Here is a 72,089-nt window from a genome sequence, read left to right as displayed (position 1 = left end):
AGCTGACAAAAATGTAGCACTTGATGTTAAAAGATTAAGTATTTTCGAAAGGCTTCTGACAGGTGTTTGAGAGATATGCAAATGATGATGCAACGTGCCCTGAAAGACAATATATCGTATCACCAATGCACATAGATTTCTGTGACGCAGCTACCTGTAGTTATGTATCATGGAACTTTCCTTATCTTCAACACAGTGCAATTCTAATACATTGAAACCCATCTCATCACATGCTTATTCCCTTCAACATTCACTCAATGCAAAATCATACATTGAAAAATTATCTTGCAATTTTTAAATGAATATTCACATCTATTAACAAAATAAGTTTAAAAACAAAACAACATTTGTGTTTGTGTCATCAGAAATCACCAACATTCACATACAATCTTCATGTTTTTCATGTCCCCATGAAAATCCATGAGTCAAACTTAGCCTGTTTATACAGTTTATACAGCATTCATTTGAGACATGTATTCAGTGTTTATACAGGATTTAGTTTAGACATGTATTCAGTTCATGCAGGATTCAGTTTAGACATGTATTCAGTTCATACAGGATTCAGTTGAGACATGTATTCAGTTCATACAGGATTCAGTTGAGACATGTATTCAGTTCCTACAGGATTCAGTTTAGACATGTATTCTGTTCATACAGGATTCAGTTTCGACAGGTATTTAGTTTATACAGGATTTAGTTTAAATAAGTATTCAGTTTATACAGGATTTGGTTTAGACAGGTATTCAGTTCATACAGGATTCAGTTGAGAAAGGTATTCAGTTTATACAGGATTCAGTTTAGATATATATTCAGTTTAGACAGGTATTCAGTTTATACAGGATTCAGTACAGACAGGTATTCAGTGTTTATACAGGGATTCAGTTTATACATAATTCAGTTCATACAGGTATTCAGTTTATACAGGATTCAGTTGAGATAGGTATTCAGTTTATACAGGATTCAGTTTAGATATATATTCAGTTTATACAGGATTCAGTTCAGACAGGTATTCAGTTTATACAGGATTCAGTTTATACAGGATTCAGTTCAGACAGGTATTCAGTTTATACAGGATTCAGTTTAGATATAATTCAGTTTATACAGGATTCAGTTTAGACATGTATTCAGTTTATACAGGATTCAGTTTAGACATGTATTCACTTTATACAGAATTCAGTTTATACAGGATTCAGTTTATACAGAATTCAGTTTATATAGGATTTAGTTTAGATATGTATTCAGTTTATACAGGATGTAGTTTAGACAGGTATTCAGTTTATACAGGATTTAATACATAATAATGCATGTGAATCTAGTAACAATGTCAAAATCATGAAAACTAGTATGCAAATGGATTACTGTGGAATACTTTATTTTCGCTGGAATTAATTTTCGCTGAAAAGGCTTTTTGGGCATTTTGTATGGAATTTATTTTCACTGATCTTTGATGAGTTTAATGTGAAATATAGGGAAAAAAGTATATTCGCTGGATTTTATTTTCACGAAATCATCCCTTCAGCGAAAATAGCGAAAATAAATTCCAAGCGAAAATAAAGTACTCTACAGTATATGATTTTGTTTGTAATTATCGTATTAGATCAAAGAATCTGAAAATATTTGATAATTATGATCAATACTGAACACATCGCAAAGTTTCATCACGTTTCATTTCAGTAGAAGTACAATATATCACACTGTCAGTGCATGCTTAACAGAGGTTTTTTTAAAAAGGACTTTGGCAGACCCTCACATATGCCTCAGCTGGTGATCCATTTACTAACTGGTTCAATAATTATGATTGTTGTAATGTACATGTTGTTTTTTTGCAGAAACAGGTCCAGTTATGCATCCTCGTTTCTGACGGAATAACGGGAAACTACATGATGTACATGCTACATATACGTGATGAATCACAGCAAGATCGATGCAAGTTTTTTCTTCCGCTGCTTGAAAAATATTGACAAAACATTGAATGGATTTTTGCTGAAGTGGAATATACACAGTAAAAGACAGTTTGAAAATCAGATCAATGATCGTGGAGGATAAATTTAAGATATTGAAATTAAGAAACTCAATACACTACACACTTCAATACATAATATGGTATCAAGAAGTTAAACGTAATATCAGACGACTAATGAAAATGCAAATTAAAAAAAAAAAAATTGGTATTCCTAAATGTGTCTGTTTCCATAGAAACAAAAACTCTGATTTGTCAATGATATTACAGTTAGCTAATAAGTGTAGCATACATGTTTATTTTGAAGTATTACAAATTGCAACCTTTGGAGTTAGGGTCAGTGAGGTGGTAAACTAGATAGAACTACTTTGAATATTATTTTTTTCTTTCATTTAGTTCTGAGCTAAATTTTTTTTTTTCATGATGTGTCGCTATTTATTTTTTATTGCTTTGTGTGCGTAAGAAATAAATAGATGTTTTTTCTGTAATATTTCATTAGAGAGTGAATACTTGAATCAAAAACTATCAAACATTGATGCAGTGAAATCACCCCCTTTACGCAGATGAAATTTGAACATAACAACTGCAGTATATCTATATATTATTATTAAAGTTCAAAATTATAACCAAAATGTTTATAAAAAATACAGAAAAAAAATGAAAAATCAGTAAAATCAATTGAGATGAAATAAGTAAATGGTTTTGGTAAATTTGAGTAAACTGCCCCAAACTCAAGATTGTGGTCAAAGGTTATGAGCATATCCCAGAATTCACTTCACTTTTATTAAACATCTATTTATAAACGAGAAAGATTGATTTGATAGCTTGGTAAGTGTTACACGTGCTACACTTTTTATTAAATTTTCACACAATGCTAGGGGTCATTCAAACACTAATGAAAACAATTTTGTATACCATGGTTACAGTTAGTTTAATTCAGCAGTAATCATGGAACTTTTAAACTGCTGATATATTTGGTATTCTACTGATAAATCACACAGTCCACAATGTTTGGTGTAGCAACGCAGACAAAGTCATCATACAAGTATTGACTTACATGTGCATTGTATGTGTGCTATATTCTGTGTGGCACATATATAATTTTCACTCAAGGAATATTCTCAGGGTACAAATTAATGCAGGTATTCAATGTCTGCGGTCAGAGTAGACAAGTTTTGAGTTTCGTCGTTACCATAGAAACTTGTGCACTCTGGTGATGTGTAAAAATGTTTTGATTTCATCTGCGTAGGAGGGGGAGGGGGATTTCAATGCTTGTACATGTACAGCTCACCAGGGAAACCAGCGAAGAAATTATGCAAGCTGAAAACTAACGACCGTTCTCACACAGAAACCGACTGATGGCGCAATAACTCGAAACTCATCTTTGGTAAATTCTTTAATTTGTATTTGCTAGGAGATATTAATCTTTATGGACTGGATGGCTTTTTCGAACTTAGGTCATGCGGCGGAAGCTTGTGAGGATGCGTAAACTGTACGGCCGAATACAACAAAAGCCATAGTCAGTTTATAAAGGTTTTATCACATACTTTATAGGTGTAATTACAAGTACCAAGGCATGACCTTAAACACCATTGTTTTGATTAATGAAACATGATACAGGAAATTATTGCCCTGATGTGATGGGGAACTTTCCATACAATTACAAACCTGGGCAGTACGAGGTATATGATCATTAACAATAAGTTCTAATTTAATTACTAATAATATTTTTGTAGTTATTATAACAATGCAAACAATACTTTACACAACAACCAATTACTCATACTTAATTTGGTCCATAATTATAATAAAATTAATATTATATTAATATATATAATAAAAATACTCTTCCATTATTTTCTGTAATTTGTCAGGTAATTTAATAATAATAAAAAAATGCAAATTTTTAAAATACTCAAAGAATAGTGAAACGATACCAATGATGGTAATTGGACAAAAAATTGAAAAACCAATCATCTGACACAAAATAAATGGAAACTTACAAACAAAAGGGGGGGGAGCTTTTCATGGTTAAACTATATAAAAAAATAAAATACTATTATACTGTTGGATAATGCACAATTGTATATTTTGAAAACAACTATCAAATTTACCTTATCAACTGTTAATTGTAGATTTTGGGTCTCACCGAATTGTAACACTGCTCTTCATCCCCCGATGGGCACAGCAATTCAAATATGTACAATTGAACACCAAGTCCACGGTATTAATCAAATTGTGTGTTATTTCCTCTCAGTGCGAGCATCACACGAGTCACAAATAAATGCTGCACTATATTCACGTCCGCGTAATTAAGATTCAGATCTGTGCTAAATCACATCCCTCTTCAATCGAGTCGCTACGGATCAAGCAATTGTAAATTATAGCGATAAATCAAGTATTTCGTCTCAAGCGGTATATTTCATCTAAGCACTGATAACAGCTAGGAATCCTCATACGCAACCTGTTTGTGTATGCCTCTTATGCCACTCATAAAATTGGTAGACTAAATGAACTGAAACCCATGCATAGGTGATTCTATACGTCTATTCATACACATTCATAATAATAACTCTGTTTACATTTAACAGCACAACGCATGACTAATAACTAGAAGGCGGCCATTACCTGAGGACATGCAAAATATTTCATTAGTTTAATGTGTGGTTTGAATATTTATAAAAGTTGTGGCAGGCAAAAATATGTGGACTGTTCTGATTTATTTATTAAAGTTGCATTCTGCAGATGACATTTTATATTTCAGTGTTCCATAATTCAATGCTATATTTGCACATGTATTCATGTTTCTGATCAGCATGCACACCACTAAACAATGTGCGGGCCAATCTTTTTTTTTTATTGCAGAGCATCGTGTTTTGACAGACTGATGATATCTACAAAATTTGTGCACTATCAAATATTTTAGCCTATCTCCCTCATTAAAACAACAACAAATTTCATTAGAAACATTTTTTTTTTAGGGCTTATGTGTTTTTGTTTTGAACTACTGCACCCTGCAATAATTTGAAACAATTAAAGGTAAATCTTTGTGAATTCACTGTCCATCAATTATCAGAAACATTACAGACCTCACGTTTCTAGTTGAGTGATCAAATTTAACAGATACACTTACCTGTCTCTAAGGTTTCTACAGATAGACAGCTTGGAGCCAAAAAGAGTAGATACTTTAAAACAATCTTCTCAATAAATTCACTTGATAGTCCGACAATATAACCACACATTTAACAATAAAAAACTACTGAAAAAGCTAGAAAACATGGGAGGTTTACAGCTGATGTTAAAACAGGGCAGTATGGAAAAAATATGAGATGCCCCCCCCCAAAAAAAGCGCCCTCTATGGTTTCAACCCATAATCCTTTGCAAAAATCCATTATGGTGGAAATACTTTTCTGTCCTATTGGATGATGTCACAGGCCATACAAGGCAAGCTGTATTGGACATTAAGGTGCCATTACATATAAGATATAGCATTCTGTCACTAGCCGAAAAATCCATTAAAAAACAGAAAACAAAATGAACAAACCAGAAAGAGCTTTTGTTAACACCAGACTTCTCGTACATTTTGTGGTGATAACATGTAATATTATGCAAATTACATCCTGCTACAAGACATGAATACCATCCAACTGCTTTCACTATTACTCACTGCTCTGTTGAAAAGCACATGCGGTAAAGAATTTGCTTTCAACAGGCCAAAGCAGGTAATTGGGTGGTACTGCTAACATTGCGGCTAAACCCATAATAATTGGGTAGGTTTGGAATTATTTTTTCTTTACATTTACGTCTTTCTTGTCAATTCTTGAAATATACATTATAACAATGCAGTCTGGTGGATAAGATTGGTGGTGATGAATAGGTCATCGCAACACATTTTTTTAAAATTTCATCAGCGTAAACAGTGCTTTTACCGTGTACACATTTTTTGTTTGAATATTAGCTTGGTTATTGGTCCATACAACTAACACTGTACTCAGTAGTGCCATAGGCCTCATTAGCAGGCATTAGCGGACAATCTGAGTCATGTTAAAGAGATCCAGACTACAGGATATCCTTTTAACAAGGAATAGAATTGAATAAAATAAGACTGCTTGGTAATAATGAGCATGCATTGTAGTTGCATAGTTACCTTGGCAAAATACTAATGATGTATGGTACAATGGTCGAAACACAAGTACAGGTATATCCCGTACAAGAAAGTAATAAAATTGTAAACATCAAATTTAAATACAGGAATTTTGTAATGCGGATAAAATGGGCTTTTTTTTTTTTGTCAAACAGTCTTTTGTTAATAATTTTTTTTTTTAATAATTTAAAAATAAAATTGAAAACATCCACAAGATACATACTATGTATATTTGCTAACAGGTGTATTTACGATACAAAACACTCAAGTAGTTTTTTAAGGTGAAAATTGAATAAGGAATATGTAAAGTAATGACAAAAAATTATTGTTTGAGTTTATTCCAGATTACAAATTAGGAAGCCACGCAAGACCACAATTAAGTGTGTCAATGTTTACATGAGAAAAATCATTTTGAAGAATGTAAGATTTCTGATCTGCAGCTTACAGTGCAGGTTGCAGGATTGCTCTGTGGGTGTATGGAACATACTGTATGTGTGCATTAGGTTTGAAGCAGGAGACTTTCTGTAGCTTATATCTCCAGGCTGAAAGCAACTCTTAAGAGATGCAGTTTATACAGGTGTACTGTTCTGAGTTTTATAAGATAACCACTTTGAAGTATTTACAGTGTATTTCAAAATGACCCCAAGTCATTCAAAGACTTTAAGAGAAAAAATATCTTATGTAGTATTCCATCCAATGAAACATTATTCAAAGAATTAATAGAAATAAAAAAGAAATGATGTATTCACCAATGTTTAGTAGAAATTTTAATTACTCTCGGTGCAAAAATGGCATTTCCTTTATCTTTATAGATTGAACCAAACCAGCCAATCAACACATTGTACAACAAAGTCTTTAAAAATGATTCAATGTCATTGAATCGGCCAATATAGAAACATCTTGTTTCAGTTTGAAGTGTGATAAATATTTATAAAGAGAGAAGAATGCCTTTGTTGCACCCAAAGTATTACATTGAGTGATTCTATGATGATTATGTTATATTTATACATGTAGTTATCACATCTATTTAAAAACACATACAGTAAATTACATGAATAATATAAAAACTATCTTAATCCTTAAAACAGCTAGCAGCAAGACATATCACAAAAAATTGTAGGACAATGTTTATACAATGTATCAATTTTATCAAGGCATCACAAAGGATCTGCTTAGAATTGTAGATATCATTTTCTTCACAGATTTCTATAATTAGCTAATTATAATGGCAATGAAGAAGAAACTCGGTCACCAGACAATATTTTGTTAAGGATGATGTTATTACACAGGTATATTGGAGATTGATACAAATAATCAAAAAATTTAAAATTAATTTTAAGTTTTATTAAAGTGTGATGTTTTTTCTAGTTAGTGGGAATTCATCTCCCACAATGCATTGCGTATTTTCTCAATCATGCTAAATTTGGATTTTGCTCAAACTCCATTAAAGATAAAAGCAGTTCAAATTGCAAACAGAATGTTCCCATTACAGTAACAGATCACAATTAAACCTGTGTGTACAGTCTGTAGTTTACGAGATGTCATCAGTATACCTGCTATTACCTTTGGTAATTGTAGTCTTGTTTTACAGATTTGATCTCACAGGAAGTCATGTGTTCATATGCAAATTAGCTACACACAAGAGAAAAGTTTTAGCTTTCAATTGGCCAGAATTTTTTTCATCTTTTTTAATCCTGATTTGTTTTCAATGCATGCACAGCTTTTTATTTTAATTTTAACATTGTTGTATATTTTTGCTTTTATTTTGCTGAAAATTCATTCTTTTCTTTTTTCTAAATTTGGCATTTATACAAAGAACAACAAAACAATTTATATATTTATGTACGCACATATTGGTACATTGTAAGTTATCTCTGAGGGGAAAACAGGTAAATTTGTGGATTCAACTTGTAAAACAGATCGAATCACAAATGAATTGCTGTCATTGAAATGCTCAATGTAGCCATCATAGGCTCAAAGATAGTCAACTGAGATCTTGACGGAGAGAAAGGGAGGTACGAAGAAGACATGCATACATTTATGTACCAAACAATTTTGCAATAATTGATTCAATCTGTTGTAGATCTTTAAAAATGAAATTTATTCAAAATTTCCTTCTCAGTATAACGGTACATTACATGTTTATGAAACTTAGTAAATACTCAAATAAAATAAGATATTTTCAGGTCAAGAAATGGAAAATTGCTTTAATTTGTTCCTAATCAGGGCAAAAATGTTGTGTTGCCATAGTAATTGGTAATTCACAAGAAATTCACACAAACCTCATTTGTTTGATTTATAATAGGCAGAATAAAAAATAGATATTGTGTATTAAATATTAAAATAAATTTTCCATAAATTTTCTTTTAGGTTTGTCTTCAGCTCTTCTATTTTATTTCATTTTTCTACATATATTATTGATCCATTAATCGTCAAAATTTCATTACTTTTTCGGGCCATGAAAACAAAGTTGCCCCATTTAGGGCATTGCCCCAGTTTTGTTGATTGATGGCAGATGACTAGATAGAAATGGCAATTAATTTGTGTGCCCTTTCCAACAGTATTCAATGAGTTTAAATTCTTACATTGTACATTAGGCCAGACTTTTCTTATTCCTTGTTTCTATATGGCAATTTTTTTGAGGAGGGCGGAAAAAAAATATAATTAATTCTTTTTTTCCATTAGATTTGTGTGATTCTCAAAGAATTGTAAGTGAGATCATTGATCGGAGAGAAGAAATGATATAAAATTTGATTCCATGTATAACCTTGTTTCTCATCTGCGCGGGACTTCGGTACTTTGATCATGATACTCCCACGAAAATGCAACTTGGGTTTGTTATGCGGCGGGCAGAAAAAAAATGAAGATAAAAATATTTTTTTTTAGCAATTTTTTGCACTTACAAGTCGGCGGGCGCGAGAAATTACGCTGAAATAAAATTTTATTTTTATTTCATTTTCGGCTCCTGTTCATTCGGCGGGTTCGCGAAACAAGGGATAATAAAAGTCTGGCCTTACTAGGTGTGGTTATTCACTCAATATACATATAGTTCATAACTGGTGACTCATGGACACATTAACATATTCTCATAAAAACTATTACCCCGGTAAGTATATTATTGATGGATTACTTAACTTTACAGGCGAAGCTAACAGTAAGATATTTTTTCATTTTTAAATATAAATAACCATTTACATTTAGTTAATCCACCAGGAGTTGAAGGAGAAAAAAAAAACATGTCCTTAATACGCTGGATAAACAGTGACAATACCGATCAAATATTCAATGCATACAGTTTTACGCTTGACTGTACATTTTTCATATACACCAACAGATTGTAAGAGAGTTCAGTGTAAATCCAACGTGACAGGAGTTGAAACCTTTAAAGTCTGTTCTAGTGAATTACTATCTAATACCCTCAATTCTAATTGAATCCAAAATAGATAATTTGTATCAATAAATAGAATAAACTTCTTTTTTATATATCTTATATAGTGTTACGGCTTCGATGCATGTTGCATCTAAAGCATGGTGGCAGGCTCCTATCAGTCAAACCAGCAAGTTGACTCAGATTTAAGTATTGGGAATGGGAACTGCGAGATGATCCTGACAAGGAATTTCTTTTAGATGGCATCAAACATGGTTTTCATATTGTGGATAATTTTGATGGGCTCTTCAAATCTGCTGAAACTCATAATTATGCATCAGCCACTGATCAGTTACTTCGTCCTTTGGTGGAGACCCAAATTAAACATGAAATTTACCATGGTCATTATATCACCACTTCCAAGAAACCGACCATTGTCAGTGCTTTGGGAGCCATTCCCAAGAGCAAAAGTGAAATCCGGTTAATCCATGACTGTAGCCGCCCCCCCTGGTAGAGCTTTAAACGACTATGCTACACATGATCCTTTCAAATATCAGACATTGAAGGATGCGTTGCATGTTATTGGGCATAATTATTATATGGCGAAGGTAGATTTGAAAAGCGCTTACCGCTCTGTGCGTATTCATCCTGATGATTATCAGGCAACTGGGCTTAAATGGCAATTTTTTAACCATAATAACTATACCTAAATGAATGATACCAGGGTACCTTTTGGAGCTAAATGCTCCCCTTAAATTTTTAATGCAATCACACAAGCTGCGAAACGAATGATGATCCGTAGAGGTTTTAATTTTATTGTAGTGTATCTTGATGATTTTCTTGTTATTTCTATACTTTTTATACTTGTCAATTAGCCCTTAATACTTCATTATCGTTACTCAGACAACTTGGATTCAGCATTAGTTGGAAAAAAGTTGAGGGGCCGGTACAAAAAGATAACCTTTTTGGGCATTGAAATAGATAGCAGGATGGGCACCGTAGCCCTACCTAGGCATAAACAAATGGAATTTCTCCAAAATTTGCAGGAGTTTTCCTTAAAACGGCGAGCAACTAAACGACAACTTCAGCAGCTAGCAGGCAAGCTAAACTGGGCAGCACAGGTAGTCCATGGAGGTAGAACTTTCCTCCATAGGGTCCTGGATGCGATTAGTAAACTTAAAGCAAGTAACCACAAATGCAGACTCAATCGCGAGTTTCAGGGAGATATTCAGTGGTGGCTCCACTTTCTCTCGAATTTTAATCATCGTTCTTTCTGGTATCATCCCATTCCAGAGACATCCATGGCCATGGATGCCTCAAATATGGGAGCAGGTGTTTTCTACAGGGGAGACTGGCAGTATGTTAACTGGGACATTGACTGGCCCGAAGCCGCACCCCTACACATTAATTTCAAGGAAGTTCTGTCTTTCTTAGTAGCCGCCAAGCGCTGGTCTCATTGTTGGGCAAATAAATTACTACTTGTTTACACAGATAGCACTACTGCAATGGCCATTATTAACAAAGGAACCTGTAGAAATTCACTGGTCATGCAGGCTTTACGCGAGATTTTCTGGCTGTCAAATCATTTCAATTTTAAATTCATGGCACTACATATTCCAGGAGTTAACAACTGTTTACCAGATGCTATTTCCCGGCTCCATGAGCCAAATTGCTTGTCACGTTTTAATAAACTATCTACTCAATTTATGCGCACGTCGTTCAACCTAATCACTTCTCTGGACCTGCATGGCCATCTCTCTTCTGATCGTTCCCTTAATTATTTATCCCAGCAGATCGACAAGTGGCAAATACAGAGTCAGCTTTAGACCAGGGTGTGGTGCAGCTCCAAGCAGCTACTTTTTCTCTAAATACCAAACGAGCCTATTGATCCCACTGGAATTCTTACGTTCGTTTTTGCTTCTCCATGGGCTATCCAGTTAGCTATATTGCCTTTCTCTCGCAACGTCTTAGTTTCAGTTCAGTCAGGCAGTATTTAAATATTGTTAAGTTAATCCATTTAGAATCAGGTTTTGCTAATCCTCTATCGGATAACTGGTTAATTACCTCAATTCTTAGGGGTGTTAAGCGTACCCTTAGAGACGCACCTAAGCGCAAACTTCCTATCACACCAGTTATTTTGCTTAAGCTCCGTAGTTCATTGGACTTATCTATGCCAGTTGATCAAGTATTTTGGGCAGTACAATGTATGTGTGTGTGCTTTCTTTGGTCTTTTTAGGCTATCCAACCTCCTTGTCTCTGGTGTATTCATTCATGGCAAGCACTTATCACGCGATGACATCCTGCTCCATCCCCGGGGTTTAATTCTCCAAGTACGGTGGTCTAAAACCATTCAATTTCAGCAACGTCAGCTCTCGATACCTATACCACATATCGTACCCCACCCACTCTGTCCTGCTATAGCACTTTTGGCAGCCCTCGCTTCTACCCACGAAGCAAGTGCCATTGGGCCTGTATTTTGCCACCCTGAGCCACCCTCCTTCCCACCCATGTCCCCAGGTCAATTTTGACGCAGACTATCTACATATCTCTGTTCTCTGGGGCTCCCCCTTAATGAGTACTCAGGGCACAGTTTTCGCAGAGGAGGGGCTACATGGGCCTTATGCAATGGGATTCCAGGAGAAGTGGTTCGTGTGATGGGTGATTGGAAAAGCACATCATATTTAGATTATTTAGACAAGTTTCCTGTTGATTTCAAATTCCTACATTTAACTAGCTTCACCAATAACCTACCTTTCAACCTCTAACTACTGTCCCCTTATGGGGTCTTTGGGGTTTTTCATATGGTGGCTTCTGCGCATGCGCCAACCAAGCACCGGTTTATAAATAAATTATCGTCAGCAGTCCCTGACTGCCCAACCTTATTCTCTGTCTATCACTTCTTTGACTTAGCCTAGTTTTGACAGTTCATTTAAAGACGAGGTAAATGTTCTTTTCGATGAACAACATTATCTGTGTGACCACAATTACAGTCTATGCAATTATTATCTACTTATAGCATAGAATACAGCTCTATCCAATTAACCTGCGTATACGCATTCATCACATTTGCATTTTTGAATATTTGATGCAAGCACGATGGTAAATCCATAAATGTGCAACCATAATATTATTAATACTTGATGTAAAAATAGAGGTTGTGTGAAAGCCAAAATGTGTAATTTAAAAAATATTTACATTTATAAATACTCGACCAGAAGAACTTACTAGTATGCAAATGAGCTGTTAATGCTTAGCATGAATAAATTACTGTTATTTATGTATACACTTTAAATCTCACTAAAACAAAATGTTTTTACTTTAGTGCATGATAATGTTCAACACATAAATACATAATACTGATCTATTCTCCCAGCAAAAGGGTGATATATATTATCAATTCAGAAAAAAACTAAATTATATTATTAATATTCCTTATAATAATACATGGATAAATGCAAATATTGCAGTAAAACATCCTGCCCACACCCACATCCAGGATCTCAGTAATTTACTCACGAGGTTTATGTCTGTACATGAACATAAATTAAAACATACTCATACAAAGTTCAAAAGTTCATGTTAACAGACAGCAGAATGGTAAACATTTAAAACTGATATATTGCATATTGGGTTGCTCTTAACAGTCATAAAATCTACTTAATGACTGGCAGAGCTACTATCTCAGAATTTTATATCAAAGTTTAGTAAGGAAAGATATGTCGAGGTTTAGCAAACATTTACCATTTATGTATCTGATATATTATTAATAATAGGGTTAAAGGTTAAATCAGGAATCATAAGAATAATTTTTTTATATATTTATACTTAAAATATAAAAATCTGAAGCGCATGTGTAATAAACACAAAGACCTCACAATTAATCATGAAAAAATGACATGTTCATTAAAAACAATCTGACACTGCACAATACTTGTCTCTAGTTTTTCCGCCCTGGAATCAGTTTTCATCAAGACTTGACAGTTTCACTGACAAAAATGAAAGCAGAGATCTAGAGAAAGAATCTGACATCTAGCAGGAAATTATCTCCCAGTTTTGCACTGAAGTACAGAATATAATGTTCTATCCTGCCCATCAGCAATTTAATGAGATATCAGATGTTCTCACTACGTTGTGATTGTATACTTTTCATTATTAATCCATTCAATAAAATAATTTATTGCTAAAATTTTGTTGCAACCTTTTATGTATTTTTCTATAAATTCTTTTTTTAACTTTTTTACCAATAAGTGATTTTCTGTTCACACCGAGATCTAGCATAATGCGTGCAAGGTGCACGTCTTCGGAATGTCTTCCGTTAAAAACAAACAAACAAGCAATTTACAATCCCCTTACTTCATCAAAATTTACCAACATTAAATGTGTATAGCACATTATTACAGTGTGCAACTACTCCAAAATACTTTTTTGTTTGTCAAATCCCACGGCATCACTACAATGCTATGACCTTTGTTTGTCCTATTTCTGTGTTCGATTTCACACATGAAGCAGGATCTTGCAGTGAGCGGGAAATGGCCTATAAAATAGACTTAACATAGCATCTGCTACATCGCTTAATCTGATTTTCAAAAAAAAAAAATATGTAAAGTATTCTGCAGGTTTATTTTGTACAATCTTGACTTTTGCTTTCAATGTGTTAAATCAATTTATTTTCATGTGAGACAAAGGAAAGTGCAAAAATTTCATCACCATGGATACCAACAAATTAAATTGTCAAAACATAGATAGCATAAAAATGAAATATTTTCCAGTATTTACTGTAGTTCACAAAATATAATTAAGTTGTTTTCAATAACTGACCCAAAATGATACATTACATGTTGTTAAACAATAATTCGGTTCCAAATTAATAAGCAATTCAAATTAATAAAAATTACTGGTGAATTTTCAACAACAATTAACCTAAATAAAGTGGCTACGAACTCATACATCAACGGGGTTGCAAATTTGTTCGAATTACATTAGTTATGTCCAATATTCAAAGTTAATGAAAATTACTGCTGTATGTTACCTGATGATTAAAGTTAAAATAGACCCTGAGGGTGTAATTTAGTAATGGTTAATTTACAATGTTTGTTTGGTTCAATATACACATAAATGTCAATTATAAAATATGTGTAACAGCATTTCAACAGGAGCGAACAGACTGGGTAATAGGTGATTTTCCGTACAATTGCGAGATCTCGCGAGATGCATGAAAGACGCACGTCGAACATCTGCCGCAAAAATCGAACGATTTGATTTTGAACTAGAATTTCTTTATTTCGCAGCTTACATTGACCAGCCGATCTTCGACAGAGGAATATTGCTTCCGAATACCCTTACTTAATCGAAATTGCCTATCATCAAATGTGGACAGCACATTAAGCATGGAAATGTCCCCGAAATACTTTCGCGTTTGTCGAATCCCACGCAATGTTTGACGCGACTATGACGCGATGACCTTTGTTAGTCCTGTTTTTACGTTCGATTTCACGCATAACGCGTGATTCTCGCAGTGAATGGAAAATGGTCTATTAAACATAATGCCGTTGGGCCAAGCGCAAATCAGCTGTATGTTTGAAACCATACAGCTAATTCCCTAATTGCACATTAACTATACATTTATGTCATCAGAAAATCTACAGATCTCGTATAATAAGGTTTTATTACACAAATGATTTATTAATCATACGATTTTTGTGTGATTTCCCCGGGAAAATTTCGTCTGCTTCTATATATTAATTATACTGGAATACGGTACTAGCGTAGTTGTTGTTGCATCAGTCTCATGATTGGTAAATCAGAGTTCAAATCCAACTTGGAATTAAACACTGGTTACTCTGGGTGTGTGATGTGCCACAGACTTGATGGGAAAGGCAAATCATTGGATAAGAATTATTCATTCCTAGATGAAACTTTGAATGAACCTTAATTGGTTGTTTATACATGCGTTTGTCCAGGCCTGGTTGATACCATGCTAGCATAATAAATAAACCATAGCCACAATGTTATTATGATAGGAAGATGATTATACAGTCCCATGTAATAGCTATAATCTTCCAAAACATGGCAAAAAATGTTTTCTGCGGCATTCTTCAAGATTGGCGTATTACATATACAATACTGAGCTGGCTTAAAGTTAGCTTAGCTTAATGCTTACAAAACTGTCACATATCTAAATTTTGCAGAGTAATAAACTGCCTAAATATTAAATATAATTTGGTAAATGCTAGAAACAATAAGTTGAAATTAATGATGACATCAATATTCATTTTAAACAGTTTTTTATGAAAAGAAAAACAAGTCAGCTGATACCCAGCCTGGAAGTTAAGGCACACCCAGATTATTCTGCACTATTAACACTTCCAATTTTATACATTAAACAGCAGAGAAAAAAGTAACCAGGTCACCAAGAATAAAATAAGTAAAATAAAAATATATAGCAACATTTATTGCACCATTTCTCTTGAATGTGCTTTTCTCTAAGAGGCAATAATTTCATCTTGACAAGATGGCGCCCTCTAATGATTTAGATTTTATATGCATGTATGTACGTGTATATATTACTCGGCATGGCAATATGTATATTATATCAGGACTTCAAAGTGGAAATTATTGTCTGAATAAACATACAACTTTATCTGTGTGTTTCTAAATGAGGAAGCATTACTTGATCATGTACCAAACCTTTTTATCAAATGTATTTTAAAAAACGATTTTTGAGTATGTTCCAGCATTGACAATGCTCCGAAAATTTAACACAATCTAGCTAAGACTGGCTGGGTAAGAAAAGGCAGAAAAAAAAAGAAAAAAAATTTCACTCGAGTGCCCACGAACCTGCATATATACCTTAAATGCCCTGCATCAGCCTGAATATTAAGGAGGTTCAGCTGAATATAAGATTGTAAAAGTAAAAATTTGCCATTTTGCATTGGTTTCTATAGTGATATCCTTATTTCTTCATGTTACAAAACTTTCCACTGTGATGGAAAGAAAACGTCATATACTATTGTTGATTTGAATTATGATATTGATCAAATATTTCAAAAATTTTATTTTCTGGGGTGAAAATATTAATATACATTCTCTCCCATAATGCATTGCATATATGAGCAGCAACATGCTCAGTAACACACAATTCAATTTACATTTTAACTGTTTTAAATCTGTGTATGAAATATTCTCAGGGCGGACATCTGGGCATTTTCACTGCCTGGCAACCATCACGGTGAAAACAAAGGCTGAAATCTCTCAGAAAACTGTACTTTGAAATAGTTATTTCTTGAGACACTAAGATTATCATTTCATGTGCAACATATATAAATTTGGTTGTTCAGGATTACTTCAAAGTTTAGTTTGTGTCATTTTCTTGACTCTAGCTGTTTTCACTGACTCTTCGATCAGCGTTCCACAGCAACTTGCACAGAGCCCATAGAAATACATGGTGCGCATCTTAGCAACCTGGAACGTTCTGTGACATAGTTCTACCCCCGGAGAATACACACACATCGATTTATCATTATTACATAATGACAGTTAATTACCAAACATATTAGGTGTCTGTAATCGTACACGTAGCTGTCATTGAGTTTCGCTTGAATCTTCCTGTCTGTCAAAATTTATTCAATTTACTCGTCAGTTGAAGACGAGACATAAATACCCTGGGTAATGATATCATGTCAACTCTGATGTGCCACGGATTAAATGCATTTTAACATTCATGAAAACCTCATACTCATGTCAGATCATTTTTTTCAATTATCATCATGCTAATTATCTTGTTATTCAATCAGCACACATACAATACAGTCAGAAGATGGATGATTATGTTGAGTCACAACATTCTATATGGATGTATAAATTTTGGATATTTTCTCAAATTTTCTCATGAAGTGCAAGTAGGAGAATGTAGATGTCGACAACATAAAATTATATTCTAAGATTTCTAGAATTATCAGAGGAATAAAGGGAAATTAATACATAATATACTACGAACCCTCAAAGTAGTGTTTTTTATAATTTCTTTGATAATTTTAGATCTTATCGACATAATTTTGCAGTGATCCTGCTTATGAAAAATAGGCAGTGAAAAATATATATTAATATGAGATTATTACGAGGATACCTCAAAGTATGCACGAAGACAGTACAGCTGGAGTATCGAACGCCACGCAGCAGAGGTCGATGTGCGGCGTACTGTCTGAGTGCATACTTTGAGGTGTCCTCGTAATAAACTTATTATTATACATCTTTTCTTTCCAAAGGATATGCTATGGGAATGCCGAAATCCAAAATGTGCAGAACAGAATCAGCGAACTTAATATTATTTGTGTGGTGTCCGATCAAACTCTGGTGGCAGCCATGTTTGGAATTCCATATTTGGAATTCGCATTTCCTTATATGGTAGGATGAAAACACCAAAATACCGCAAAATTACGGCAGGCTGTAATTTATGGCGTTACGGTGACAGATGTATGATAATATTTTTTATGAAAAATAGCAGTGGGGCAATAACATTGTCAATGTCTTAGTCCCCATTTGTATTATAGCTGTGATATATATATATATATATATATATATATATATGACCTAATATTTGATGTATTTGTGAAGTTTAAAACTTGATTGGTCCAGGCATGTATGAGACATGGCTCTGTAAAACAAGATGATCACCAGTCAGCCATTTTAAGTTAAGCCAGCAAGATATTATCCATACAACTTGACCATCCCTATTTTATAATGGAATGTTCCTTCAATACGTTTGTTGCCATTACCTAATAATAATGGGTAATCAGGTCTTATAATAATACCCAGGGGCATGTAGAGGAAACACAACAACTGAATTCACAATCAATAAAAGAATACAAATTTCAGGAGTTAAGCCAGCAAGATATTATCCATATCACTTGACCATACCTATTTAATAATGGAATGTTCTTTCAATATGTTTGTTGCCATTACCTAATAATAATGGGTAATCAGGTCTTATAATAATACCCAGGGGCATGTAGAAGAAACGCAACAACTGAATTCACAATCAATAAAAGAATACAAATTTCAGGAGTTAAGCCAGCAAGATATTATCCATACAACTTGACCATACCTATTTAATAATGGAATGTTCTTTCAATATGTTTGTTGCCATTACCTAATAATAATGGGTAATCAGGTCTTATAATAATACCCAGGGGCATGTAGAAGAAACACAACAACTGAATTCACAATCAATAAAAGAATACAAATTTCAGGAGTTAAGCCAGCAAGATATTATCCATACAACTTGACCATACCTATTTTATAATGGAATGTTCCTTCAATATGTTTGTTGCCATTACCTAATAATGATGGATATAATCAGGTCTTATAATAATACCCAGGGGCATGTAGAGGAAACACAACAACTGAATTCACAATCAATAAAAGAATACAAATTTCAGGAGTTAAGCCAGCAAGATATTATCCATACAACTTGACCATACCTATTTTATAATGGAATGTTCCTTCAATATGTTTGTTGCCATTACCTAATAATGATGGATATAATCAGGTCTTATAATAATACCCAGGGGCATGTAGAGGAAACACAACAACTGAATTCACAATCAATAAAAGAATACAAATTTCAGGAGTTAAGCCAGCAAGATATTATCCATACAACTTGACCATACCTATTTTATAATGGAATATTCCTTCAATATGTTTGTTGCCATTACCTAATAATAATGGGTAATCAGGTCTTATAATAATACCCAGGGGCATGTAGAGGAAACACAACAACTGAATTCACAATCAATAAAAGAATATAAATTTCAGGAGTTAAGCCAGCAAGATATTATCCATACAACTTGACCATACCTATTTTATAATGGAATATTCCTTCAATATGTTTGTTGCCATTACCTAATAATGATAGGTAATCAGGTCTTATAATAATACCCAGGGGCATGTAGAAGAAACACAACAACTGAATTCACAATCAATAAAAGAATACAAATTTCAGGAGTTAAGCCAGCAAGATATTATCCATATCACTTGACCATACCTATTTTATAATGGAATGTTCCTTCAATATGTTTGTTGCCATTACCTAATAATAATGGGTAATCAGGTCTTATAATACCCAGGGGCATGTAGAAGAAACACAACAACTGAATTCACAATCAATAAAAGAATATAAATTTCAGGAGTTAAGCCAGCAAGATATTATCCATACAACTTGACCATACCTATTTTATAATGGAATGTTCTTTCAATATGTTTGTTGCCATTACCTAATAATAATGTAGAAGAAACGCAACTGATTTCCCAGTTCATCAAGAAACTAAAATTATAGAGGTTCCAAAGGGTGCGTGAATATTTTATTCATACATGTCTGTCGAAATTTGTTTCCCACTTGTTCTGATCATCATGTAACAATTTTCTTTTCTGTCAGTCACAACAATTTTCTTTTCTGTCAGTCACAACAATTTTCTTTTCTGTCAGTCACAACAATTTTTTTTCTGTCAGTCACAACAATTTTCTTTTCTGTCAGTCACAACAATTTTCTTTTCTGTCAGTCACAACAATTTTTTTTTCTGTCAGTCACAACAATTTTCTTTTCTGTCAGTCACAACAATTTTTTTTCAAAACTCTTCCAGCACACTTTCAGCAAGTTTTTAAAAGAGTTTTTGAGATGACATGTTACTAAAACAACAAAAACACAACTTACTATGTTTAAACAAAATTGATATTCGAGAAAATAACAGCGTTTGTGGGTTCATTATAATATTAGATTTAATATATTGCATACTTTGTTTCATACAAGTACATGCAAAACTGAAAGCTAATTTTAGAAACTTTTAGCACTTGAAGCTAATTTTAGTAACTTTTAGCACTGGAAGCTAATTTAGTAACTTTTAGCACTGGAGGCTAATTTAGTAACTTTTAGCACTGTAAGCTAATTTAGTAACTTTTAGCACTGTAAGCTAATTTTAGTAACTTTTAGCACTGGAAGCTAATTTAGTAACTTTTAGCACTGGCAGCTAATTTAATAACTTCAAGCACTGGAAGCTAATTTAATAACTTTTAGCACTGGAAGCTAATTTAGTAACTTTTAGCACTGGCAGCTAATTTAGTAACTTTTAGCACTGGCAGCTAATTTAATAACTTCAAGCACTTGAAGCTAATTTTAGTAACTTTTAGCACTGGAAGTTAATTTAGTAAATTTTAGCACTGGAAGCTAATTTAGTAATTTAGGCAGGTTACTGGTGGTTAAGCTAAGCTAGCATTAAACCAGCTAAATGACTGTATTGTAATTATTTAAATTTTTAGCATGGCAAGCGTAATTCCATATAATAATAATATGCCATATTAAATTTAGTCAAATAAATCTCAGACTGTTGACCATTTACTGAATTCCCTTTGAATGTCTTTGTTCACACATGATGCAGTACATAGTAGAACACCTTTTTGTACTTGCATACATTTCTTTATTTCATTGTTGGGAATATTCAACTATTCTTTGCAACACCAATAAGATCATTAATTACAGTATGTCACTAAGCAGTATAAAAAAAATACATGATGCAAAGCCCATTATAAATAGTCAAATGCTCTTGCCAGAGCAACTGCACAAATCATAAGGGCAAATTAACAAGTTCTAAGGATGGTATTCTCGAAATAGCACCAGTTGTTAAAGAAACATAAAACTTTGTTAATCCTCAACAACGATGAAAGGACAAAGCCCTACCAAACACACCCACCCCATGACGACCGCCCGATACGAAAGCCACTTACCGCGAAAGCCACTTATCGCGAAGCTACTAGTGCACTTACTGCCGCATATGTCTCATATTAGTAACTTATAAAAATGCCAGCTGATGGGCAGCTTGAGAGTTAAAGCGAAGGAGTCGTCACCTGCGCATGTGTCAGATGCCCATAGCATGTCGTTGTTTACAAACAAGCATCTACCCATGAACCTTTGCGTTTTTAGCATTTGCTGTTATCATCGCTTGGGACACAATTCCCGCCCGTGCACAGGTGACGACGCTCTCTCTTTAAATTGTTATTGAACTGATGTGTATTCTGTAGTGTATTATGCATTCTCCAGCCACGCTCATATCTTGATGACAACAGATACCACACTGACATGGAAGTATTGTATTTCCCAGTAAATGCCTGAAGGTGCCAAGATTATAATCTAGTAATACAGGAATGCACAGCTTGCTCTATCATTCTCAATCAAGCCCAAAGCAATCAACGTGTTCCCCACTTATTTTACTGTTCAATGTATATACATATATACCACTATAAAAGCGCTAATAGCTTTACTAATGTTAAGATCCATCTGAACATCAGATCTGCTAAGTGTACTTTTTAAATATGCATTATTATATTTGTATGATTCTACATTAAAGATGGGATAAATCTTTAACCATGTCTAACTCTGTATGCAGGTAGTATTTCACATATCGCTAGAAGAAATTGCACTAAAAATAGGTCAGAAGCACCGAGGATCTTACTGCATACTGTATTCACTCTATTAAAAGTACATCTAAATCCTAATTTTATAAATATCAAGGTAGCGAACTAGTTTAAAATGTTAATTTTTTTATTGAAATAGCACAAACAAAACACGATAGCTGGGTATTGAAAGGTAGAAAATAGAAAACACCACAATAGCCCACATCCCATTCTTGTTTTCTTTTCAGTTATTCTTTGTGTGTACGCTTTTGTTTCTGTAAATTCATATCTTAATATTGTGCGGAAAATAAAAAATAATATTATAAATAAAAAAAATCATATTTTGCATGCATTGTATGCTGGATCATTGAAATATGACTTTTTTTAGATACATTTACAAATTAATAATTTTATCTTATAAATGAATTACTGACAAAGATCCTAATGAGGATATCAATGAAGTTTAAAATCAATTACAATTATTTTTAATTAATGAAACCTGCAACCAATCATTCCCCAAATCAGAGAAAGGCCAGGAGGCACCTACATGTATGTATTGTACATGTAAACATTTGATAGAAAATTACAGTCGTTCTGTGAATTATTTGGACAGTCAATTAATTAGCAATATATCTTGGAACTTTGCAAAACACTTGGGTCTTTTCCAATCTAGACTTGTCGGCGCCACTTGATTGACAGGCTGTAACTTATGGCGTTACGATAACAGATGTATAATAATACTCATTACCTTAAGTTGCATCAGGAGTAAACAAGTTGAAAATTAATCTGTGATTTTGACAATCTCTAAAAGTTACACAGCATGTATAATAACCAGTACAATATACATCATCAGACAGCTTATATGAACATACTTATAGCAGTTAGGACATTTTTTTTTTTAAATAACATTATGATAAAAATATCTTCACAAATATTAAAAACAAAATTTTAATGGCCAAATTATGTGAATATTTAATGACACAAATTACATATGATCAAAATAAATAAACATTGACATGACATAAGTTAGATCGTCATGTAATCTATCAACTCACACTATGGTCTTTTCACCACCAGATTTTCTACACTTTTTTCTTATATTCTTCAATATTTCTGAAAATGAATCCGAATTTTAAAGCCGAATTTAAAGTAAATTTTCAGTTTTTACTCAATTTTGGCTATTTTTGTCCCAATCTTCCCTAAGGAAAGTGCAGACTATTAACATGACTATTTTTGTGAATTTGTGATGAAAAGAGGGAACTGCATGGTGGTGCCTGACAATGCCTACCTTATTTTGTCATCACATAACAATGCAGAGTAGTTCTCGTAGGAGCAGATGGAATGAGTCTACGCATATGTGTGATGGGAGATAACAGCAGGACCAGTATGTACACCCGACTGAATAACTGCGCGTTAAAGAGATGACTGCTTTTATAGAGATCAGATCGATTGGTTATGATCATTAACTTACTAACATGCAGTAACAAACTCTTAAAATATTCAGAAGTATAATTAATGCAACAAGCGCTTAGAGCCTCGGAAACATGTGGGTTATACATGTATGCCACACGATGCCTTGAGATATTATTTTCAAAATCAGTAAATATCAAATACTGTGTTTATTACCATATACATTATGCCTACAAACCTTATGCATACTGTTGCACACCTGTTGGTACACTTCCCCCAATGGCATATGAATAAAGCGATATATATGTGACATGTTCACATGTGTTTTTCAAGCAAGTGTTATCACTAGAATACCACAAAGTATGCACGAAGGTCGTAAAGTGATCGTAACGGCACAGTGAAGGTTGATGTGAGCCCATTCTGCCTGAGTGCATACTTTGCGGTATTCTCTTGGTAACCTAATTATTATACATATTTTTCTGCTTGCAGTAAAAGTTTAATGAGGGAAATGACAATAAAATGCTAATGTTTGTGCTCGCTGATAGGATTCTATTTTCATCAACGTTCATTTGTATTCTTGGGAGTGGGCATTTTTCACCACCTGGCAACCATCACGATGAAAACAAAGGCAGAAGATTCCAAGAAAACAAGCTAGTTGGGCTAGTTGTTGAGACTCCCCATGTACAGTATAACAAGATTACCCCTACATGTACAACATATATAAGTTTGGTTGTTCAAGGTTATTCTTAGTTGAGAGCTCACCAGCTCTTTGGCCGGCAGTCCACAGCAGTTTGCGCAGACCCCATAGAAATGCATGGTACAGTGGTGCGCAACGTAGTACATTCTGTGACGTAGCTTCGCCCAAGAATAGTGCATCTGCATCTAATGTAAATGAAGTGTTCAAATTTGACACCACCAACCTTTAATACATTGTACATGTATGTTTAATAGTTTGATAGCGTAATTTAATCGATATAAAGAAAAATTTCAACAAGTATTGATATGTTTTGAAACAAGTGTTAATACAACTTTTCACAGCTTTATAGCAAATTGTTTTACTGAACTAGATGTAATAGTTGCGCCAGTGCTGATACCCACTTCCAAGATAGCTTAAACTAATTAAGTATTATAGCCTGAAATGGCACATCTGTTCCGCTCTGACGCCACCACAATTTATGCTGGCATAAAAGAACACAATGGTGCTATAGAAGGAACCAACCACATACATAGACTTGCTATTCAAAAGTTGTACAGTACGACATAGTTGAAAAGCTCTGTTTAGCAAAACCTATTTTTGCAAAATACAAAATAAGAGTCATTTTGTCAGAGTTTATTGTAAATACCCTTACCGAATCAGAAGAGAGAAAACACATTTTAAACATGTTGAAAATGCGTTTAGAATACATTTAAATCTCAAAATGCCTTTTAAACACATTTGAAATGAGTTTATTTGAACACAATATTTTTTGTAAAAATGCGTTGGGGGGAAAAAAGGTGTTTTAAACATGTTTTTTTCAATCTCTAACGAAATAGCACTCACTGACTATGAGTGGAAGTTTTTCAATGCATTGTAAATGCATTTTTAATACATTTATTTCAATCTTAGTCTGAATCCACCCACAATGGTGAGCTCAATGACAAAGTCCAATTCAAACACACAAAAAAATACATTTGAAATGCATTTATTCCACACTTTAATTTTTACGTTATTCATGATTGCTACTTTTATATTCTGTAACCTCCAGTATGACACAGACATGGTACTTACTGTATGTGCATCAACAATTTAAAAGTGAACTACCCCCCCCCCCCCCGGTAAATCGCATATTCACAAAGAGAGCCTTCAATATTAACTTGCATGTATATATTGACAATTTATTCAAAATAAAATCTATGAATTTGCATAAACAATGGAATATTAAACATGTTTATATTTGAATGAGTCTTAAGAAAACACATATGCACCAAGTATCAAAGTAATAAGAATTGTAGTTTTCAAGAAGAAGTTGAAAATTTAAAAAGTTGACATGATCAACGACACCGGATAATCACTCGAATGATAAGCTCCGCTCGACAAAGTCAACAGCGGAGCTGAATAGCACAAAATAGGACATGTAGCTTCTACACGTATGAGAAATGGTGAATTTTTGGTTTTGAATTGTTCAAAAAGAATGGATGCTACTTCTATCAGCCATTTAAATCAGATCAGTGAACATATGTATTGAAGCCTCATGTTTGTAAAATCTGAACGTCCAAAATATATATGTACAGGTAGGTACAACTGTAAACAAAATGGCCTTTTCAATGTGTGATATAAATACACATAAATTGAAGATGAAACAAGTGACCTGATAGTGGACAGAACTCATGTTATTGCTGAAGCAGTGTTATTGTCATATACATTAACCAGACAAGACTAGTACAGGGGTATGCCATAATTCATTTATTCATTACTAGATTTTGGGATTTTAACTAAGTTCTCAACTACTCATTCTTTTTCAATATTGTTTGGTATAAGGCAAATAAACTCGCACTCTCTGTGACCACAGTTTACAGATATACAGCACTGTGTGATGCTGTGAATTGGTATTGCACAAGGAAAGGTGTTCTCTCTAATGACTGGGATTATATGTGGCAGAGTAGCCCCACTTATATCATCATGTACCAGATGTACATCATGCTTTATAGAATACTTATTAATGATAGCTCTATATACTGGGTTCAAACATATACAATTAGAATCGCATAACACTTGGCTTGGGCATTTCAAAATACACTTTGCATAATATTTAACCTGACCATATTCAAGACCATTATCTCCGTCATACTGAATAGTATAGCTATTTCGACGAGTAACTGCTTTATAATCTTGACTGTGAATGATACTACCATGAATTTGGGCTCTTTTAAACTTGAATACTGTATGAATATCCCCAGACCTTATGCTTCTTCTCAAAGCTTGCACCTCAGATCTAGAGGGATTTATTTTCTCCATCCCACCAACACTACAAACACCATTTGAAATTGTTGTTTTAGAAGCAACTATCTTTCTATTTTCAGTGAGTTTTTTGTAGAAATCATAATGAAGTGAATCAGGAGGTAAACAAAATTCTAGTTCTGGTATTTTCTGTTGAATGGAAACTCCTGTGACTATTTGTTGCGGCATGCTTTGAGTCCCATGACAGAGATTTCGCAACTGTCCGTTGTAGTCTTCATAGTAGAAACATGACATGGACCAAAGAGGACCTAAGCATTCAACTCTTTGAGAGAGATGCAACAATAGATGCACATTTGATGTTTCATAGCGTGCTCCATAAAGTGTTGAAATTTTGAAGCAAAAGTGCCTTAATAAACCTGATGCCTTCTTTAGTTGCATTGGTGATATAGATGACTGTAGCAGAATAAAAATAGCTTCAACAAGTAAGCAATAATGTTGGAAATATTCATTTGGCAAAATTTTCCATAGCACAGGGATGGAGTAAAAAAGAAGAAAATTTCTAAATTCAGATGCCTTCCAATGAGAAAGTTCATTAAAAATGTTTCTTGGAGCACGTGTTATTACATGGGGTGGTTTAATTCTAAGAATTTTTGTATCAATCAGCTCAAGTTGATTTCCTACATACCATGGGTTGTCCTTATTTGTTTTGTCAGTCCAAAGGATTAGCAACATTTTTGTTATACCCAAGCAAACACAATGCATATAATCTGCACCCATGCCATTGATCATATCAAACTTAGGGACATGCAAAAACCAGCTAACTCCTTTTACTCCCATCACAGCTGAAGAATTCCCTTGCTGAGATTTAGTGAATGCTTCCATAGCATGCTGCCTTGTTTCCAGCAGAGTTCGCAGCTGGTCATGTCCAGTGGAACTGTTATCAGTGTTGAAGGGATAAGCCAGCATATGGCCCTTTTGGCCTGTTTTAACAGTTGCTCCCTTTGTTAAACAAAATGGGCAACCGAAAAACCCATTGAACTGATTCAGTTCCATGAAAATACATCGCGCAGGTGAGTCAAACACTGAGCTGAGGAGAATGCCCTTCACCAAGACTTTCTTCCCTTTAACTGAAACACCAATTCCTGAAAAGAAAAAAAAAACATGGCTTTGAATATAAAAGCTAGATTACATTTAATTTTGTGATAATGTCAATAATGTCATGATAATGTCGGCTGTATAATGAAATATCATTGAAATAATATAAACAACTGTGGTTTATGTTGCAGCTTCTAACTGAAATTTAAAAAAACCCACAAATATTCAAGAAAATTAATGTCACGTATATCAAATTTTAAACCATGAGGAACGGTTTCGGGAAGAATTATGCAGGGGTTTCACAAATGCATTTAATAGCAGGCCATTATCCTGTAACAAAAGGCCAACAAATAAAATAAAAAGGCTCTAGGCAGTGTGAAGAAGCGCTGCAGCGAGACCTGTGTTGGCAGTGGGGTGGGGGTGGGGGGTTATGGCAGAAAGTACTCTCATGTCCCAAATAAACATACCCTCGGCCAAATCTTCAAAATCTAATAAACATTATTTGTTATAAAAGTGTTGCAATTGTTGATTACCGGTAGTACTCAGTACTGATTATAATAACGTATAAAAAATAAATTTGTTGAATTGTTATGAAATGCAAGTAAAATTCAATTTAGTTTTATCGGAAGTGAATGATTTTAGTCACATGTAAACACTTGATGCAATATGATATCAGCCATATTTTTCATGCACATGGGTCCTGAAACAACTGTTTTTCTTCATCTGATAGGTCAAATCGCTAATTAACCAATCAAAATGCTGGAGGGTGCCGACATGTTCGAATTACCATAGCTCATTTAAATATGTTAATGCAGCTCAGCAACTTTATTGTGAATACAAAACGGAAGAGATTTACCGATGTTTTAGTGAGATCTTTTGGCTTTGATTTCAATGGGAAAACGGCATGATTTTTTTTTTAAGCATGGAATTTTTTAGGGAAAAAATAAACGTTCTGGTACGTTTATTTGAGACATGAAAATAGAGGGCTAATTTGGGCTTGTAGCCGGCCATATGGCCGATGGCTGGCACTTAATGAAACTCGTGATTAAGTCCAAAATATTGGTTTTGATCAAAAGATTTAAGATATTGATGAGGAAACCATACTAAACATCAAAGCACTCAGGCTACTGGTTTTCACGAGAAAGATGAAAATTGTTGATGGCCTCCAAACAGACACCAGATAGCAATGGAAAATGTGTCATCTTCAATGACAGTGGAGCTAAAAAAAATAAAGAGTAACTTACCAGTTGTAAACAACTCTTTAAGGGACACAGCAAATGGTTGCAAAAATGTTTTACATTCTGGTTTCTTAAAACCAAACCAAATACCAGCAAATATCTTGTTACACCTTCGATACCTAAAGATAAATGAAATTCAGACTGTATTCAAGTGTCTTGCAATTATTCATAGAAAAATTATTAATTAATGATAACACACAACTCAAGCCCTGAATACCACACATGTGACCCTATGATTGAAAGAGCTTCACTTCACTCTTCTACTGTAAATGAAATACTGTAAACTATTAAATTTCCACTCCAAGCAATTTTCTTGTTCTGATGATATTATGGCAAAATTTTGTGAATGACAACAGAGAAATTTTCACTGAAATTTGTCTTTTGCAGAATTAAAGCAATTTGAAGTATAAGATATTAAGTAATAACACAAACACAAGAGATATAAACACATTACAGTGAGGGCGAATGACAATTTCTGTATTACATGTATAAGATAAACACATTTTAACAAAAACAAATATATTTGTATATTTAATTTAAAAGCATTGTGAGTTTCTGTTTTGGAGAAGAGATTGAAAATACAAGTTTCAAATCCTGGTTTTGACCAAAAATACCCAAAATAATTTGTTTATACATGTACACCTAGTATAACACCAGTAATAATATTCTAGGATTAGAAAAAACAGCCTACCTCTCAGATGGCGGAAGCTCATTTATTGTATAATATACTGGCCATATGCTGAACTTCGAGGACCGGAATAGAGCAACACCATCAAAGTTCATCTGCAATGACAGATGTAATTCTGTTTTTTTCTGCTCTGCAGTTGAATGGTGAAAAAACCCATCCTCAGTGAAATGTTTCTTATATAGAATTCCATCCATAACATCTTCCACATTGTGCCTATGTCTCTTCTTTCTCTCTCTACGGTAGTTCATTTTATCAAGCATTTTATCTCCTGAAAATTAAAATAAGTCATTGTCAATGACAAGTCCCCAAGCAGTTTTTAGTGACTGTCAAAATTAGGGTCAAATAATTATTTACATTTGTGTGACAGACATGATGCATCAGTTTGAACAAAATATGTTTATGCACGACCAAAGATATGGTCAACAATATCCTGCTTGTAAAATGAATATCAATATTGCACAAACACTGTAGCAGATTCAATGAATCATAATTCAGGAAATTATTACAAACAACTTCAACCTATATGATAACCCTTAAATTTAGAATTTACATGTACTTGCAAAATTTAGATAAAAACAGATTGAGGCAGTAAATAATTTAGTTTTAATTGACCGCAGAAAGTCTGAACTAATAGCAAATTTTCATATTCAGTTTTCAGTAAAATTAATGTCCATACTTTGAGTTGCAACACAATTAACAATAACATTTAAAAATGCCCCGTGGTAATTGTATTCACATGAAAAATTAAAGTTGTTGATGAGGTCAAAAATAACAAATAAAGGTACTCACTTCCTAAAATACTCTGTAGTTGACTGAAGAGAGGCGAAATAATGAAGTAGCTGGATGATCCTTTATCCACTGTGTCTTTCAAACATACCAAACAGTGGTCAATAAGCGTCTTCCCTATGTACACCCCACAGTGTGGACAAAAGTAATGGCGTTGTATTGGTGATTTCAAACTCATGAAAAACGTCTGAAATAATTTCAAACTTGTCCGGCATAAGTTGGGTAACAAGCAGTGTAGTTGAATAAGTGTCAAGAGATCTGAAAGGGCTTCACCACTAAGACTGTGACGAATAGCAAATGATATGATTAGGAGCATACTGGCACCTACAGTAACTGGGGAGCCACTGTATAAGGGCATGTTTTCATCTGACTCGGACAGTGACGAAGGTTCGTCGTCTATATCCAATGGAGCGTCATCCAAATAGTTTTCCCAGAGATGCTGTTCTTGGTGTCCCTCTGGGGAAAACAAATCATTCTCGAAATTATCGGCATTTGGCTCTCCAATGTCACTGTCAGTAAGGGTGTTTATTTCCGGGCTAGATTGCTCGTCTGCACGTTCGCTATATATGCAAGAAATGTCAGAATTTCCATCATCCACATTAACGACCGGGAATCCTACACGCTCACTACAAACTCCATTCCCGAAATCAGAAGGACCACTAGCCTGAAAAATGGTGCTTTCGACAGAGTCATTCAAACTGGCGCGAGTATTTACAGTCGTATTCGGCGTTAAGCCGCGGCGGGCAGTGCTCGGCCAAACTCTTGCAGTCGAGCGTGGAAGTGCCACCGATGTATCACTGAGATACGACAAATAACGTCCCCGTTTTCTAGTTGATGGCTGATCGATGTGTTCATCCATGACTACGCGTAAAAACGATAACTAAAGTTTGTAAACCAGTAAGTTTACAAGTTCACAGACTAGTTTCTCAAACGCAAGTGACAAAGTACAGATGCCAAATGGCGGCGTGACGTCATAATTCCTCAGGATGAATCTTTTATCTTTTTAAATTTACTACTGAGTTAATTATGTATGTTCCCTTTTTATCTGATTATTATAAAAACAATTTGAAAGTGTGTACAATTTTGTAAACAAAAAAAAACAAAAAAAAACTCGCCATTCCGGTTCCGCTCAGCCAATCACAGCGAAGAAAACGAAATGACCCCATGTAATGACCTTACTTTCTTTTCCCGCTCTTACAATACGCGGTATTTTCATTCAGTCTATATTGTTAGTCGCTTGCATTTGAATAACAATTCGCTGCATACTTATGTTATGGCTGTTGCAAGAAAAAGACAACCACCAGCACATCTCAGAGATGAAGGTACGTTGCTATGTAGTTACGTTTATGAGAGATCTGCTATTTTTAAAAAGAATTATTGAATGCACTCTGAGTCATGATTCGACCAACTATTGACCAACAGAGGGTTCATTATTTTATCAACCCAATTAATATATTTACTCACGAACGTGCCATATACTTTTTAGAATTTGTGATGTTCTGAGAAAATTAATGGCAGCTTTACGTAAATGCTATAAACAGAAGTATGTTTGTTTGGGGGGTGGGGGTGTCGAACTATTATTTTACCATCTAGTATTTCAAAGGAAATTTAGTTTAACTTTTCAATGTATGTTGCCTTATTTTATCTTTCATTCTTATGCATTTTTAAAACTTTAATTGTCATAATTATAAATTCTTTTCAGATTTTGTCTTAGTTCAGTTCACTCAAGACAACAAATATCTTGTTGTGAAAGAGAGTGGTCTGACAGTAAATGGAGGTGTTACCACAGCAGTGTGGCCCAGTGATAAAAAGCATTATAAATGCTTAGTTCTCGGTAAAAGTGGTGAGTATTCTATAGCCTTTCTTTGTCAGTGCATGTTCTCCCCAGGATTTTGGTCACTGGTTGTTGCTAATTTGCATGGTAATTAACACACAAGTTAAATAATTTATTTATAGTGTTTGTATATTTTTTTTCACTTTTCACAAGCTATATATTGGAAAAACACTGAATGGTATCAGTGAAATGGCATTTATCATGTTTTGTCTATTAGAAGCGCATGAACTAAAATATATGTCTGTGTGTCTATAATGCCAAATACAATTCATATTTTAACATTACTAGAATTAAATTACTTGAATTAGAATGAAAATGACATTTTTCCAGAGATTGTCAGCCTTTTCTTCTAAATCTGTCTCAATTTATAGTAGTTTTTTTTCCTAATGCGTTTTCATTTGGACTTTTCTTTTTCGTCTTTGATAATTTTTTTTCACTAACCACAAATGGTCATTGTTAGGCACATCAAAATAGAACTTCATGACTTGGGTTGTGTTGTGAGACTTGTTCTTGTCACATTGATGCCTTTAAATGATTTTCTCTGATTTGACTAATGAATTTATTTTAAAGATGACAAAGATGATTTGCTACATCGCAAGTCAGTAATTGAGAGAGCCTTGAATGGTGGTAAAAGAAAATCACAACTGATTTCAACCAATGAATCTGACAAAAAGAAGAAGTCGGAGAATGTGATCCAAAGTAAAGATTCTGGGGAAAAAAAACAGAAAACTGTTGTGGATGAAGTAAAGAGAAAAGAAAAAGTGGAAGCTCAAGAAAAGAAAAAGGCAGAGCAGGAACTAAAAAGAAAAGAGAAAGAGGAAACCCTGAAGAAAAAACAAGAAAAAGAAGAGAGAAGGACAATTAATTTAAAAAGTTGTGATGATGCTTTGCAGCAGATGAAACAACAAGGCCTCTTCAGGTAAAGAGACTGTCTTCAATTGTTGTAGAAGCTCAAAAAACATATTTTCCAATTAAGTCTGAACTGCCTCTCTAAACATAATTGTAATACAATCACCAGCTTCCAAAGCACACTTCACGTTTTACAAAAATTATTGCACTGAATCATTGTCTGTACTTGTCTGGCAGCTTTGCTATGTGTGTGTACTTTTCTTTCATATGACTTTAATATTATTCACAAGAGCATATTTTTTTCTGCAGATGGCTTCAACTTTGACACAAAAGTGTAAAGATATTTTGTACATTATTTGCAGTTATGCAGAGTCATCTGTGGATGTTTTTGATGAGAACCCATTAATTACTTCTATGGATGATAATGATACTGATGTTGATGATGATGAACCACCACAGTATGCCACTTTACAAAACTTTTGTAGTGATGACTTGGTGGAAGAATCATTAAGCCTTTTAACTCCACCAAGAGAAAAACCAGCACACAAATCTCAACATCAAGATGATAGACCAACTCAAGGTGGTAAGGTGCCCCGTGCACATTTTTTAAAACAGGGTACTACTGGTAATGAAACTAATTACTCTGAACTGAGCAGGAAGTACTCAACACTTCTTCAGAGATGTGAATCAATGAAATTGGATAATGACATTCTGAAGAAAGAAAATGCAAACCTTAAAGTTCAGCTTGCAGCTGTTCGAAATGAACGTAAGTTACATTGTTATTTTCATTGTTTACTTCCCTTACAGCAAGTCTCAGAAGTATTGGGGCAGCCAATTTGCAAACTCGCTAGCGAATTGGCTAACTGCTTGGGTTTTGACTAAACATGGCTGCGTCCACTCTGAGCGAGTCTAAGTTGCATTAGGGAACATAGATGCTTTTACATAGCCTGGTAGGAGCATGTCTAGATTCCCCTGAATGATTTACTTTGTTACGAGGCGTGATAATGTAAAAGTAGTAAGCCTGAAAATGGCCTGGTAAGCCTGAAAATGGCCATAGTCAGCTGGCGTAAAGCGATAATATGATAAATGCGATTAATCCGCCGATATTTACTATATGGGGTAGCCATCTTGAACACTGCTTGAAACTAAATAAAGAGACAAGTTGATAAACAATTTCCTACAAATCAGGAAGAAAATGACAAACTTTCACAACTAAATGACCCCGTCAGGGTAACATTAGCCAACTGCTAAAAAAATCGTCATCCCCTGCTGTTATTTAGATTCGCCCAGAGTGGGCGTGACCACAAGACGGCGCCAGTAAGATTCGAAACCCAACTGTTTAGTCAAAACCCAAGCAGTTAGCCAATTCGCTAGCGAGTTTGCAAATTGGCTGCCCCAATACTTCTGAGACTTGCTGTAAGGTTGCTCAATACAGTTTCACAAAAGTATTTGGATTTTTTTTTTATATTTATGAATTATTGCTACATGGTCATATGTGAAAAAAATAGGGTGTACATACCTAATTTTTTAGATAAACATACTATTACTTTAGATGGATTATGGAGTTAATACATGGGGAAATTATAATTACGTGATGAAACGATGCATCTGGAACTACATTTGTAAAGATACGTGGGTTTCAGTGATTTGCCCTATGCCAACACATATGGGTGACCCACCCATGTTCAAGACTGCATTGAACAACCTTAAAGACACTCGTGTTGAGGGCACATTTGTGCATTTTCATTTTTTAAATTGAATTCCTGTAAACTGCTCAAATTTCAAAACTATGAATTTTCGTTATTTGATAATATTACTGTAGACGCAATTTTTGGAAAGTCACTGACACAAAACTTCATGATTTTCCTATACACTACATGACAGTATAATGATCACAGGGCTTGAACTTCAGAGGCTACAAAGCAATTGGCACAATGCCCAATGAGTTTGCCTTTGCGCCTAGTGAAAAATAAACATTTTCTCAATATTCTTCCTTTATGTATTTATGTATACAATAGTTTTAATTTATAGATTGTGGTTCCTACATGTGATACATAAGCTATTTACTATGCAAGGGTTGTGGGCACCCGTTTTCATGACAAAAATTGTTTTGGACTGAATTGTAGAACTTTACGATATTTCATAGGGCACAATTGACTTTTTATAGCCATAAAAAACAACAACACAGAAGTGAATTGATAAAGTACTGTTAGCGCCCATGCCTGGTCTAGGGCCCACATCCCATTTTTGCATAATTTTTATATTCGGGGTCGCATTCAGCAAAGCACCTATTCTTTCAAAATGCCACTAATTTAATTTAAAACTTGGTCTTTGATAATTAATGATAAAGATTTTGGCTCTAACATTTTTAATCTAGATAATTTGGGTGGTATATAATTAATATTGTTATAAAAATGTGCATATTTTTTGTGACCATTTCTGTTATTTTATTGTAAAAGTCAATGAAGACGCAACTAATTTTGTATTTTTATTTTCTCTGAAAGACGTGATATCCCCCTCAATCTGTCACATGAATTAAAATTTGTTCTCTTTTCCGAGGGGGTGCTCGGGTATGTGCTCATCCTTAAAAAATCATTATTTTCCGACTTGAGTACGGTACCACTGAAGGCAGGTATACGACTCAATTTTATAGAAGTTCCAGTGATTGAAGTTGCTTTTTGCATTTTGTGCTGAAAATATTTTTTATTTATTTAGAACTGGATGAAGAAGTTATTGAAATGGCATCAACCCCAACTGGTGGGAAAATAAGTAAAGAGGTTGCTCGTTTGTTCAAGGTATGTTCCCCTTTTTAGCTCCGCTGTCGAAAAAGTCATTTCATGTCAAAATCTCAAATTTTCTATTTTTGGTGAATATTTTTGTCATTTTTGGTAAAAAGTGATATTTTCGACTTTTTGTTAAAAATCGCAAGTCCAATTGCTTTGATATTACATGTATAGATACTACATGTAGACCTTTTCTCAGATTTGTTCATTTCGTGATGATATCTTTAATTAGGGGCCCAAGCCTGTAGGGCGTGGCCCCTATTCTTATTGTTCGGTTTTTTCTTTAGGGGCCCAAGCCCAAAGGGCGAGGCCCCTATTATTATCGTCCGGTTTTTTCTTCTTTCTTTCTTCTTTCTTTCTTCCGTAACTTTTTCGTCAAGCCGTTTGAGAAAACCGCTGTACGGAATGATCTGATAATGCTCTCTACTGATAGTCTCTAATGTGAACTGGTGCAACATGCTTTCAGAATTTCGATTGGTCAATTAGTTTAGCAGCCATATTGGATTGAAATAAAACCGGAAGTGGCTGTTTGACCACTTTCTGAGGGTCTAGGCGTCTAGATTTTTTTATGGTATATAGTACAACTCATGTGTAATAGATATCAGCAATAAAAACTTTAGCGGTCACGTGACTTTTCCCGCCATTTTGTTTTTCCTAAAAACGGCAAAAAAAAACTTGAAAATCTTCTTCTTCAGAACCACCTAGCAGAATCCTCTCATATGTTGTATTTAGCTTCTATATATGAATCCCATTTACGTTTGAAAAAATGTTTACGATTGGTCACGTGGTTTGGCCACCATTTTGGATTTCTTCTAAACAGGAAGTAGTTTTTTACTCTGGCAACACTTGAGAGAATATTTTCAATTTTGCTTCATGGCATCTGTGTATCAAGCCCTTTCAGAAACCTAAAAAGAATTTTAGATCAGTCACATGGTTTGGCCGCCATTTTGGATTTTAAGCAAAATTGACCAAAAGTTTGGGTATTTGTTTCTCAGAGACGATTCAACCAATCTACTAGGTGTTTTTATATTTACCATGCCTGGCCTTAGCTGCATACGAGAAAAATAATATTATTTTGATCAGTCACGTGGTTTGGCCGCCATCTTGGATTTTGTGAAAATAGAAATTATGCAACTACATGTTTTGTATTAGTCTGATTTCTTTCAAATTTTGTATGTGCATTTGTGTCATCAGATGCATCATTTTGCCCAAATAGCACACTGCTAGGCCACGTGGCTTGGCACCCATGGGGTGGGGGCTTCTAACCTCATTAATATGCATAACTGTTATAACTCAATCACTGTTGTAGTTAGGGTGATGAATCCTGTGTTATTATGACAACGTTGAACAAGAGATTTGATTAAAATAACAGATGACCATATATGGTCATGTGAGCTCATTAATATGCATAACCATTATATCTTAAGCACTGTTGCAGTTAGGAAGATGAATCCTGTGTTATTATGACAACAGTGAACAAGAGATTTGATTAAAATAACAGATAACCATATATGGTCATGTGAACTCATTAATATGCATAACCATTATATCTTAAACACTGTCGCAGTTAGGAAGATAAATCCTGTGTCATTATGACAACAGTGAACAATAGATTTGATTAAAATAACAGATGACCATATATGGTCATGTGAACTCATTAATATGCATAACCATTATATCTTAAACACTGTTGCAGTTAGGAAGATGAATCCTGTGTTATTATGACAACAGTGAACAAGAGATTTGATTAAAATAACAGATGACCATATATGGTCATGTGAACTCATTAATATGCATAACCATTATATCTTAAACACTGTTGCAGTTAGGAAGATGAATCCTGTGTTTTTATGACAACAGTGAACAAGAGATTTGATTAAAATAACAGATGACCATATATGGTCATGTGAACTTATTAATATGCATAGCAGTCATATCTAAAAAACTGTCGCAGAGCAGGACATGTAACTAGTGTCATTATGAAGACATTGAATGAAAGATGTAACTGACATTAGAAATGACTATATATGATTATGTAATCTCATTTTTGTGCATAAGAACATGGCTCATTATATATCCTGAAAACCATATTTTGATAACCAAACCAGGTAAATACATGGTACCAACTTCATTTTGACCTCATGTTACTGATAATTCAAGCTACCTGATTGTTTAACATGTGACCACATTAATTATGAAACAGAATATTGTCAGCTTGGGCCCCGGTGACGCCGCTTGCGGCTTTAATTAGGGGCCCAAGCCCAAAGGGCGAGGCCCCTATTATTATCGTTCAGTTTTTTCTTTCTTTCTTTCTTTCTTTCTTCCGTAACTTTTTTCGTCAAGTCGTTTGAGAAAACCGCTGAACGGAATGGTCTGATAATGCTCTATACTGATAGTCCCTAATGTGAACTGGTGCAACATGCTTTCAGAATTTCGATTGGTCAATTAGTTTGGCAGCCATATTGGATTGAAATAAAATCGGAAGTGGCTGTTTGACCACTTTCTGAGGGTCTAGGCGTCTAGATTTTTTTATGGTATATAGTACAACTCATGTGTAATAAATATCAGCAATAAAAACTTTAGCGGTCATGTGACTTTTCCCGCCATTTTGTTTTTCGTAAAAACGGCAAAAAACACTTAAAAATCTTCTTCTTCAGAACCACCAAGTAGAATGCTCTCATATGTAGTATTTAGCTTCTATATATGAATCCCATTTAGGTTTGATAAAATTTTTACGATTGGTCACGTGGTTTGGCCACCATTTTGGATTTCTTCTAAACAGGAAGTAGTTTTTTACTATGGCAACACTTGAGGGATTATTTTCAATTTTGCTTCATGGCATCTGTATATCTATCTCTTTCAGAAACCTAAAAAAGATTTCAGATCAGTCACGTGGTTTGGCCGCCATCTTGGATTTTAAGCAAAATTGCCCAAAAGTTTGGGCATTTGTTTCTCAGAGGTGATTCAACCAATCTACCAGATGTTTTTATATTTACCATGCCTGGCCTTAGCTCCATATGAGAAAAATAATATTATTTTGATCAGTCACATGGTTTGGCCGCCATCTTGGATTTTATGAAAACAGATCTTGTGCAATTACATGTGTTGTATTGGTCCGATTTGGCTAAAATTGTATATGTGCATTCTACTCTTGAGATGCATTTTTTCAACCGAATGGCACGTGGCTGGGTTTTGTCGATGGGCGCCTAAGGGGTGGGGGCTTCTAACCTCATTAATATGCATTACTGATATATCTCAAGCACTGTTGGAGTTAGGAAGATGAAACCTGTGTTATTATGACAACATTAAACAATTGATTTCATTAAAATAACAGATTACCATATATGGTCATGTGAACTCATTAATATGCATAACCATTATATCTCAAACACTGTTGTAGTTAGGAAGATGATTCCTGTGTTATCATGACAACAGTGAACAAGAGATTTGATTAAAATAACAGATGACCATATATGGTCATGTCAACTCATTAATATGCATAACCATTATATCTTAAGCACTGTTGCAGTTAGGAAGATGAATCCTGTGTTATTATGACAACAGTGAACAAGAGATTTGATTAAAAATAACAGATGACCATATATGGTCATGTGAACTCATTAATATGCAAAGCAGTCATATCTAAAACACTGTCGCAGAGCAGGACGTGTAACAAGTGTCATTACGAAGACATTGAATGAAAGATGTAACTGACATTAGAAATGGCTATATATGATTATGTAATCTCATTATTAAGAACATGGCTCATTATATATCCTGAAAACCATATTTCGATAACCAAACCAGGTAAATACATGGTACCAACTTCATTTTGACCTCATGTTACTGATAATTCAAGCTACCTGATTGTCTAACATGTGACCACATTAATTATGAAACAGAATCTTGTCAGCTTGGGCCCCGGTGACGCCGCTTGCGGCTTTAATCTTTCTTTAGGGGCCCAAGCCCGAAGGGCGAGGCCCCTATTCTTATTGTCCGGTTTTTTCTTTCTTCTTTCTTTCTTCCGTAACTTTTTTCGTCAAGCCGTTTGAGAAAACCGTTGAACGGAATGGTCTGATAATGCTCTATCCTGATAGTCCCTAATGTGAACTGGTGCAACATGCTTTCAGAATTTCGATTGGTCAATTAGTTTGGCAGCCATATTGGATTGAAATAAAACCGGAAGTGGCTGTTTGACCACTTTCTGAGGGTCTAGGCGTCTAGATTTTTTTATGGTATATAGTACAACTCATGTGTAATAAATATCAGCAATAAAAACTTTAGCGGTCATGTGACTTTTCCCGCCATTTTGTTTTTCCTAAAAACGGCAAAAAACACTTAAAAATCTTCTTCTTCAGAACCACCAAGCAGAATACTCTCATATGTAGTATTTAGCTTCTATATATGAATCCCATTTATGTTTGAAAAAATGTTTACGATTGGTCTCGTGGTTTGGCCACCATTTTGGATTTCTTCTAAACAGGAAGTAGTTTTTTACTCTGGCAACACTTGAGGGAATATTTTCAATTTTGCTTCATGGCATCTGTGTATCAAGCCCTTTCAGAAACCTAAAAAAAATTTCAGATCAGTCACATGGTTTGGCCGCCATTTTGGATTTTAAGCAAAATTGACCAAAAGTTTGGGTATTTGTTTCTCAGAGACGATTCAACCAATCTACTAGATGTTTTTATATTTACCATGCCTGGCCTCAGCTGCATACGAGAAAAATAATATTATTTTGATCAGTCACGTGGTTTGGCCGCCATCTTGGATTTTGTGAAAATAGAAATTATGCAACTACATGTTTTGTATTAGTCTGATTTCTTTCAAATTTTGTATGTGCATTTGTGTCATCAGATGCATCATTTTGCCCCAATAGCACACTGTTAGGCCACGTGGCTGGGCACCCATGGGGTGGGGGCTTCTAATCTCATTAATATGCATAACTGTTATAACTCAAGCACTGTTGTAGTTAGGATGATGAATCCTGTGTTATTATGACAACCTTGAACAAGAGCTTCGATTAAAATAACAAATGACCATATATGGTCATGTGAGCTCATTAATATGCATAACTGTCATATCTCAAACACTGTTGCAGTTAGGAAGTGGAATCCTGTGTTATTATGACAACAGTGAACAAGAGATTTGATTAACATAACAGATGACCATATATGGTCATGTGAACTCATTAATATGCATAGCAGTCATATCTGAAACACTGTCACAGAACAGGACATGTAACTAGTGTCATTATGAAGACATTGAATGAAAGATGTAACTGACATTAGAAATGGCTATATATGATTATGTAATCCCATTATTGTGCATAAGAACATGGCTCATTATATATCCTGAAAACCATATTTCTATAACCAAACCACGTAAATACATGGTACCAACTTCATTTTGACCTCATGTTACTGATAATACAAGCTACTTGATTGTATAACATGTGACCACATTAATTATGAAACAGAATCTTATCAGCTTGGGCCCCGGTGACGCCGCTTGCGGCTTTAATTAGGGGCCCAAGCCCGAAGGGCGAGGCCCCTATTCTTATTGTCCGGTTTTTAGGGGCCCAAGCCCAAAGGGCGAGGCCCCTATTCTTATTGTTCGGTTTTTTCTTCTTTCTTCTTCTTTCTTCCACAACTTCTTTCGTCAAGCCGTTTGAGAAAACTGCTGAACTGAATAGTCTAAAAATGCTCTCTACTGATAGTCCCTAATGTGAACTGGTGCAACATGCTTTCAGAATTTCGATTGGTCAATTAGTTTGGCAGCCATGTTGTAATGAAATAAAACCGGAAGTGGCTGTTTGACCACTTTCTGAGGGTCTAGGCGACTAGATTTTTTTATGGTATATAGTACAACTCATGTGTAATAGATATCAGCAATAAAAACTTTAGCGGTCATGTGACTTTTCCCGCCATTTTGTTTTTCCTAAAAACGGCAAAAAACACTAAAAAATCTTCTTCTTCAGAACCACCAAGCAGAATGCTATCATATGTAGTATTAAGCTTCTATATATGAAGCCCATTTACGTTTGAAAAAATTGTTATGATTGGTCACATGGTTTGGCCGCCATTTTGGGTTTCTTCTAAACAGGAAGTAGTTTTTTACTCATGCCACACTTGAGGGATTACGTTCAATATTGCTGCATGGCATCAGTATATCAAACTCTTTCAGAAATCTAAAAAAGATTTCAGATCAGTCACATGGTTTGCCCGCCATCTTGGATTTTTGGCAAAATTGACCAAAAGTTTGGGCATTTGTTTCTCAGATGTGATTAAACCAATTAACTGCTGGTTTTGAATATAACATGCCTGAACATTGCTACATGTGAGAAAAATAATATATTTTCGATAAGTCACGTGGTTTGGCCGCCATCTTGGATTTTGTGAAAATGAAACTTGTGCAATTACATGTGTTGTATTGGTCAGATTTGGCTAAAATTGTGTATGTCAATTCTACTCAAAAGTCGCATTCTTTTCCCTGAATGTCACATGGCTAGGTCGTGTGGCTACGCGCCCATGGGGTGGGGGCTTCTAACCTCATTAATATGCATAACCATTATATCTTAAACACTGTTGCAGTTAGGAAGATGAATCCTGTGTTATTATGACAACAGTGAACAAGAGATTTGATTAAAATAACAGATGACCATATATGGTCATGTGAACTCATTAATATGCATAACCATTATATCTTAAACACTGTTGCAGTTAGGAAGATGAATCCTGTGTTATTATGACAACACTGAACAAGAGATTTGATTAAAATAACAGATGACCATATATGGTCATGTGAACTCATTAATATGAATAGCAGTCATATCTGAAACACTGTCGCAGAGCTGGACATGTAACTAGTGTCATTATGAAGACATTGAATGAAAGATGTAACTGACATTAGAAATGGCTATATATGATTATGTAATCTCATTATTGTGCATAAGAACATGGCTCATTATATATCCTGAAAACCCTATTTCGATAACCAAACCACGTAAATACATGGTACCAATTTCATTTCGACCTCTTGTTACTGATAATACAAGCTACCTGATTGTCTAACATGTGACCACATTAATTATGAAACAGCATCTTGTCAGCTTGGGCCCCGGTGACGCCGCTTGCGGCTTTAATCTTTCTTTCTTCTTTCTTCCGTAACTTTTTTCGTCAAGCCATTTGAGAAAACTGCTTAACTGAATAGTCTGAAAATGCTCTATACTGATAGTCCCTAATGTGAACTAGTGCAGCATGCTTTCAGAATTTTGATTGGTCGATTAGTTTGGCAGCCATATTGGATTGAAATAAAACCGGAAGTGGTTGTTTGACCACTTTCTGAGGGTCTAGGCGTCTAGATTTTTTTATGGTATATAGTACTACTCATGTGTAATAGATATCAGCAATAAAAACTTTAGCGGTCATGTGACTTTTCCCGCCATTTTGTTTTTCCTAAAAACGGCAAAAAACACTAAAAAATCTTCTTCTTCAGAACCACCTAGCAGAATGCTCTCATATGTAGTATTTAGCTTCTATATATCAATCCCATTTATGTTTGAAAAAAATATTACGATTAGTCACGTGGTTTGGCCACCATTTTGGATTTCTTCTAAACAGGAAGTAGTTTTTTACTCTGGCAACACTTGAGGGATTATTTTCAATTTTGCTTCATGGCATCTGTATATCAAACCCTTTCAGAAACCTAAAAAGATTTCAGATCAGTCACATGGTTTGGCCGCCATCTTGGATTTTAAGCAAAATTGACCAAAAGTGTGGGCATTTGTTTCTCAGAGACGATTCAACCAATCTACTAGATGTTTTTATATTTACCATGCCTGGCCTTAGCTCCATATGAGAAAAATAATATTATTTTGATCATCACATGGTTTGGCCGCCATCTTGGATTTTATGAAAACAAATCTTGTGCAATTACATGTGTTGTATTGGTCAGATTTGGCTAAAATTGTATATGTGCATTCTACTCTTCAGATGCATTCTTTTAACCAAATGGCACGTGGCTGGGTTTTGTCGCTGGGCGCCTGAGGGGTGGGGGCTTCTAAACTCATTAATATGCATAACTGATATATCTCAAGCACTGTTGGAGTTAGGAAGATGAAACCTGTGTTATTATGACAACATTAAACAATTGATTTCATTAAAATAACAGATTACCATATATGGTCATGTGAACTCATTAATATGCATAACCATTATATCTCAAACACTGTTGTAGTAAGGAAGATGATTCCTGTGTTATCATGACAACAGTGAACAAGAGATTTGATTAAAATAACAGATGACCATAGATGGTCATGTGAACTCATTAATATGCATAACCATTATATCTTAAACACTGTTGCAGTTAGGAAGATGAATCCTGTGTTATTATGACTACAGTGAACAAGAGATTTGATTAAAATAACAGATGACCATATATGGTCATGTGAACTCATTAATATGCAAAGCAGTCATATCTAAAACACTGTCGCAGAGCAGGATATGTAACTAGTGTCATTATGAAGACATTGAATGAAAGATGTAACTGACATTAGAAATGGCTATATATGATTATGTAATCTCATTATTGTGCATAAGAACATGGCTCATTATATATCCTGAAAACCATATTTCGATAACCAAATCAGGTAAATACATGGTACCAACTTCATTTCGACCTCATGTTACTGATAATACAAGCTACCTGATTGTCTAACATGTGACCTCATTTATTATGAAACAGAATCTTGTCATGATAGATCAGCTTGGGCCCCGGTGACGCCGCTTGCGGCTTTAATTTCTTCTTTCTTCTTTCTTTCTTTCTTCCGTAACTTTTTTCGTCAAGCCGTTTGAGAAAACCGCTGAACGGAATGGTCTGATAATGTTCTATACTGATAGTCCCTAATGTGAACTGGTGCAACATGCTTTCAGAATTTTGATTGGTCAATTAGTTTGGCAGCCATATTGGATTGAATTAAAACCGGAAGTGGCTGTTTGACCACTTTCTGAGGGTCTAGGCGTCTAGATTTTGTTATGGTATATAGTACAACTCATGTGTAATAGATATCAGCAATAAAAACTTTAGCGGTCATGTGACTTTTCCCGCCATTTTGTTTTTCCTAAAAACGGCAAAAAACACTTGAAAATCTTCTTCTTCAGAACCACCTAGCAGAATGCTCTCATATGTTGTATTTAGCTTCTATTTATGAATCCCATTTACGTTTGAAAAAATCATTACGATTGGTCACGTGGTTTGGCCACCATTTTGGATTTCTTCTAAACAGGAAGTAGTTTTTTACTCTGGCAACACTTGAGGGATTATTTTCAATTTTGCTTCATGGCATCTGTATATCAAACCCTATCAGAAACCTAAAAAAGATTTCAGATCAGTCACATGGTTTGGCCGCCATCTTGGATTTTAAGCAAAATTGACCAAAAGTTTGGGCATTTGTTTCTCAGAGGTGATTCAACCAATCTAATAGATGTTTTTATATTTACCATGCCTGGCCTTAGCTCCATATGAGAAAAATAATATTATTTTGATCAGTCACATGGTTTGGCCGCCATCTTGGATTTTATGAAAACAAATCTTGTGCAATTACATGTGTTGTATTGGTCGGATTTGGCTAAAATTGTATATGTGCATTCTACTCTTGAGATGCATTCTTTTAACCGAATGGCACGTGGCTGGGTTTTGTCGCTGGGCGCCTGAGGGGTGGGGGCTTCTAACCTCATTAATATGCATAACTGATATATCTCAAGCACTGTTGGAGTTAGGAAGATGAAACCTGTGTTATTATGACAACATTAAAGAATTGATTTCATTAAAATAACAGATTACCATATATGGTCATGTGAACTCATTAATATGCATAACCATTATATCTCAAACACTGTTGTAGTAAGGAAGATGATTCCTGTGTTATCATGACAACAGTGAACAAGAGATTTGATTAAAATAACAGATGACCATATATGGTCATGTGAACTCATTAATATGCATAACCATTACATCTTAAACACTGTTGCAGTTAGGAAGATGAATTCTGTGTTATTATGACAACAGTGAACAAGAGATTTGATTAAAATAACCGATGACCATATATGGTCATGTGAACTCATTAATATGCAAAGCAGTCATATCTAAAACACTGTCGCAGAGCAGGACATGTAACTAGTGTCATTATGAAGACATTGAATGAAAGATGTAACTGACATTAGAAATGGCTATATATGATTATGTAATCTCATTATTGTGCATAAGAACATGGCTCATTGTATATCCTGAAAACCATATTTTGATAACCAAAATAGGTAAATACATGGTACCAAGTTCATTTCGACCTCATGTTACTGATAATTCAAGCTACCTGATTGTCTAACATGTGACCTCATTAATTATGAAACAGAATCTTGTCAGCTTGGGCCCCGGTGACGCCGCTTGCGGCTTTAATTAGGGGCCCAAGCCCAAAGGGCGAGGCCCCTATTATTATCGTTCAGTTTTTTCTTTCTTTCTTTCTTTCTTTCTTCCGTAACTTTTTTCGTCGAGCCGTTTGAGAAAACTGCTGAACCAAATAGTTTGAAAATGCTCTATAATGATAGGCTCTACTATGAACTGGTGCAACATGCTTTCAGAATTTTGATTGGCCAATTAGTTTGGCAGCCATATTGGATTGAAATAAAACCGGAAGTGGCTGTTTGACCACTTTCTGAGGGTCTAGGTGTCTAGATTTTTTTTATGGTATATAGTACAACTCATGTGTAATAAATATCAGCAATAAAAACTTTAGCGGTCATGTGACTTTTCCCGCCATTTTGTTTTTCCTAAAAACGGCAAAAAACACTTAAAAATCTTCTTCTTCAGAACCACCAAGTAGAATGCTCTCATGTGTTGTATTTAGCTTCTATATATGAATCCGATTTAGGTTTGAAAAAATGTTTACGATTGGTCACGTGGTTTGGCCACCATTTTGGATTTCTTCTAAACAGGAAGTAGTTTTTTACTCTGGCAACACTTGAGGGATTATTTTCAATTTTGCTTCATGGCATCTGTATATCAAACTATTTCAGAAACCTAAACAAAATTTCAGATCAGTCACATGGTTTGGCCGCCATTTTGGATTTTAAGCAAAATTGACCAAAAGTTTGGGTAATTGTTTCTCAGAGACGATTCAACCAATCTACTATATGTTTTTATATTTACCATGCCTGGCCTTAGCTGCATACGAGAAAAATAATATTATTTTGATCAGTCACGTGGTTTGGCCGCCATCTTGGATTATGTGAAAATAGAAATTATGCAACTACATGTTTTGTATTAGTCTGATTTCTTTCAAATTTTGTATGTGCATTTGTGTCATCAGATGCATCATTTTGCCCCAATAGCACAATGTTAGGCCACGTGGCTGGGCACCCATGGGGTGGGGGCTTCTAACCTCATTAATATGCATAACTGTTATAACTCAAGCACTGTTGTAGTTAGGATGATGAATCCTGTGTTATTATGACAACCTTGAACAAGAGATTCGATTAAAATAACAAATGACCATATATGGTCATGTGAGCTCATTAATATGCATAACTGTCATATCTCAAACACTGTTGCAGTTAGGAAGTGGAATCCTGTGTTATTATGACAACAGTGAACAAGAGATTTGATTAAAATAACAGATAACCATATATGGTCATGTGAACTCATTAATATGCATAGCAGTCATATCTAAAACACTGTCGCAGTTAGGAAGATGAATCCTGTGTTATTATGACAACAGTGAACAAGAGATTTGATTAAAATAACAGATGACCATATATGGTCATGTGAACTCATTAATATGCATAACCATTATATCTTAAACACTGTTGCAGTTAGGAAGATGAATCCTGTGTTCTTATGACAACAGTGAACAAGAGATTTGATTAAAATAACAGATGACCATATATGGTCATGTGAACTCATTAATATGCATAGCAGTCATATCTGAAACACTGTCGCAGAGTAGGACATGTAACTAGTGTCATTATGAAGACATTGAATGAAAGATGTGTCCTGTGTCATTATGACAACAGTGAACAAGAGATTTGATTAAATAATAGATAACCATATATGGTCATGTGAACTCATTAATATGCATAGCAGTCATATCTAAAACACTGTCGCAGTTAGGAAGATGAATCCTGTGTTATTATGACAACAGTGAACAAGAGATTTGATTAACAGATGACCATATATGGTCATGTGAACTCATTAATATGCATAACCATTATATCTTAAACACTGTTGCAGTTAGGAAGATGAATCCTGTGTTCTTATGACAACAGTGAACAAGAGATTTGATTAAAATAACAGATGACCATATATGGTCATGTGAACTCATTAATATGCATAGCAGTCATATCTGAAACACTGTCGCAGAGCAGGACATGTAACTAGTGTCATTATGAAGACATTGAATGAAAGATGTAACTGACATTAGAAATGGCTATATATGATTATGTAATATATGATTATGTAATCTCATTATTGTGCATAAGAACATGGCTCATTATATATCCTGAAAACCATATTTTGATAACCAAACCAAGTAAATACATGGTACCAACTTCATTTTGACCTCATGTTACTGATAATTCAAGCTACCTGATTGTCTAACATGTGACCACATTAATTACGAAACAGAATCTTGTCAGCTTGGGCCCCGGTGACGCCGCTTGCGGCTTTAATTCTTCTTTCTTCTTTCTTTCTTTCTTCCGTAACTTTTTTCGTCAAGCCGTTTGAGAAATCCGCTGAACGGAATGGTCTGATAATGTTCTATACTGATAGTCCCTAATGTGAACTGGTGCAACATGCTTTCAGAATTTTGATTGGTCAATTAGTTTGGCAGCCATATTGGATTGAAATAAAATCGGAAGTGGCTGTTTGACCACTTTCTGAGGGTCTAGGCGTCTAGATTTTTTTATGGTATATAGTACAACTCATGTGTAATAAATATCAGCAATAAAAACTTTAGCGGTCATGTGACTTTTCCCGCCATTTTGTTTTTCCTAAAAACGGCAAAAAACACTTGAAAATCTTCTTCTTCAGAACCACCAAGCAGAATGCTCTCATATGTAGTATTTAGCTTCTATATATGAATCCCATTTATGTTTGAACATTTATTTACGATTGGTCACGTGGTTTGGCCACCATTTTGGATTTCTTCTAAACAGGAAGTAGTTTTTTACTCTGGCAACACTTGAGGGATTATTTTCAATTTTGCTTCATGTCATCTGTGTATCAAACCCTTTCAGAAATCTAAAAAAAAATTCAGATCAGTCACATGGTTTGGCCGCCATTTTGGATTTTAAGCAAAATTGACCAAAAGTTTGGGTATTTGTTTCTCAGAGACGATTCAACCAATCTACTAGATGTTTTTATATTTACCATGCCTGGCCTTAGCTGCATACGAGAAAAATAATATTATTTTGATCAGTCACGTGGTTTGGCCGCCATCTTGGATTTTGTGAAAATAGAAATTATGCAACTACATGTTTTGTATTAGTCTGATTTCTTTCAAATTTTGTATGTGCATTTGTATCATCAGATGCATCATTTTGCCCCAATAGCACACTGCTAGGCCACGTGGCTGGGCACCCATGGGGTGGGGGCTTCTAACCTCATTAATATGCATAACTGTTATAACTCAAGCACTGTTGTAGTTAGGATGATGAATCCTGTGTTATTATGACAACGTTGAACAAGAAATTTGATTAAAATAACAAATGACCATTTATGGTCATGTGAGCTCATTAATATGCATAACCATTATATCTTAAACACTGTTGCAGTTAGGAAGATGAATCCTGTGTTATTATGACAACAGTGAACAAGAGATTTGATTAAAATAACAGATGACCATATATGGTCATGTGAACTCATTAATATGCATAACCATTATATCTTAAACACTGTTGCAGTTAGGAAGATGAATCCTGTGTTATTATGACAACAGTGAACAAGAGATTTGATTAAAATAACAGATGACCATATATGGTCATGTGAACTCATTAATATGCATAGCAGTCATATCTGGAACACTGTCGCAGAGCAGGACATGTAACTAGTGTCATTATGAAGACATTGAATTAAAGATGTAACTGACATTAGAAATGGCTATATATGATTATGTAATCTCATTATTGTGCATAAGAACATGGCTCATTATATATCCTGAAAACCATATTTCGATAACCAAACCAGGTAAATACATGGTACCAACTTAATTTCGACCTCATGTTACTGATAATGCAAGTTACTAGTATCTGATTGTCTAACATGTTGACCTCATTAATTATGAAACAGAATCTTATCAGCTTGGGCCCCGGTGACGCCGCTTGCGGCTTTAATTAGGGGCCCAAGCCCGAAGGGCGAGGCCCCTATTCTTATTGTCCGGTTTTTTCTTCTTTCTTCTTTCTTTCTTTCTTCCGTAACTTTTTTCGTCAAGCCGTTTGAGAAAACCGCTGAACGGAATGGTCTGATAATGCTCTATACTGATAGTCCCTAATGTGATCTGGTGCAACATGCTTTCAGAATTTCGATTGGTCAATTAGTTTGGCAGCCATATTGGATTGAAATAAAACCGGAAGTGGCTGTTTGACCACTTTCTGAGGGTCTAGGCGTCTAGATTTTTTTATGGTATATAGTACAACTCATGTGTAATAAATATCAGCAATAAAAACTTTAGCGGTCATGTGACTTTTCCCGCCATTTTGTTTTTCCTAAAAACGGCAAAAAACACTTAAAAATCTTCTTCTTCAGAACCACCAAGCAGAATGCTCTCACATGTAGTATTTAGCTTCTATATATGAATCCCATTTATGTTTGAAAAAATGTTTACGATTGGTCACGTGGTTTGGCCACCATTTTGGATTTCTTCTAAACAGGAAGTAGTTTTTTACTCTGGCAACACTTGAGGGAATATTTTCAATTTTGCTTCATGGCATCTGTGTATCAAGCCCTTTCAGAAACCTAAAAAAAATTCAGATCAGTCACATGGTTTGGCCGCCATTTTGGATTTTAAGCAAAATTGACCAAAAGTTTGGGTATTTGTTTCTCAGAGACGATTCAACCAATCTACTAGATGTTTTTATATTTACCATGCCTGGCCTTAGCTGCATACGAGAAAAATAATATTATTTTGATCAGTCACGTGGTTTGGCCGCCATCTTGGATTTTGTGAAAATAAAAATTATGCAACTACATGTTTTGTATTAGTCTGATTTCTTTCAAATTTTGTATGTGCATTTGTGTCATCAGATGCATCATTTTGCCCCAATAGCACACTGCTAGGCCACGTGGCTAGGCACCCATGGGGTGGGGGCTTCTAACCTCATTAATATGCATAACTGTTATAACTCAAGCACTGTTGTAGTTAGGATGATGAATCCTGTGTTATTATGACAACCTTGAACAAGAGATTCGATTAAAATAACAAATGATCATATATGGTCATGTGAGCTCATTAATATGCATAACTGTCATATCTCAAACACTGTTGCAGTTAGGAAGTGGAAACCTGTGTTATTATGACAACATTGAACAAAAGATTTGATTAAAATAACAGATGACCATATATAGTCACGTGAGCTCATTAATATGCGTAATCGTTATATCTCAAACACTGTAGCAGTTAGGAAGATGAATCCTGTGTCATTATGACAACAGTGAACAAGAGATTTGATTAAAATAACAGATAACCATATATGGTCATGTGAACTCATTAATATGCACAACCATTATATCTTAAACACTGTCGCAGTTAGGAAGATAAATCCTGTGTCATTATGACAACAGTGAACAAGAGATTTGATTAAAATAACAGATAACCATATATGGTCATGTGAACTCATTAATATGCATAGCAGTCATATCTAAAACACTGTCGCAGTTAGGAAGATGAATCCTGTGTTATTATGACAACAGTGAACAAGAGATTTGATTAAAATAACAGATGACCATATATGGTCATGTGAACTCATTAATATGCATAACCATTATATCTTAAACACTGTTGCAGTTAGGAAGATGAATCCTGTGTTATTATGACAACAGTGAACAAGAGATTTGATTAAAAATAACAGATGACCATATATGGTCATGTGAACTCATTAATATGCAAAGCAGTCATATCTAAAACACTGTCGCAGAGCAGGACATGTAACAAATGTCATAAAGAAGACATTGAATGAATGATGTAACTGACATTAGAAATGGCTATATATGATTATGTAATCTCATTATTGTGTATAAGAACATGGCTCATTATATATCCTGAAAACCATATTTCGATAACCAAAGCAGGTAAATACATGGTACCAACTTCATTTCGACCTCATGTTACTGATAATAAGAGCTACCTGATTGTCTAACATGTGACCTCATTAATTAATTATGAAACAGAATCTTATCAGCTTGGGCCCCGGTGACGCCGCTTGCGGCTTTAATTAGGGGCCCAAGCCCGAAGGGCGAGGCCCCTATTCTTATTGTCCGGTTTTTTCTTCTTCATCTTCTTTCTTCCGTAACTTTTTTCGTCAAGCCATTTGAGAAAACCGCTGAACAGAATGGTCTGATAATGCTCTATACTGATAGTCCATAATGTGAACTGGTGCAACATGCTTTCAGAATTTCGATTGGACAATTAGTTTGGCAGCCATATTGGATTGAAATAAAACCGGAAGTGGCTGTTTGACCACTTTCTGAGGGTCTAGGCGTCTAGATTTTTTTATGGTATATAGTACAACTCATGTGTAATAAATATCAGCAATAAAAACTTTAGCGGTCATGTGACTTTTCCCGCCATTTTGTTTTTCCTAAAAACGGCAAAAAACACTTGAAAATCTTCTTCTTCAGAACCACCAAGCAGAATGCTCTCATATGTAGTATTTAGCTTCTATATATGAATCCCATTTATGTTTGAAAAAATGTTTACGATTGGTCACGTGGTTTGGCCACCATTTTGGATTTCTTCTAAACAGGAAGTAGTTTTTTACTCTGGCAACACTTGAGGGAATATTTTCAATTTTGCTTCATGGCATCTGTGTATCAAGCCCTTTCAGAAACCTAAAAAAAATTTCCGATCAGTCACATGGTTTAGCCGCCATTTTGGATTTTAAGCAAAATTGACCAAAAGTTTGGGTATTTGTTTCTCAGAGACGATTCAACCAATCTACTAGATGTTTTTATATTTACCATGCCTGGCCTTAGCTGCATACGAGAAAAATAATATTATTTTGATCAGTCACGTGGTTTGGCCGCCATCTTGGATTTTGTGAAAATAGAAATTATGCAACTACATGTTTTGTATTAGTCTGATTTCTTTCAAATTTTGTATGTGCATTTGTGTCATCAGATGCATCATTTTGCCCCAATAGCACACTGTTAGGCCACGTGGCTGGGCACCCATGGGGTGGGGGCTTCTAACCTCATTAATATGCATAACTGTTATAACTCAAGCACTGTTGTAGTTAGGATGATGAATCCTGTGTTATTATGACAACCTTGAACAAGAGATTCGATTAAAATAACAAATGACCATATATGGTCATGTGAGCTCATTAATATGCATAACTGTCATATCTCAAACACTGTTGCAGTTAGGAAGTGGAATCCTGTGTTATTATGACAACAGTGAACAAGAGATTTGATTAAAATAACAGATAACCATATATGGTCATGTGAACTCATTAATATGCATAACAATTATATCTTAAACACTGTCGCAGTTAGGAAGATAAATCCTGTGTCATTATGACAACAGTGAACAAGAGATTTGATTAAAATAACAGATAACCATATATGGTCATGTGAACTCATTAATATGCATAGCAGTCATATCTAAAACACTGTCGCAGTTAGGAAGATGAATCCTGTGTTATTATGACAACAGTGAACAAGAGATTTGATTAAAATAACAGATGACCATATATTGTCATGTGAACTCATTAATATGCATAACCATTATATCTTAAACACTGTTGCAGTTAGGAAGATGAATCCTGTGTTATTATGACAACAGTGAACAAGAGATTTTATTAAAATAACAGATAACCATATATGGTCATGTGAACTCATTAATATGCATAACCATTATATCTTAAACACTGTTGCAGTTAGGAAGATGAATCCTGTGTTATTATGACAACAGTGAACAAGAGATTTGATTAAAAATAACAGATGACCATATATGGTCATGTGAACTCATTAATATGCAAAGCAGTCATATCTAAAACACTGTCGCAGAGCAGGACATGTAACAAGTGTCATTATGAAGACATTGAATGAAAGATGTAACTGACATTAGAAATGGCTATATATGATTATGTAATCTCATTATTAAGAACATGGCTCATTATATATCCTGAAAACCATATTTCGATAACCAAACCAGGTAAATACATGGTACCAACTTCATTTTGACCTCATGTTACTGATAATTCAAGCTACCTGATTGTCTAACATGTGACCACATTAATTATGAAACAGAATTTTGTCAGCTTGGGCCCCGGTGACGCCGCTTGCGGCTTTAATTCTTTCTTTCTTCTTTCTTCCGTAACTTTTTTCGTCAAGCCGTTTGAGAAAACCGCTGAACGGAATAGTCTGATAATGCTCTATACTGATAGTCCCTAATGTGAACTGGTGCAACATGCTTTCAGAATTTTGATTGGCCAATTAGTTTGGCAGCCATATTGGATTGAAATAAAACCGGAAGTGGCTGTTTGACCACTTTCTGAGGGTCTAGGCGTCTAGATTTTTTTATGGTATATAGTACAACTCATGTGTAATAAATATCAGAAATAAAAACTTTAGCGGTCACGTGACTTTTCCCGCCATTTTGTTTTTCCTAAAAACGGCAAAAAACACTTTAAAATCTTCTTCTTCAGAACCGCCAAGTAAAATGTTCTCATATTCAGTACTTAGCTTCTACATATGGAGCAGATTTAGATTTGAGAAATTCATTATGATTGGTCACGTGGTTTGGCCGCCATTTTGGGTTTGTTCTCAACAGGAAGTAGTTTTTTACTCATGCCGCACTTGAGCGATTATCTCAAATATTGCGTCATGGCATGTCTCTAACTAACCCTTTCAGAAACCTAAAAAAAATTTCAGATCAGTCACATGGTTTGGCCGCCATCTTGGATTTTAAGCAAAATTGATTAAAAGTTTGGGCATTTGTTTCTCAGAGGTGAGTCAACAAATCTACTAGATGTTTTTATATTTACCATGCCTGGCCTCAACTGCATATGAAAAAAATAATATATTTTCGATAAGTCACGTGGTTTGGCCGCCATCTTGCATTTTGTGAAAATTGAAATTATGCAACTACATGTTTTGTATTAGTCCGATTGGAATAAAATTTTGTATGTGTATTCTACTCTTTAGATACATTCTTTCCCCTGAATGGCATATGGCTAGGTCATGTGGCTACACGCCCATGGGGTGGGGGCTTCTAACCTCATTAATATGCATAGCTGCTATATCTCAAGCACTGTTGCAGTTAGGAAGATGATTCCTGTGTTATCATGACAACAGTGAACAAGCAATTTCATTAAAATAACAGATTACCATATATGGTCATGTGAACTCATTAATATGCATAACTGTTATATCTCAAGCACTGTTGCAGGTAGGAAGATGATTCCTGTGTTATCATGACAACAGTGAACCTTAGATTTGATTAAAATAACATATGACCATATATGGTCATGTGAACTCATTAATATGCATAACTGTTATATCTCAAGCACTGTTGCAGGTAGGAAGATGAAACCTGTGTTATTATGATGATGTTAAACAAGAGATTTGAATAAAATAACAGATGACCATATATGGTCATGTGAGCTCATTAATATGCATAATCGTTGTATCTCAAACACTGTTGCAGTTAGGAAGATGAATCCTGTGTTATCATGACTATGTTGAACAAGAGATTTGATTAAAATAACAGATTATGACCATATATTAATAACCTTTATATCTCAAATAAATATATGGAACCAACTGCATTTCGACCTCATGGTACTAATCATTCAAACTAATTGTGTATCATGTGTATCATTTGACATTATTTATGGCATGTATACTTGGGCCCCTGTGATGCTGCTTGCAGCTTTAATTTTGATGAATATTTTTGGTAAAAAGTGATGTTTTTGACTTCTTGTTGAAAACCGCAAGTCCAATTGCTTTTATATTACATATATAGGTACTACATGTAGACCTCTTTCAGATTTGTTAATTTCGTGGTGATATTTTGATGATTATTTTTGTCATTTTTGGTGAAAAGTGATATTTTTCCCATTGCTTTGATACTATACATATTGTTCATTTTTTAATGATGTCTTCTGTTCTTTAATTGAAATATGCATTGCTAACAGTGGAGCTATCTCAGCCGACAGGCAATTTTGCAATATTCAGTTGTCTAGGAGTGATCAGAGTGACAAGTCAAAAAACGAAAGGATTTCCATGTTAATTAATAAACCCACTTAGCAGCAAAAACTGTGTCGGATTTCTGTTTTGGGCTTATCACAAAGATAGCTGAATTATAAAGTGGAGTGTATATTTTACAAACTTGATAACACCCCTAGTTTTATTTTATGTTAAGTGTTAAATAACAGCTACATAATGTGCAATAACAAACAGCAAATTGTGTAGCCATTAAAGATTGAAATGAATATGATACACAGGTTCCCCATCAGTCAACAATTTAGTTGCTGTTTAGTGTAACAACTCTAAAGATTGTTGTGCAGAGGTAATTTTAATGTTTTTGTTATTGTATTATTTGCATAGATGGTAGAATTGACACCTGGTGATGGTGTTTATATAACACAGAAAAACTTGATGAAGGCAAAACACAAGCTTGCTTCATCGCCAACTGCTAGCGCACTGTTCCTAGCACGAACAATGTTCACAGATAAGGAGCTTATGAACATGAATATACGTGGAGTTAATGGGAAAAAACCAATGGATCCAGACATAAGGTCGTCCATTATTGGTAAGTATATTGTAATTATTGATACTAATGCATTGAAAATAAAATTTGTTTTTTTGTGAAAGTGAGTTACAGCTTATTGCACAAGTCAAAATAGCAATAGACATTTCATCCTGTTGATTGAGCTTCCATCTATGAAATATACAAAAAAATGGCTTTCACAATAACCAGTGCAGATTGTATACTTGTGAGGTTGACTGATTTTGTGTCTCAATGAAACTGCACAATGAAGGCATCATACATCAAGGTTTCGCATTAACAAACCTTTGTTCTGAGTCATATACTTAAAACAATGAATTGTTTTTAATGCATCAGTTTAAATAGGGGACACAAGTCACATGTACAAACTACACATTTTATTAAGAACATGCATCTCATTGAACTTTTACTCTATTTACTGTTTATTCCTCAACAGCTTTCTGTATGAGTGGACCAAAATCGACACCAGAAGCATCCATAAACCGTGCATTGGGCACTATGATATCAGGTTTACGGTATCAAGACACCAAAAAATGAATATTTGATATCAGTTTAGTACCAGTAATAAACTTTTTGGTCTGTTTATTCTATATTAAGTAGTAATAATTATGCATGCTTGTTAAATTTTAGAGAGTATATTACTTGCAAATTGTTTATATACATTATTTCTGAGCGTTTATACTTAATTTTGCCATGTACATTACTCCGGATTCCCAATGTGCAAGGTTGTAAAAAAAAAACATTTTTAATATTTATTTTTGTAAGAATTTTACACATTTACACATGTATCATTTGTAATAAAACGGATTGTTATTGGTATTTTTTTGGTATCAGTTCATTATTTCCCAAGTACATTTACACACACAATCTGGTGAATGAAGATGAACCAGTTCAAAATGCATTTATACTAATTGTTCCTGAGACATAAATATCAAGTAAAATGCATTTTAATAATTTTATAAATAAATGCGTTTAAAATACATTTTAAACGCATTTATTTATAAATGCGTTTATTTCCATTCTGATATGGCTCGATATAATAAATGCATTTAAAACGCATTTAAAATGCATTTATTTCCAAACGTGTTTAAAACGCATTTTGAATGCATTTAAAATGCATCCACCTCATCATCTCAAGTGTCGAAAACTTGGCAGTTTAAAAGGCGTTTTTTTCTTGTGTAAAAGGCGTTTCTAATACATTTTAAACACATTTATAACATATTTACAGTGCATTGAAAAGAGTGAAAAAAAACACATTTTAAATACATTTCAAATGTATTCTTATTTGGTAAGGGTACTGTGAGTATGAGAAGTATACGCATACTATGAAAAGGTTGGTGAATTTGAAATTCACATCCCAATAACTGATAGCATGTAGCATGTATATTCTATGTTGCTTCTAGTAGTAATGTCAAGTTCTTGAAACCTGGAATTGCATACTGTAAAATTTTCAATGGGTTTAAATTTCGCTGATTTACCATTTCAAGCATCTTCAGTAGGTTTTAAATTCATGGTTTTATCATTTAGATAATGTTTTCTATGATAAATTTTACATACATGTATTCACTGGGTTTTAATTTGGCACATTTTCCAGTCAGCGAAATAAGCAAAATTAAAACCCAGTGAATAATTAACCCTTTTACAGTACTATGAATTGTTGGGAAAAATTAATTTAATGTTAAGTGCAAGAGCAGTTGAGTTCATAAATGAGCAATATTTTCCATGCTAAGCCCTCAGGCTGTCAGTGTTAATTCATTTACGACATCTCCAATAGAGCACAACTTCCATTTTCACCCAGTACATGTTTTTACAATGAGGCTCTATAAGCACACGTAGCAAGTAAATGCATAATTTCATTTGTTGATTTCCTTGAGGTGAATAACAAATTTAAAGTGTACAATTGTCGACCCACCTATAAAAATCATTATAATTACTAAATTGTTGCCGGCTCTCATTTCCCACTTACCCCCGGTAATTGATTAACATCCAAGTTGCACGGTTATTTGTATGTAATACTATCCAAAACCAAAGTAGGCGTGTTGATGATTTTGTCGAACATTTCTAAATGAAAAAATAAATGTAGTGATTAAAAATAAATGAATGACTGCCTTCTTGATGCTTTTGAGTAGTGAATAACTATTGAAGTATTCAACACGTCTACACCTCGCGCTGGTAGATTATGCATGTTTAGACGGTTTCACACAGAACTAGTCAATTACACTGAGCTTATCGAGTTCTGAGGTCTACGTATTCATCTTACTTGTAGTTATGTAAAATACTTTATTTTCGCTTGGAATTAATTTTCGCTGAAGAAGTGATTCAGTGAAAAATACAAATCCAGCGAATATACCTTTTTTTTCCCTATATTTTACATTCAACTCACCAAAAATCAGTGAAAATAAATTCCATACAAAACACACACAAAGTCTTTTCAGCGAAAATTAATTCCAGCTAAAATAAAGTATTTTACAGTAGTACCACGCCACTACACCTGAAAATCAACACTTGGATGACAGCTAGTATGTATGAGGCAATACATTTCAGAAATATACACGCCCATACTGTTTGTAACTTTTGTTATTACCACCACCATCAGTGAGTGTTTACCTCTCACTACATGCAGAGTACAAGCAAAGGTTCCTTGTCGTACGTTCAAAAAACTTTTAAGAACATGTTTATGTTTCTGATAAACTCAATGACATATTACAATCTTACTCTGATCACAAAAACCTTCCCCAATATTAAGGAAATGAAGAATTATCATTTATACATCAAAATGCGTCGGAGATATCTTTCACCACACAACAGGTAAATTTCATACTGTAAATGGTCAGAGTAGCATAATCAGAGTGTGTTGCTAATTAGAGATAATTTGTAGTCCACTTTGTGGGTCAGATTCTGACATGACAACCCAGATCCAGCTAGTTTTATTATATGCATTAATTGTTATTATGCCCTGAGGAAAGACATAGTGAGTGTTCCGCTCATAAACCCCATGTTACTGCAACAATGACTCCACTGACAGTAACCTTTTAAAAGTAGACAGGTAAATCACAGTTTCCCATCTGCGTGACTTGCAGATGGATGAGAGGCATCATGGGTTCTTTTAAGAAGGTTCAGCTAAATAGAAGATTGTAGATTTTTATCATTTCATTGTCATGGATTAACGACATTAGGATACTGCGAATGAAAAAAAAAATGTGGTCAACGGACGATTTTTTGAGAAACAGGAGTTTGAAATAAGTAACTGCACTGGTTTCTATGGCGAAAAAATATTTCTTCCTATCTTAAAGTTTTGCTTAGTGACATAGTGTGAACAAATTATTTATTTATTAATATGAATCCTTTAATATTGATGAAACATTTAAAAAAATATCTTTAAATTAGAGGCTTCCGGTGTGATATTAATTTTCCATTATATACAATGGAAAGTTGTATCCCATAATTCATTGCACACATGTGCAGTAACGTATTACTCAGTAGTGTCATATTTGAACTCCAATTTAACAGCTCTAATAACCAGTGAGGTATGTCCACACGACTTCAAGCCAAAATACTCCGGATAAAGCTTTGTAACCACGGTTACTACACACATCAATTAGTTATTTAGGCCCAGGGAGATAATTGGAAATACCAAAGATGAGAGATGCGTGGTTGTGGATTCAGAATGGTCCATCATGCCCGCTGGACGGAAATGAGTTTGATATGTTCTGCTGAACAGTGAAGACATTTAAAAAAATTCTGCAGTGTGACATTTGGGAGAGTTCAAAGTCATAGCACTCACATTATAAAGTCATTTCAGTTTATTTTTCACAGGTAATGAGGTCTCTTGAATTATGAATCAAGATAAATCTGATAAATGTGGTACTCTTAAAGTTAATTCATGCATTTGATGGGAAAATAAGAATTATTGATGAATTTTAAGAATGAATAATAAATATATATTACTAAAATTTGTACTTTTTAAATTGATTTACATTAGAATTCAGATTAAATTGTAAAATATATTCTATGTTGCTTCTAGTAGTAATGTCAAGGACTTATTTTAACAGTTGCTGGATAATTATCTGTTTGAGTACTTATTGGTACTAATATCAATAAAACTGTCTAAATATAACATGAAAGAATAAAATCAACTCTAGTTTAAATTTAGGAGAAAATCTTTGGAGTGGTGTGGAGCAGTGTAGTAATAAAATCATTTTTAAGAATTTATGAATTTTAAGGTTAATATCTCGGTAATGCTATTGACAATTGATCAAAATAAGAGTTCAATGTTTAATGATGGAGCACATATCACACACACACACAGATTAAAGCAGATTTCACATTCCACTAATGTAGCATGAAATCTCACACATCATTGATCATGATAACGTGTTATTTTGTCTTTTAATCCTCCATCATAATGCTCCTTTAACAGTGAAATATCCTGCTGACCTGAACAATGCCAAACTAGCGCCCTCTATTGGTAGTATATTCTCTTGACTTTAGAGACTTGATCATTGTTTTTGTAATCATGAAATATTTATCAGGACTGAACAATGTTAATTTAGCGCCCTCTATTGATGGTGGATACCATGACTTTAATTAGTGACTCAATTATTGTTTCTGCAATCATGAAATATTCATCAGGATTGAACAATGCCAAACTAGCGCCCTCTATTGGTAGTATATTCTCTTGACTTTAGAGACTTGATCATTGTTTTTGTAATCATGAAATATTTATCAGGACTGAACAATGTCAATTTAGCGCCCTCTATTGATGGTGGATACCATGACTTTAATTAGTGACTCAATTATTGTTTCTGCAATCATGAAATAGTCATCAGGACTGAACAATGCCAAACTAGCGCCCTCTATTGGTAGTATATTCTCATGACTTTAGAGACTCGATCATTGTTTTCGCAATGTCACACGCAACGTAATAATACCGTAATTGATATAGTACAGGTGTGATGGTTCAAATACAAAAATGGCAACAGTAACAGAAAGACTTCCCTGGCGGCGATGATAAAATACGAACATGGAGCCAACAGATGAGGTTTCAACTGGTACTGGTATTATTATACTCTGCAAACATCAAGTACAATAACGCGGTAAAACTCCACTACTCCAATAACTAGATACTTAAACTCCAATACAATTCAACGAAATCTCCGATCTGAACTCAGTGCTGAACAACTCCCCTATATATACCCACACTGTCTATAAATAGACCATTACATCAGCATACATAATGAGTCTGGAATTTACTATAAATTTCTAGAATGTTCCATTACCTTCTATTGCCTCCTACAGTGTTCTATTACCTATTCAACCAGTTTCTAAAAAAAATCTAGAATATTCCACCGAGACACAGTACGGTTCTAGAACATTCTCAGTGACACGGAAGTGGTAAATAAGTCGTATGCGACATGCAATCATGAAATAATCATCAGGACTGAAGAATGTCAAACTAGCAAGTCATTGTTGCTCTAACAACAATGTTTAAATAGCGCCCTCTATTGATGTGTGATCTTTTAGAATTTGAAAACTCAAGATAAAACATGGACATAAAGAAATCTTGAAATTTTGCTTGGTGACATATTTTATTATGTTTAAATGGCGGTGGTCGTCGTGCCATAAAATATATTGTTTCTTTACATGAAATTGCGCGACGACCACCGCACTTTAAATGTATTAACAAATTGACAATGTTTTTTTGTGGGCTTTTAATGATAAAATGAAAACCAAATACTAAATTGTCAGCTTTAATTCAAGCTGTCTAATAAAGTCAGCTCACTGAATGTGATGTAAAAGCAAAGCAAACATTCTGTGTGAATGACTTGAATCGATGCTCACATACAGCACTCAACTGTCTTGCCTTTTCACCACCAGTTCCCTCTTTTCCCGTTTATAGCAATTTCCTTCAGAATATTGAGACAAAATTAGCAATTTTTTTTGAATAAATTGATGACAATTTTGTCTGTTGTCTCCAAAATTCGGGTTCATTTCCAGAAAAATATTGAAGAATACAAGAAAAAAGTACAGAATAATTTAGGCAAAAAAGTCTGGTGCAAGAAAGGCTTGTGTGCTGTGAGGTGAAGCTAGGCAACTAGGTGGCGTACATGAATGTCAGTTTCAGTCACAAATGTTTACTTTGATTCAACATTATGATAGTAGTTTGTGTATTTACTTGTTTTACTTTGTATGTCAGCAGCTTCTGAGTTTACAATTATTTGAGAAATAATTCAAATATATTACTGTTTTACTGTTGTACCATTATTTTCAGCCTTCACCAAATCTGAAAGGCCTTTGCCAGAATTTCTGGCTATGCTGTATGGTGTGAATTGGTGTGGATGGGTTTCACACTCTCTGCACGTAATAAGCCAGATGCCGAAGGGAAGATGTGCTGTGACGTGAAGCTAGGCGATTAGATGTCGTAGGCAAGCATCAGTTTGAGTCATGCATGCAGTATATGTTTACTATAATTTGACATACTGTAAAATGACTAATTTTCACTGGGTTTAAATTTCACTGATTTGCCATTTCAGGCATATTCTTTGGATTTTAAATTCATGCTTTTTTCATTTAGATAATGTGTTCTATGCTAAATTTTACATATTCACTGGGTTTTAATTTAGCACATTTTCCAGTCAGCGAAATAAGCCAAATTAAAACCCAGTGAATAATTAACCCCTTTACAGTAGTGTATACAATGTCTTTTATTCGGTGTTATTTACTTGCTTTACTTTTTAAGTCAGCAGCAACTATGAGTTCACAATTATTTCTCAGTAGTTAAGGTAACACATGGACAGTAATACATGTGTGTCATTTGGCAGTTTTTTCTCAAAAAACAGATCAACATGCAGCAGCTTATAAAAGTAATGCTTGCATGTTGCGAAGGAATTGATGTGGATTTAGGTGACAGGTACAAGTGGCGGGACTTATTACGAAACAGTTACTGAGATATCTAGACACTAGATGCTTTAAAGGTAGAAACGTAACAACTTGACTGGGGCTAATGGCATATTTGACAGCTATCTCAAGAATAGCAGTTCTTACCAAGTGCACTCTCTTTCTGACCCTTGACCTTTTTAGCTAGGCAATTTAATTCACCATTAGATCATTCAGTCTGTTCAAGTTTTTAAACTGTCAGAGAAACCTGTTATTTCTGGCACTCTAAAGTACTTGAATGGAAATTGCTTCTATTACTCAGGGGTGCATAGCTTCATACATAAACAAAGACTTTTATATACATTTTTATAATAACCCTTTGTGAGCAAAATTATTTTCCCCGCTCAATTTGGGGTAAAATTGTTGACATTTTCTGTAATTTTCACTAAATGCAATCTCAATTGCGTTTGGTTTTTGATTAAAAAAACATTTTTTGTGAAAAAGAACTTTTTTGTGGATGGTACCTGAAGTTGTTATTGGCCATTACACACCCACTCAAACGTGTCCAACTGTGTATAATATATTCATATTTATGATATTCACATTAATGGCATATCCTGGCCTGAAATATGAATAGCAAATCATAATACAATGGCAATGAAATTTGGGAAAAATATTAAAGCGAGAGAGTTGTCACCTGCACACGCACGTGAATTGAGTCCCAAGCGACGATAGCAACACATGATAAAAACGCAAAGGCTCATGGGTAGATGCTTGTTTGTAAAAAATTACAAGCTATGGTCATCTGATGCATAATTATAAGAATAAAAGAATTCTACCGAAATATTCAGTGTTGTGTATGCTTGTTAGGATCGCATGGTATACACAGTATATAATTCATTCAGTCTGGCTAAAAGCATTAAAAGTGTCTCAATTCTACAGTAGAATTGAAGCATACCGGGTATATACAAGGCAGAATTAAATATGTTTCAAAAAATCTATCAAAAAGAAAGCTGCTTTCTAATTGGTTTGACTGTTTGTTTTTAGTATTGGGTAGCCAATCACGCACAATCTTAAAGTACTAATAGCTTCACATTGACACCATTTTTAATCCGTTTAATCCATGTTTCTACTCTAATAAAAGTTAATTTTTCTCGGTTCAAATCCATTGGAAAAATTTTTCCATTTGTTTTAAGTTTTAGTATAATTTAGTGCTCTCCTGCCTTAAAGGCATTATCACTGTTCCCAGTTAAGCTCCATTGAGCATTCCTCTTCCATCTACCGGTACATATATTGTTATTCCACTAGCTGGATGGCAATTGATTGCAAACAGTTAAATAGCTTACAATGATAGTATTTCCTTTAAGACTGCATATCTGTTCAAATTGATTTTTTATCATTATATTCAGTACATGACTGTTCCATGTATCATCGACTTGTGCAATGCTATGGGCAAGCGTTGTTAGAATTTTTAATGAACTAGCCACAGTCACTTTGAAACAGTTCATGAGAATGTGTTTTTATTCCTTACTACTATTGGTTGGAATACAATCAATTGATGAGTTTGTAGCCTGCTACCAAATTCTCACGACAGAACACAAGTGAGAATAATCATCTCATCTGAGAATTGTTGAGTCAATTAGAAGCTACCCACAAGGTTGTGCCTGAATGGCTAACTAGCGCCTCACACCTAACAATCAGACCAATCAGAGAGCAGCTTTTCTGCGGAATGTAATGATGTAATATGAAATTCTGCCTTGTATATACCGGTATATACATTTTACTCAACTGGAATGTTTCAGTGATGTACAGTTGTAATACAGTGATTTATTCTCACCTCGATATTCTTAGCCACAATTTTATCAGCAGCCTTTAAACTCTCATCAATTGATTGCGTTCTCAGCATTGATAGAAGAAAATAATTTGTTTCTCATCAACAACTGTGGAAATTCTAATTACACATTCACATATCAAACTAACTATGCATACACTGTTTGAAAGTGACCAGTTTATTGCCAATTATCATAATCCTTCTCCACGGTTCACAACTAAGTGTTTTAATCAAAATTGAATGTAGTCTTGTATTAAGTCCTTTAAGCTTTTTAGTATAGCGTCCAAATTAATTATTTTTCTTGAAAACTGATTAATTGGCTATATGCAGATCAGCATCTCCCAAGTGGCAATGCATGTTGGGAAATTGTATATTGTAAGTTATTTTGAGTCTTGTTTGACATCAATCTACGCAGACTGTAGGGAATAAAAGACTACATATATCAGTTTTATATTACATGTACTGATTGCATTACTTGTATCTGTGCATTAATGTTCAATTTTTCTTTCTTGACTTTATAGAGAAACAGACTTTATATACAATTAATAGTCTAAGAATCTTTAGGAGATGCAGGTTTGTGGGCACTTGGGAATGATTTTTTGGCTATAGACTGTTAAAATTTTGTGTAATTGTGAATAGTGGAACATACTCAAAAAAACGATTTTAAAATATAGATAACAGGACTGGTGCAAACATTCTCTCCTTTGAATGCTTAGCAAAATTTAGCAAGGCTGTACATAAATAGTAAAAAAGAAACATGGTGAAAAGAAGAAATGACGGGATCTCCATATTATGCACTATATTTAACGTTTTACAAAATGACAATACATTTAAATTTGGAACTGTTACAGCCATTTAAATTATGAGCATTAGCAAACTTCTAACTGAGTGAATTGTTATGCAAATTAGCAATTATCTCAGCTTTTTTGTTAGTGCACATCTCAGAACTTTAAAGAAAAATAGCTCCTAGACGCTTTGACCTTTTGTTTTGAAATTTCCACAAATGATTGACAATGTGTTTATCTTCAAAACGCCATCGGGACATTGTTTTTGGTTGAACAGTGTTACAACAATCGTACAGACAACTAGCCTGGATGTTAATTTATGCATAAACTTGAAGTAGTGAAATTTGAGCTGCTGCCCTGCAAAATTTACAACTGGTAGACAGTTTTCAAGACGGCACTTTCTTCATAGTAAACAGATGTACCCGTAAACCAATTTTGACAGGAAACAGAAGCATGGTTTAGAAGCTATTTTTTTTTAAATCAATTTTGACCAAAAAAGCTCATTTTTGTGCATATTTCAAACTACAGTGTCCATAACAAAAAAATACTAACAAAATTTTTAAATTGATACAATAAGCTTTCCGAAAATATATAGTTTTGTGGACGAGGGAGGTCATCTTGGTTTCCTTATCAACTAATTAAAATACCTGTCAGGTAAACTGCATCTCAGTTAAATTACCCATCATGGTGGCAGAATCACTCAGGTACAAGTCAATTTCTTTTTGGGCATTCCACACCAACTAGGATTTCGAACAATAACAACATACCAATCATGGTTCCAACACAACAAACTATATACCTGCATTAATTAAAGATACTATCTATAAATCCCCTGTTTAAAAGTTGTGAAAATAGTGAAGTTTTTATTTTGATATTTCTTTCGTCTTTATCTGTTAAGTTTTATTATTTGTTTGTTCTTATTACATTATTTTGTTTATTCTTGTCTTGTTATTTTTTTTACCTTACTAAATCCTCTGATGATTTAGTTGTGTAATAAAGTAATTATTATTAATTGTTTTGTTCATATTATTTAATCCAAGTAAGTTGTAAATGCATTAATTATACACTGGGTGCTATTATCACTGATAAGTAAAATCCACTAAATTACTAAATCTACAAGAACCTTTATAAAAACAATAAATCTCATTGTTTCCTTGACCAGTTCTGGAAATTAAAACGCAGTGAATATGCTAAAAACATCAAAATAGTGAAATTAAATGTCAGTGAAAATAAATAGTTTTACAGTATTACTCAGCCAAAATACAATGTAACTGAAAAAAAAAATCATTTTCTACTTGGCATGCTATTATTATATATATTGTACATCATAACGTCAAATGTCATATTTTACTATGTGTTCACTTGTAAGTTGTGGTGGATAAGTTTATATCGCAAAACTAGGCGTTGGGGTGTTCTTTTCGTCACATAAAACGAACTGACTAATCATGCGGAATTGTTATTGAAACGGACATCGATTGCGTTGTGTTTTCTTGAGTTGAACAGACGTGAGATATAATTCAAATTGGTTTATTTGTACTCAACATGAACATCAATACGTTGTACAGCAAATACTTCTTGGTATAAAATATAGATCGCTAAATAATAGCTCCATGAGGAGTTGGCATCGTAGAGAGCATAGAAAGGAGGGTGTGCATAACGAGCATCAAGTTGCGAAGCTACCATAGAAGGAATTACAGCGACGGCCTGAATCGGACTTCTCACGACAGCGCTTTGCCTGGTTAATGTAATTGTCAACGTTAGAGCGGCATTTGTCTCGGTGACAGCTAATCGGAGAAGTGCCAAACACGTGTTTGTACTCTAGAATATATCATGCCAAAAACGTTCCGAAAATAAAACAACGCTAATGATTGGCGCATACAAACGAAACATAGCGCTGTCATTCCATATTAGGAGTGACACGCGACTAACACGAGGGAGAACTTTGGTGGGAATTTTGGGCGGTAAACAGACAAGTACCACGAGAACGCAATGGGAAACAATGTAGCGAACGTTTGGATATAGCGTCACGGTTGCTACAGAAACCGATCTAGTCTCTCAGGACTCAACTCGTGGTTATCAAAACAATGTCTGAAATTACAAACTAGCTTGGAGAACATCATACAGAAAGTAAAATTTGTTCATGTTAGATAACTGCGCGCGACATAAGTATATTTTTAGCTCAATATTATATAGATTAAAAGATATGTGCAGATTTGTGATAAAAATGCAGCTAATGTCTCTTTCACCTACTAATTATTTTTATTTAATTTATACATCATGCAAATTATTGGATACTCTTAGGCTATAATATATAATATATTAGATTGTATTTTAGAGATTTTGTATTATTTAGTAATTTAGTGATTGTATTTGTTATTTAGTATATTGTGTTTTTGTTTTGTTTTTTTATATGTATATTTCTCCTTGTACTTTGTGACCATTTTCTTTCCCTCCGGGGGTTGTGTAAGAGTTAATAAGTAAATTCAAACACACATGTAGTGCAAGCGAGTTAAAAATGCCTCCCCACTTTGTATCATCTGCAGAAACCTGTAAGCATCATTTCGTATTTGAATTTTGTGCAGTTCATGAGAAAACTTTACCAGCAAACCCTGAAATTTATAAGGTGTCCTGATGTCATTGTTTTTCATGGTGATCAAATTATTAATCAGTCAGGCAGTCTGTGTGTAAAATAGTGCAACCTTAAATGTAGTTATACTGTAAAACATGTCTTTTTAGCGAGTTTAGCGAGAGAACTAATTCGCTAATTCAAGATGTCGCTAATGACTTTATTATAAATTCAAAATGGCCACCAAACAATGTCTTTTTTCTCCACACACACTTTGTAAACAAAAAAAACAAACGTACTGACATGATAGATACACTTTATTGAAAAGTAAATTAACACAAAAAAAATAAACGTATTCATTGTGGTCATTATTTCAATGAAAATAAATAAATGAAGTGATACTGATATATTATTACGGAAATTAGTAGTACTTAGTAATTTTTGAGTTCCAATGTAAAAGTTCAATATTCTGGATGTAACGCAGCAACAATACCCGCTTTTTCAAATCCCTGTTGAATCAGTTTTTCATGATTGCGAACATAATCAAATTACACTTGACAGTTTTTCTTTGTTTTTATGAAGGTGATAAATGCACATTTGTTTTGGTGCGCAACAGACAAGTATTGTGAAAACAGGAAGTCAACAATGACAAAAGAGATTCGCTAAATCGACATTTCGCTGTTACGTCATTTTATCGCAATTCGCTAAAATTGCATGTCGCTTTTTCAACATGTTTTACAGTATTTCCTCTTTATATTACAGTACACAATAACTATCCATATATCAATGTTGTTCCAGAAAGATCAAATCAAACAATGCAATTCATTAATGTAATGTTACCATGTACAGCTGGTCAATTAATAACCTTTTCTGATTACAGAACAAGTCAAGGTCAAACAGGACATTTTTGAATAGCGCCCTCTAAAAAAAAAAACACTTTAAGCCAGGAAAAAAAAATCTCTATTTCTCGTTTCATGTAAATTTTAAAAATGAGGCGGCGAAACAATTTTTTTTTTTTTTAATACTGAGCTAAAATATGGGAAATTTGAGACAAGTGCGAGTACAAGCGCATTTTGGAATGCTTTAAAAAGAAAAAAAAACGTCCGAAGCGCATAGTTTAAAATGATGCGCGCGGAAACGAGGAACAGAGATATTTGTTTTCTCAGCCTTATGAAAATACATGGATCAGTTAAAAGGAAGTTCCCCAAGTCATGTTTAGACTGGTGGAGTAGATTTGGATTTACTTTCTGAAAAGATTTTAAGTTTATTAAATTTCTTCATAATTCAATTAATAGTGTGAAGTATTTTCATGATTACTGTTTTGATTTTTTCAGCAGTATCTATCCTTGCTATTGTTGTTACAAAGGTGCAATCTAAACAGATGTATTGATGTTTGAGGGTTTTAGTTGATTTGATAGTGTGAATAGAAGTACACTTAGCTACTGAGATAACAGAGAGAATTTTATTTATTTTTTATTTATTTACTTAAATTGACACAATCCCCGGACGGAAAAGAAATTGTCACAAGGTACAAGAAAACAAGAATAGAAAACAATATGCTAGATAACAAAATACAATCCCTAAATAATACAAAATCACTAAAATACTAAATAATGTAAGATTACTAAAATAATGAAAAATAGGTAAAATTTGTCATAACAAAGAAAAAAAGTGTAAAAGTTAATATTACTGACAGCAGGCATTAAAATGTCAACTAAGATCCTGTTTCCTGACTTCAAAGCTTTTACTTATGAACTGTGCTACTGGTATAATAATGTTTTTATAATTCCATGATTTTTTTCTCTGTAGGTTTATTTTTAAATGCTGGGATCATATCCTTAGCTTTATTGAAAAGATCGGTACGCAACTCATTATATTTGTTGCATTCCATCAGAAAGTACATTTCATTTTCAATTAGACCTTTGTTACACTTGTCACAAACCCTGTTGATTAGCAAACTAAAACTTTGTGAATCTGAACATAATTATGAGCATCTAGAAAACTGGAGTATTCAAAATGTTATCACAAAAGTTTTAATAAATATATATTCATAGACATACATAAACAGCAATATATTCCTACTGAGGTGGTGTCAGGTTCAGGTAACTATTTTATTGTCAAGAATTTTGCAAAAAATGTTTGACTTTGCCTCAGAAAATATGTACTCTACATTTCTTTATGATAGAACAGTTTGCTTGAACATGACACGAACATGAAAATGACTGAACCGTAAGTGTTGACTTAAATCTATATAAATTCACATACTATTGTAATTTATCAATTATAAATATTACAAAATACATTGTATATATCACATATTACTGTAGCTCAGTTTGGTCCGAGCATAACTTAAATTACTGGCTTGTAATGAATGGGAAAAAACGACATCAGCAATGTACCTTCACCTTGACTTTAATTTCACCTTCACGGAAATGGGATACATAATAAGTTTGAGCAATGATCTGGAACGTTGTTAATCCTAAAACTATCTGCACACCCAGGTGGCCATGATTCCATCCTATATGCTACTGAACTGACAGTATACAGTCATGTATTCGGTTTACAGTTAATAGTCTGAACTTTTATACCTGGTAATATACGATCGAATCACAGGTGTCAGACAAAGAATGTTGCACGAAACAATGAATCACTGTCGTACAATGTAATAATGGATCATGGGTAATAAAATCTTTTTGGTGCCTAGGAGTTCGGACATAATCTGCATTCCAATTTGGTTATAATCTCATCAAGTTGATTCTCATATAAACGTGATTCAAATTTTATATTTTCCAATCAGACGAAACTGAATGTACTCAGAATAACGATTCTTGCACCTCAAATCACAATTGATGTGTTATCTGAACACTTTGCAGTTTCTATTAAATTCGGTTTGATACTCACATGACTTTCCCAGGACAACACTTTCAAGCCTTTGAGCGTCATAATTTTTCCAACCGAACTTTGGTGAGACATTTTGTTGGTTTTCAGGAGTTTTTCTATATTCATTTTGATAATTTTGGTTCAAATGAATATAATTCTTTATTTGCTACAAGTTCTGATCAAAAGTTTTGAAAAATTATGAACAAATTTTGTGAACGGTTACAAAAGTTGACTTTGGCGCTCAAAGCTTTATGGTCAAAAACAAAAAAAAAACACCTTCAAATTTTTTTTGGAAAAAGATATTTTTTTTAGTGGAATGGCATTTGACCGATAAGTGAACCACTAAAATGATGTTGTATATCGCTTCCATCTGTGTATTAACGAGTACAGTCAGAAAATGAGAAAGTTAATTGGAAGTGATAACATCTCATCATGTGCAGATCACCGAATAGTCATTTTGACTGCGTATCAAGCTATTAATGTCACTTTGATTTATCCGATTTGATCCAAAAGTCTTAAATCACACAGATTTCCAATATTTCAAAGATTATAATAGCGTATATACTATATGCACTAAAAGTTGAAGCCTGGATCAAGGGGTTTAAAGTTCATGCACG

General features: G+C 34.2%; 3 protein-coding genes across 3 annotated transcripts; 2 read left to right on the top strand and 1 right to left on the bottom strand.

The window, feature by feature from the left end:
• The first annotated feature begins 10,460 nt into the window (after positions 1 to 10,460).
• LOC146735679 (uncharacterized) lies at positions 10,461 to 11,297 on the top strand. The gene has a single exon (XM_085506002.1). It carries the CDS (start codon positions 10,461 to 10,463, stop codon positions 11,295 to 11,297), a length of 837 nt encoding a protein of 278 aa, XP_085362128.1.
• A 14,445-nt stretch (positions 11,298 to 25,742) lies between these two features.
• Positions 25,743 to 30,926, bottom strand: LOC146735678 (uncharacterized). The gene is made up of 4 exons (XM_085506001.1): positions 30,071 to 30,926; positions 29,285 to 29,549; positions 28,600 to 28,712; positions 25,743 to 27,402 (listed from the first exon to the last, which is right to left on the bottom strand). Exons 1-4 carry the CDS (start codon positions 30,924 to 30,926, stop codon positions 25,811 to 25,813), a joined length of 2,826 nt encoding a protein of 941 aa, XP_085362127.1. The 3' UTR covers positions 25,743 to 25,810.
• On the top strand, positions 30,592 to 57,071 carry LOC146735677 (uncharacterized). The gene is made up of 7 exons (XM_085506000.1): positions 30,592 to 31,389; positions 31,770 to 31,910; positions 32,472 to 32,820; positions 33,113 to 33,516; positions 35,466 to 35,545; positions 56,354 to 56,558; positions 56,971 to 57,071. The coding sequence occupies exons 1-7, from the start codon at positions 31,224 to 31,226 to the stop codon at positions 57,069 to 57,071; spliced, it is 1,446 nt and encodes a 481-aa protein (XP_085362126.1). The 5' UTR covers positions 30,592 to 31,223.
• The last annotated feature ends 15,018 nt before the right edge of the window (positions 57,072 to 72,089 follow it).

Source organism: Saccoglossus kowalevskii, chromosome 12 (assembly GCF_978046115.1).
Source record: "Saccoglossus kowalevskii chromosome 12, keSacKowa6.1, whole genome shotgun sequence".
NCBI lineage: Eukaryota > Metazoa > Hemichordata > Enteropneusta > Harrimaniidae > Saccoglossus > Saccoglossus kowalevskii.
The sequence above is the reverse complement of the archived record's forward strand: the minus strand, read 5'-3'. Positions and strand labels throughout refer to the sequence as shown.

What these genes read in the sequence shown, in the direction of transcription:
- LOC146735679 (XM_085506002.1), top strand. Translation starts at nt 10,461, where the DNA reads ATGGGCACCGTAGCCCTACCTAGGCATAAACAAATGGAATTTCTCCAA.
- LOC146735678 (XM_085506001.1), bottom strand. Translation starts at nt 30,926, where the DNA reads ATGGATGAACACATCGATCAGCCATCAACTAGAAAACGGGGACGTTAT. An exon ending in GAGCTTCCGCCATCTGAGAG is followed by an intron (nt 28,713 to 29,284) that starts GTAGGCTGTTTT and finishes ATTTATCTTTAG; the next exon opens with GTATCGAAGGTGTAACAAGA. An exon ending in TAAAGAGTTGTTTACAACTG is followed by an intron (nt 27,403 to 28,599) that starts GTAAGTTACTCT and finishes TTTTCTTTTCAG; the next exon opens with GAATTGGTGTTTCAGTTAAA.
- LOC146735677 (XM_085506000.1), top strand. Translation starts at nt 31,224, where the DNA reads ATGACCCCATGTAATGACCTTACTTTCTTTTCCCGCTCTTACAATACG. An exon ending in AGCACATCTCAGAGATGAAG is followed by an intron (nt 31,390 to 31,769) that starts GTACGTTGCTAT and finishes AATTCTTTTCAG; the next exon opens with ATTTTGTCTTAGTTCAGTTC. An exon ending in AAACAACAAGGCCTCTTCAG is followed by an intron (nt 32,821 to 33,112) that starts GTAAAGAGACTG and finishes CATTATTTGCAG; the next exon opens with TTATGCAGAGTCATCTGTGG.